This window comes from Lycium barbarum, chromosome 6 (genome assembly GCF_019175385.1).
Source record: "Lycium barbarum isolate Lr01 chromosome 6, ASM1917538v2, whole genome shotgun sequence".
NCBI classification, from domain to species: Eukaryota; Viridiplantae; Streptophyta; class Magnoliopsida; order Solanales; family Solanaceae; genus Lycium; species Lycium barbarum.
In genome coordinates this window covers 80,957,103-81,029,191 of record NC_083342.1, presented here as the reverse complement: position 1 = coordinate 81,029,191, position 72,089 = coordinate 80,957,103, and the positions used below count along the sequence as shown (strand labels likewise).

Below are 72,089 nucleotides of genomic sequence, written 5' to 3'. Positions count from 1 at the left end.
CAATCAATCAAGAATACTAAATCAATTCAATTCATTCCTCCTACACCAACCACCTATATCCACGGCTACCCCCTTAATCATGCAAGGTTTCATGAGTCTCATCTATTTCAACACATAACAACATGTTTAAACATCCATAACACATGCAAGAAAGGATTGAATTTTACCTTCTCCCTTCCACTTCTTCACACGGCTAGGAGTATTTTTTTGGCAAAACGAATGGTTTTCTTGTTCCAACAACTACTCCACATCGAAGAGGACCCTCCAATTAGCATGAAAGCATGAAGAATCAATTTTTCATGATCAATTTTATGGGGTTGGTTCGGCCAGCCCCTCTTGGCCGCCCCTCCTTCTTCTTTTTCTTTCTCCACCTCTCTTGAATTCTCTAGAGGAAAATGATGGATTGCCTTCCTTTTTTCATGACTTATTTTTATATATAGGTGTGCACATGACCATGCACATGGCCGGTCATGTGCCCCTATTTTTCCTCCTATTCTTTTTTTTTTCCAATACTCTAGAATAGTCTTCCTTTTTCTTGAATTTTCTCAAGTGGTCAAAGAAGACTAATTGTCTTCTTTTGTTCACTTTAGTCCATGCATTTATTATTATTATATGTAGTTAGCCCCTTCATTCAATGGAATGTAAACATATGTCTACATAGGGTACACGGCCACTATGGCCTTTCAAGAACCTTCATGAACACCTTGTGAAATTACCGTTTCGCCCCTAACCATCCATATTATTTCCCTGATACTAATGTTGTAAATAATATTTATGACCCACTTGTACATTGAAGTACATTTGGGGAAATGGTCATTCCCTCAACTTCGTCACGACTACCTTGGAATATCCGAACGTATAAAAAATACGGGATATAACATCCTCCCCGCCTTTAGAACATTCGTCCTCGAATGTTCAACTGATCTTATGGGGTGTCATAATACTTCGGGAGGATCCCTTTTGTAGTCGTCCTTTCTTTCATGCTCACTCTTTATCCTTTACCTTATTTCTTTTATACTCGAACTTCTCAGCTTTTACATGAATCTTATTCCCGTGTCTTGGGCTTTCTACTTTGTTGGGCCAACGTATTATCCTTGTCTTTCTCAAATCATCTCTTTTCTGTTACTATTTCGTGACCATATCTTAACAAAAGCCACACCTTTAGATTCTTACTACAACTCTTCTCTAGTCTCTTTTTGTATCTCTTGATACATGTATACTTGTCCTTGGCCTCATGTGTTGGTGCTCATTTTGTTCATCGTTATTCCTCGTAAGCCTAATATGGCCTCCCCCCCTTTAAGGGGTTCCTTATATGCCAATAGTCCTTTATGAAGTCTGCGTTTATACCTTTATCCCTTATTCGTCCTTTCACTTGCTTAGCTCACTTGCCCGTAATTCTTTCTTAACTATATGTTCGTATTGTAGCTGTGTGCCCATATTTCTTAAGCGTTTCGTTACTCTCTTAAACCTCTAAGCATATTACTATAGCTACATACTTGTCCTTTTACAGATCTTTCACCTTAACACCATCACCATCCTGAGCATTCCTTCTCTTATTTCACATTCCTCTACCCTGGTCACCATTCTCTTAGACCTACTTGTTGAAATCAACTCTCAACCTCTCCACATTTCTCCTTGTTTCCTTTTACCTCACTCTATCTCGTCTCACATTCCTACTTGAATTTTCATCCTAGTGGTCTCGTACTTTTACCATTAATTTCTCGCGGGGGTTTCACTTACTAAGGTTTTCTTAACTTTCCCCTTTTCCGACATTTAAGCTTCCTATCTTCCATTTACTCACACTCTCTTTCTTTTCCGAGTATCGTTATACTGGAATTTCCGACCTCAACCTATAGTAAAATAATAACAGTTCACTCGCCGCACTTGTACCATTTATTCTTGTTGTCACTCGTACTTCGGCACCTTTGCGTGATCAATACCTTTCTCCCCGTAGTTTCGGTTGCTGGGGCTCGCATGCCACCGATACAATCATATGCGGGATATCTTACACATTCATATATACATAAATATTCACTATCAACTGGTTCACAAAATACTTCCAAGCGCTGTTCAAGCCTATCCTAATTCCAGGGCTATGATGCATTTTCTGTCTCTTTACCGAGCTAGTCTGCCTTGTTTCACGCGTCTTCTTATGGTCTCCCGTCATCTCATATACCGTAGTTTCACTTAGGCTATTCTAGTTTTCCATTTGTCTTTTATGTCAGAATATGTAAAATTCCTTATAAACTTCCCAGAGGGTCACCCATCATGGAACTGCTCCCACCTGAGCACGCTTAACCCAAAAGCTTCACTGAAATTCGGTGCCTTAATGCCGATATTTTCGCGTCAGCTTCCTCACATGACCTTTATTACATGCTCTGGAGCAAGTCAAAGTCTTACAGTTCCCAAAACATTTTCGTAACACGTCCCTTCTTTTGTAATTACCGTTTTACCCTTTTGGTTCCCGATGTTCACCTTCCGCCTGTGTGTATGACTACCTCCTGTCTTGGGCTTCCAGATTCCCGATGGTAGCAACCTTACCTTTGTTGCCACGGCCAAATCCATAAGCTTTCTGAACCAACGCATTTCACTTATTACCTATTCACAGTATTTCTTTCTCATACTTCTTCCTGTGGGGCGTACCCGTTCTGGCAGAACCTTCTTTACTGTTCCTATTATTCAAAACCTGTATGCGGCCAATGTCATCAAGGCCTCACAGAACGTACGACTATATGGCACATCCCCGCCATCCAATACTTCCAGTTCAGGTAACAGAACAATTACGTCGGGACTTACCTTTATAAGCTTCCGCAGCCTTGCTCGTTTTCTTTCGTCATACATATAGCTCATATAGGGAAATCTTATTCCTTATGACTTGGCTCTATCGCACGATCTAAGACAGAAAGAAGGTCAATATTTCCTAGATGCCCCGCAGCCTCCTGTTTATAAATGTGGCCGGCTTCACACTCATAAACAGGACTCTACCGGACACGACTTTGCAGACAACCCCTTAGACCGACCTGCTCTGATACCACTTTGTCACACACCGACTTTACTGGGGTGTGATGGGCATCCGACCCCATATTTGGAGCCGAGCGAACCCGCTGACCCTTGTTACATACAGAAACTCTTGAATCAATTAAGAAAGAAATACATAGTAAGCTCTCCCATATATTTTTTTTCATAAGTAAAATCTAACATCATATAAGACTCGTGACATGAAACATAATAACATATCGGCTGCTGGAGCCGCTTACAGACTGACAACCCAATACCTACGACTCTGTCTGCAAAGTCTCTAACATCAAACAAACATCATGGCTCAGATACTCTGACTCGGCAGCACTCCAGAACAAGTGGAGCCTGCCAACTCCGCTGGAACATCTTCTATGATAGCTGTGGCTCATCTGGTGTACCTGCGCGGCATGAACGCAGCCCCCGAAGAAGAGGGGTCAGTACGAGTAATGTACTGAGTATGTAAGGCATGAATAGTGACATAATAAAGGAATATACAGTATGAATAATAACGGAATAGACATATGGAGCTTATCTTGGGACAGAAGTAACCTGTACATATGAATGTCTTTCAGGCAGATGCCATGCATGTTTAGTCCCTTTTTCAGAAAAACAGTACTTCTTATGTAAATGTACAGAAAACAGAACATTTTAGAAAACGGTGTCCTTTATTTACATTCGCAGACGCCGAGTACATCGGCTCTCCCACCCCCCTCCCCAACAGTGTCCCAACATATTATATATATATATATATATATATATATATATATATATATATCACATATACAGACGCCGTATCCGGCTCTCCCATATCCCGCGTCCGGGCATCCCGCGTCCGGGACAAAATCCAGCTGAATCAGGTGGTGATATAACAGTGGCCCTTCCCCTTTCCCCATATACATATACATATACATATTCGCATTCATATACATATGTCATACAATTGGCATGCATGAGAGCCCAAAGAAAGTCATGTGTCCATCGGAGTGACGTAAGGTCGGTGGCCTCCGTTTACATTATGGAATAATCGCGGTCACTTTGTCTCACCTTGAAGGGACGAGTATTTTAAGGCGAGACTACCAACGGAAAATAGCCTTAAGAGAGAGCATAGAATGAAATCATGGATATTATAACCGCCAATTCATATGCTTTGAAGTCTTTTGGAAACTAGTGTCATAGCTAAGGAATAGAATTGAGGTTCAAGAACTAGTATAACACTTTCACATTCACATTAAATTCTTAGCTCAAGACTCTTAATCATGGAATCATTCTTATCGTACTTATCATAGGCATATTCTCTTTCTTAACATCATCATTATCATTGTCATCATAGGAGTATCCTCGTTAGCATAGTTACAGTACTTGTCATTCGATGAACGGAATAAGGATCAAAAGTCTTCTTTGGATTCTGCTTCAAAATAGGTCAAACGGAACAATAAGGAAAATCCGGGGACAATGGGCCCACCTCGGGTCAAATGAGGCGGCGTACCAAATTTACGTACATTACACTTCATGACATCACTTGTGAGGGTTTTAGGGTAGTCGAATCTCATTGGTGCAATTTCTAGTTGTTTAGGTAGTTTCCCAACATTTGATAACATTTTGAATTCAATCTTACTGAATGAAAAAGGGCCCAATTCAATTTCGGATTTCTAGGGATAGGATCGTCCCTGAGGCCCGTATCCAATCCTATTACATCTAAGACATGCCAAAGAAGGAAGGGTAAACCTTACATACCTTTTCTGCTTCTTCTGCGATTCCAAATTCACGTTCCAAATCCGCCAAACTCTACAAATTGGTCATGTTTATCAAAACTTAATTAGGACATTTAGAAGTTGATTCTTTAAAGTAACACTTTGTCTGCCAAAATTTCGGCAGCATTTCCCCTGTAAATACACCACCCCCAACAATTCAACTTGGCAATTTCAATCAACAACAATCCGAGAATGGAACTCGGCCAAACCAACAACAATATTAACATTTCTCTTTTAGCGACATTCCAACATTCAATTTACCTTAACTTACCAAAACGCCTATCATTTAATCATAACCACTTCTTACATATTTCCATGCATTCTCATCCATCCCTTTACCTTTCAACAACAACATGACAATCAAAATGCTAACTAAAATTGTTTCATTTTTTTTTCCTACACCTTGCAACAACCATACGACCAACACACATGCACATACGGCTACAACTTCAACATTGCATGATTTCACACTTTTCATCTATTCTACATTATGGAGTTCACCAAAACAATTAGAACACTAAGTAAAGTTAATTCATCATAGGCACACACACCACCCGAAATCTTACAACCACTACAACTTCAACACGAGTCATCAAACATTCATTTTCATCATAGAATCTACACAACAATCAATCAAGAATACTAAATCAATTCAATTCATTCCTCGTACACCAACCACCTATATCCACGGCTACCCCCTTAATCATGCAAGGTTTCATGAGTCTCATCTATTTCAACACATAACAACATGTTTAAACATCCATAACACATGCAAGAAAGGATTGAATTTTACCTTCTCCCTTCCACTTCTTCACACGGCTAGGAGTATTTTTTTGGCAAAACGAATGGTTTTCTTGTTCCAACAACTACTCCACATCGAAGAGGACCCTCCAATTAGCATGAAAGCATGAAGAATCAATTTTTCATGATCAAGTTTATGGGGTTGGTTCGGCCAGCCCCTCTTGGCCGCCCCTCCTTCTTCTTTTTCTTTCTCCACCTCTCTTGAATTCTCTAGAGGAAAATGATGGATTGCCTTCCTTTTTTCATGACTTATTTTTATATATAGGTGTGCACATGACCATGCACATGGCCGGTCATGTGCCCCTATTTTTCCTCCTATTCTTTTTTTTTTCCAATACTCTAGAATAGTCTTCCTTTTTCTTGAATTTTCTCAAGTGGTCAAAGAAGACTAATTGTCTTCTTTTGTTCACTTTAGTCCATGCATTTATTATTATTATTTGTAGTTAGCCCCTTCATTCAATGGAATGTAAACATATGTCTACATAGGGTACACGGCCACTATGGCCTTTCAAGAACCTTCATGAACACCTTGTGAAATTACCGTTTCGCCCCTAACCATCCACATTATTTCCCTGATACTAATGTTGTAAATAATATTTATGACCCACTTGTACATTGAAGTACATTTGGGGAAATGGTCATTCCCTAACTTCGTCACGACTACCTTGGAATATCCGAACGTATAAAAAATACGGGATATAACACTGAGGTTGCAGGGTTACGACAACAGGTTATGGGAGAGGCACACTATTCCCGTTATTCTTGTCACGACCCAGCCCCGTGGGCCGTGACTGGTGCCCTACTTGGACACCCAGACAGACAAACATACCAAATCGTAACACACTTATCCAAATCGAATACATACAGATAGAATATAAATCCAACATATCCAAATGTTTACTTTCAAAATATAAGACATGCATAAGGTACAGAAGAATATGGTCGCCCACCCGTCGATGGCGCCATAACACAGCATAACACCAGAAAGTTTCAAATCTCCGTATCCCCGTCACATATCACATCACAACATAACGCCATACACAGCATAACACCAAATATAGGTGGAACCCGACCCTCTTTTGCGAGTAGCTCGGTGAACCATAAACACAGCATAACTCCGGAGTATATCAAAATGCGCACGACAACAGAACCGGCCCGGGACTCGGCGAAAGGAATAACAAAATGCACGAATAGAGTCGTGAGTAGTCATATGCATAAAATCATTATCATAAATTCAAACATAAGTAAAATAATCATATTTGAAATCGGAATAATAGTCATACCAAATTCTTTCAAAGATTCTCCGAATTACATAAAGGAAAGTCGCGGAACCCACGGACGGGTATCGACCCGAATCGGGCCCGCTCATGGAAAACATGCTCATTATACATCATGCAAACTCTTATGAAAATATTGGAACAATCCGAGCTTTTATGCGAAAGATATGGCATTCAGAAACAAATTACGGAATTATTTAAAGTGAACCCTTTTTGTACAAAGTTTGGAAATCACTTCTTTCAAAAAAAACATAATGGTTCATATTTCATCAAATCATACATAAGAGTGCCAAGGAATATATATATATAGATCATATCATGCTCGGATTTCGGATTTGGAATTTCCTTAAGGCTCTAATCTAGCCTATGTAAAACTAAGGCATGCCAAGGAAAGAAGGTTGCTTTACATACCTCGTACGCACTCCAAGATAGCCAATCTAAAGTAAATCCCAATCTACGCCTCGGGCTCCCCAAGGTCTACAAATATGCCAACGAATATCCAATATTAAACATAGGCACTTAAGCCATTCATTCCAAACTAACATTAAATTCTACAGAAAATTCGACAGCATTTCCCCTGTAAATAGGCCAACCCGAGAATTTAACTCGTCCAAAATCAACAATAACCACCCTAGCAACATCGATAACCAATTCAAAAGGCAATATAGCAATAGTAACTCTCTTTTTCATCATTCACAACTTTCCAAATATCCAAATCAATGGCTTACCTTCAAGCCAACATCAACGCTTATACATTCAAATACTAACCCAAACCCATACTAACAACATTCAAGAACATTCTAAACAGTTTACATAATTTTTCCAACAATCCAATAATTGGCTCCAATGTGGCCGAAAACAACCCCTAGAAACCGAGAGCAGCCCCCATCCACATTTCGCAATTTCAATTAATGATTCGTATCGATAATCCACCATATAACGATATCATTTTCACAAATATACGAATTACATCAAACTCACAATAAGTCTCAAATCAGCCCACACAATTTCAACAAGAACAACAACATATCAAAACAGCCCCCAACTATAACATAACGATGCCCGAAATTCTAACGAACACTTACAATATACCAAGCAGCCCATATGCGCTTCTTATACCTTATTTCATGCAATATTTTCAGAAAATTTCAGGGAAATACAACAGCAGCCACTCGACACCACATCATCTACTCATGTGCAATAAAACCACATTATTATCTCTATAATCCTTACAACAACCCACAACAATTTAACTCCAACTCTAACCATTAAATTCCTTCACTCTCCTCACATAATCCATGATTACAACAACCGAAATATTAATTCAAATCAGTCCATCAATTTCAGTTAAAACAGCCCCTCACCCATAAATTTCAACAAAACAACAAACGAGTTTATAATGCTGTTTTCTCCGTTCTAATTCGTTAAAACTCTAAATAAACACTTTAATAACATAAAAGGAATTTTATAAATACCTTATCAGAAGCTCCACCACGAAAATTTCATCCCCCAAGACCAATAATTTATCTCAAATTGAAGGCAACGCAACGTACAACGTTTTTCTCTTCATGAGCTTCGGGATTCGGAGCTCGGATTTTAATCAAAATGGACCTTAGCCTAGAAGCTCTCTCTCTCTCTCTCTCTATAATGTTTTGGAGGATATGAGCTGAAAATGATCAGCCCTCAAATGAATCTACTATATATTTTAACGTTAATGGGCCTCATGGGCCGAAACATTAGTGTTTGGGTCGGGTCCAAACTTGCTGCCCTGCCAGCCCAAATTGCATCGTCCATATTTCCTTATCCAAATATCATTTTGACGAGAGGTTTGTTGCGTTGGAAACTAGACTCGATGAACTTAATTTTAGGCTTTTGAAGCACCTTAAAACTCCTCATATACTAGGAGATATGCCTCCAACAATATGGGATAAAAATCTGGTCCGAGATTTTTCTGAAGTTGTTCGGATTCATTTCGTTCAGATTCGTTTAACTTCTAATCCTCTTCCGACCCTCGTGTAACCTCTTATACATACATATACATACTCATATACATACATAACAATCCATACACATCTCGAAGGGTCCGGAGAATCACAATAACCTTGAACGTAACTGGAGAACTTACGAAGCTTCGACGAAACTCCAATTGCAAAAATATATTCATATCTTTTATCCATCTTCTATATCATTACTAATAATCTCAAATACTTTAAAAGGGCACTCACATTACCTCATATACGCTCATAACGCGATTTCAAATCCTTTAGGTTACGATGTCACCTCGGGATACTTAAGGCAACCATATATATATAACGATATTCTTACTAACTCGATTAACTTTCCTTGAACTTTCTTAACTCATTCTTTCTTGTCTTAATTAAAATAGCACAGACTCTTACGGGGTGTAACAATTCTGTACGCCCAGGATCAACGAAGATGTATCATGACCTCAGATGCTTGTATTGGTGGGATGGCATGAAGAAGGATATAGCAGAGTTTGTTGCTCAGTGTCCGAATTGTCAACAGGTTAAGATCGAGCACCAGAAGCCTGGTGGACTATTACAGGAGATGGAGATCCCGACTTAGAAATGCGAAGCAATTAATATGGTCTTTATTACAGGGTTACCCCGCACTCCACGGAGGTATGATTCTATATGGGTTATTATAGATAGACTGACAAAATCAGCCCATTTCCTTCCAGTCCGAACTACTTATTCGGCTGAGGATTATGCGAGGTTGTATATTAAGGAGATAGTAAGACTTCACGGAGTTCCCACATCTATTTTTTCAGACGGAGGAACTCAGTTTACAGCTAACTTCTGGAGATCATTCCAGAAGGGGTTGGGGACACAGGTGAGTCTTAGTACAGCATTTCACCCTCAAACTGACGGACAGGCTGAACGTACTATTCAGACGCTGGAAGATATGTTACGGGCCTATGCTATTGACTTCAGAGGTAGCTGGGATGATCATCTGCCACTTATTGAGTTTGCTTATAATAATAGCTACCATTCTAACATCCAGATGGCACCGTATGAGGTTCTATATGGAAGAAAGTACAGATCACCTATAGGCTGGTTTGATGTTGGTGAGACTAGGTTAATTGGCCCAGATATGATTCAGCAAGCAGTTGATAAGGTGAAGCTTATTCAGGAAAGGTTATTAGCAGCTCAGAGTAGGCAAAAGTCGTATGCAGATAATCTACGTCGACACTTAGAGTTCCAGATTGGTGATTGGGTATTCTTGAAAGTATCACCCATGAAGGGTGTTATGAGATTCGGCAGGAAAGGGAAGCAAAGCCCGAGATACATTGGGCCTTATCAGATTGTCCGTAGAGTAGGCCAGGTTGCCTACGAGTTAGACCTACCAGCTGATTTGGAAGCAGTACATCCAGTCGTCCACGTGTCAGTGCTTCGCAGATATATAGGGGATCCTTCCAGAGTGTTTCCCGTAGATGATCCAGGTGACAGAGGAGTTAGCCTACGAGGAGCAGCCTGTAGCCATACTTGATCGACAGATTAGGAGGTTGCGAACTAAGGACGTGTCTTCCGTCAAACTGTTATGGCGAAACAACAACAGGGAAGAGATGACCTAGGAAGCCGAGGAGGAGATGAGGAACAAGTACCCTTGCTTGTTCCCTATGCCTACAGGTAACTTAAACCCCTCACTTGGTTATATTGATGGCCTGATAAAACTAAATGTTATAACGATCATATCTGGGCCGATTAATTCTGTCTCGCCAATATCAAACCAGCCGATCGGTGACCTGCATTTCCTGCCATACAGAGCCTCGTACGGAGCCATCTGGATGCTGGAATGGTAACTGTTGTTGTAAGAAAATTCAATCAATGGCAAGTGATCCTCCCAGCTACCTCTGAAATCAATAACACAGGCCCGCAACATATCTTCGAGTGTCTGGATAGTGCGCTCGACCTGTCCGTCACTCTGAGGATAAAAGGTTATGCTCAGGCTCAGCTGAGTCCCTAATCCTTCCTGAAAAGATCTCCAGAAGTTCGCTGTGAACTTAGCACCTCTGTCAGTGATAATAGATATAGGAACTCCATGAAGCTTCACTATTTCTTTAATATAAAGCTTGGCATAATCCTCAGCGGAATAAGTAGTTCTGACGGGGAGAAAATGGGCTGATTTTGTCAGCCTATCAACAATAACCCAGATGGAATCATACTTCCGTGGAGTGCGAGGCAACCCTGTAATGAAGTCCATATTAATGATCTCCCACTTCCACGTCGGAATTTCCATTTCCTGCAACAGTCCACCCGGTTTCTGATGTTCAATCTTGACCTGCTGACAATTGGGACACTGGGCGACGAACTCTGCGATGTCCCGTTTCATGCCATCCCACCAGTATAAGCATCGGAGATCATGGTACATCTTCGTAGACCCAGGATGGACCGAATAGCGAGCATAATGTGCCTCGCTCATAACCTGCTGCCGAAGGCCTGCAATATCAGGTACACACAACCTGCCCCTGAATAATAAAGTCCCGTCCGGAGTGAACTCGAACGGAGTCTTCTCCTTATCATAGGCTGTGTCTCTGTATCGTGCCAAAACAGGATCATCATATTGATGCCGCTTGATATCTTCCTTAATAGATGATTTAGAAACCCCTCGGACAGAAATCCGTGTACCTCCAGATTCGGCCAGACGAACCCCAAGATTAGCCAACTGATGAATGTCACGCACTATCTCTCTCTTGTCTGGCTGTAAATCTGCCAAGCTGCCCATAGATTTCCGGCTAAGCGCATCTGCCACAACATTATCCTTTCTCGGATGATACAGAATATCCACATCATAGTCTTTCAGGAGCTCCAGCCACCTCCGCTGCCCCAAATTAAGCTCTTTCTGCATGAAAATATACTGGAGACTCTTATGATCTGTATAGATATCAACATGAACGCCATATAAATAATGTCTCCATATCTTCAGGGCATGGATCACCGCTGCAAGCTCCAGATCGTGAGTAGGATAATTCTTTTCATGCTTTTTCAATTGCCGAGAAGCATAAGCTATAACTCTGCCGTGCTGCATCAATACACAGCCCAATCCCACGCCAGAAGCGTCACAATAAATAACATATCCATCGGGTCCCTCTGGAAGAGTCAGAACTGGGGCTGTAGTCAGCTTCTCTTTCAGCAACTGGAAGCTTCGTTCACAAGCATCAGTCCACTGGAACTTGGCTCCCTTCTGAGTTAACCTTGTCAAAGGCGCTGAAATCAAAGCAAATATTTCCACAAATCTTCTGTAATAGCCTGCTAACCCCAGGAAACTACGTACCTCTGTGGGCGTCGTGGGTCTGGGCCAATTTTTCACGACCTCAATCTTCTGTGTATCCACCCGGACACCATCAGCTGCAATAATATGCCCCAGGAATGCCACTGAAGCCAGCCAGAATTCACATTTAGAAAATTTTGCATATAATTTCCGATGCCGAAGTACCCCAAGTACCGCTCTCAGATGATCTGCGTGCTCTGCCTCGGACCGAGAATAAACCAGGATATCATCGATAAATATAATTACGAACATGTCTAAGAACGGCCTGAATACCCGGTTCATTAAATCCATGAATACCGCAGGAGCATTAGTCAGCCCAAAAGACATAACTCTGAATTCATAATGCCCATATCTGGTCCGGAATGCTGCCTTAGGAATATCAGCCTCTCGTACCCGTACCTGATGATAGCCTGACCGAAGATCTATCTTCGAAAAATATTTGGCGCCCTGCAACTGATCAAACAAGTCATCAATTTTGGGGAGGGGGTATTTATTCTTTATAGTTACCTTATTCAGCTGCCGATAATCAATACACATACGCAGCGACCTGTCTTTCTTACGCACAAATAATACCGGGGCCCCCCAAGGCGAAGTACTGGGCCTAATGAAGCTTTTTTCTAACAGATCCTTCAACTGCTCTTTCAGTTCTTTCAATTCTGCCGGTGCCATTCTGTACGGGGGAATAGATATAGGCTGAGTATCTCGAAGCAAATCAATAGTAAAATCTATCTCCCGCTCTGGAGGAAGGCCTAGAAGCTCTTCTGGGAACACATCTGGAAATTCATTAACCACGGGAACTGACTGAAGAGTCGGTGTTTCTGCTGTCAAGTCTTGTACCCGAACCAGATGATAAAAATAACCCTTTCTGATCATTTTCTTCGCCTTAAGGTATGAAATAAACTTACCTTTCGGCGATGCTGTATTACCGGCCCATTCTATAACTGGCTCCCCGGGAAACTGGAAACGAACTACCTTATTTTGGCAGTCAACATTAGCATAACAGGAAGCTAGCCAGTCCATACCCATAATAACATCGAACTCGATCATATCTAACTCCACCAGATCTGCCTTAGTGTCTCGGCCGCATACAATTACAGAACAGTCTTTATATACCTGTTTTGCTACAATAAAGTCCCCAATCGGTGTGGCTACCTCAAATGGCTCTATAGGTTCAGACGTTATACCAATTTTACTAGCAACAAGGGGCGAAATATATGACAAAGTCGAACCTGGATCAATCAATGCATACACAGACCGAGAGAAGACCAATAATGTACCTGTAACGACATTAGGCGATGCCTCCTGGTCCTGGCGGCTGGACAAAGCATAAATGCGGTTCGAAGGACCGCTAGTACCAGAAGCTCCACCACGGCCTCTGCCGCGACCCGCTGGTGCTGAAGTACCTGGCCTAGTAGGGCGCATAGCCACTGATGAAGATGATGACCCGGCGGCTGATCCGATAGGCTGCGCTGCACCGCCCGAACTACCTTTATACGGGCAATCTCTCACCGAATGGCCCTGACGGCCACAAGAAAAACATGCACCGGTGGCTCTGTAGCACTCTCCCGGATGGTATCTGCCACAATAAGAACACTGAGGCCTGGGTGGCCTCGTATGACCAGAACCCCTATCTGTCCGCGAACCTGAAGCCCTGGAGCTCTGACCTGCTCCTGAATACCCTGGGCTATCAAATCTGCGACCTGTAGGCTGTGAAGGTGCGCTCTGTGCCGGCTGGGATAGATGTCTGCTAGGCTGCTGCGGCTGCTGAGGCTGTCTGCCCCGAAAATCTCCAGAATACCCAGATGATCTGGCCCTCTTGGGTTGTCTCCGATCCTGACTCCTATCAGGCTGACGCTCCCTATGCCGGTCCTCCATGCCCTGGGCGTGCGCCTGAATCCGGGCAATATCCATGCCGGGCTGAGCAGCCAATACCAAACAGTTGTCGACAAAATAACGGTCCAGCCCCATAATGTACCTGTGCATCCTGTCAGCCATAGTAGCTACCACAGCAGGTGCGTATCGGGCCAATGATTCGAACTCCATACTGTACTCTCGAACACTGCGACCCCTCTGTCTCAGCAATAAGAATCTGTCAGCCCTGGCCCGCCGTAACTCCGGAGGCAGAAAATGACTAAGAAAAGCCTGAGAAAAATCATCCCAAACTGCTGGGGGAGCGCCGTCACCCCTAGATAACTCCCATGACTCGTACCAATTAGCCGCCACATCATACAACCGGTACGAGGCCAACGCAACTGACTCTGTCTCGGAAGCATTAATCAGCTGTAAAGTGCGCCGCATCTTCCTGATAAACTCCTCAGGATCTTCCTCGGGCTTAGTCCCGAAGAACTCTGGAGGACCACAAGTCAAGAACTCACGGGCTCTCCAACTGTCACGCCTGTAAGCCCGGTCACCTCCCAGTCCGTGCCCCTGAACCTGTCCTGCCACAAGTCTGGTCAATAGCTGGACTGCCTCTCTCGTGGACTGATCTTCAGTGCCTGGCCGTGGAGCTGGGGGCTCAGGTACTGGAATCTCGGGAGCTGGCGGTGGAGCCGCCCCTCAACCTGCAGCTGCTGCTGCTCCAATCTCCTCTACAAGTGGCGGTGTGGAAGAGCCCTCTGCCGGGGGCAAAATATCAGGAGCAATATGTGCATGGGCCCTGGTAACCCTCTGGGCCCGACTAGTCTCTCCCACAGCTGCTGCTTTGGCCTTTTGGGCTGCTGTCGCCTTTTTTGGAGGCATAACTGCAAATGTAACAATTCGTTAGGGAGGAATCATCCTGATAACACAGCTCTAGCGCACGATCTAAGACAGAAAGAAGGGTAGTATCCTAAATGCCCTGTAGCCTCCTGTTTATAGGTGTGGCGCACAACACACCGATAAACAAGACTCTACTAGACACGGTCTGTAGACATTCCGAGGACGAACCGCTCTGATACCACTTTTGTCACGACCCAACCCCGTAGGCCGTGACTAGTGCCCGATCTGGGCACCCAAACACATTTATCAAATGCTATATCCATATTTATCCAACGCATTCAAGTATATAGCAGAAGCCGACAAGGCTGTATTTCGAAGTTAGATAATTTCCAGAAAAATTTCGGCAGAGTTTCCTTTGTTTTACGGACTATCCCATATACCCTGCACGCAGAAAATACCAACAAAGGCCACACAGAGCCAACAAAGCAACATTTAAATATATGCGGACCGGCCGCCGCGGCGAATGGGATCGCCCAAACACAACATAAGCACACAACTGTACAGAAAGACCCCAACCCGCAAACATGTCCACAGACCTCTAAACAGACCAACAGAATCATATGATGGGACAGGGCCCCGCCGTACCCATGAACGAGAATATACATATATAGAAGTGACAGACTATACCAAAAGATGGCTCTGAATAAAAGAGCGCTCCAAAAATAGCAGAATGAGATCCTAAGCGGACGGATCAGCAAACCTGTCGTCGGTACCTGCGCGGCATGAAAACGCAGCCCCCGAAGAAAGGGGGTCAGTACGAAATAGGTACTGAATATGTAAAGCCTGAATTACAGAAACAAACTCATAACTGGTGCAGAACATATAGAAAGTAAACGGAAAATCCAAAGTATCAGATACATAATTTCAAAACATGCAGAGTGTGTACAGAAACATATGTCATATCAAATCCGGCCCCTGCCAAGGGACTCGGCAGACAGAACGTGGCCACCCTCCCGACGCTGGTGCCACAACACAGAAGAATCAGAATAGGGGCATAACCCCGTAGCATAGTATGTCATATCAAATGGCCATAGCAAATCATATCAGAACAAGCGGACATGGCACATCATACTCCACAAACCCATGTACGCAAATACCTGCCCCCTCACATCGAGGCACGGCGAACAATGCAGAGGATCACGCTTGACAACATATCCTGGCCCGGGCTCAGTGTGGGAAACATTGGGGCATCCACGAATGGAGTAGTGAGAGACTAATGCAATTTAAAAATATCATAAATGTTTTCAAAGACTCGGTGGAGCGTATCAAAGCCAAACAAATCCAATGGAGTTGGACGGGATCATAATAGATGCATTTCGGATATCGTAATAATTTACAGAAGTATAACCTTCCTGAAGTCGTTCTGAGTGTCAAAATAATTTACAAGACTTAATAGAATATTTGAAACAACATTCGTTAGGTAATTAAAAAGGGTAGTCAAAACGTTTCTTTCAAAAATCGCTTAAAACGAAAGTTTTAGTACATTAAGGGCAAACCGGGAATAGTGGGCCCGCCTCGGGACAAACAAGGCGGCGGGCTCAAATTGTGCCCTCTAAGCTTATGGGGTCACCTAAAAAGGTTCTACAAACATTCTATGACTTTCCAAGTAATTTAGAGCAAAGTTGCATTATTTCATGCAAAGCGTTCTAAATGATTCAATTCTACTGAAGGAAAAACTGAAATTTTCTCTTGCGGATTCCGAGGGCCAAGAAGTCTTTCGAGGCCCGGATCCGACCCTAACACACTAAGGGCATGCCAAGGGAAGAATTGGGGTTGCTTTACATACCTTTCAAGCTCCTCACGCCGTTCCAAACTCACTTCCCGTTTCGTCAAAAATCTGCAATTGGTCAAGTTTACCAATTGTGAGTTATGAATACCAAAGTTTCAACTTAATGCATAATTGTCTACCGAAATTTCGGCAGCACTTCCCCTATACATATAGCACCCCCGAGAATTCAACTCGGTTAGAAACCATCAACAACAACCCAAACGACAACATCAACATCAACAAAGAACATTAAAAACACAAATATCCTTCAACTAGTCATCTTTCTCACAAGTTGCCACAACCTTCATTCTAACCCAAACTTTCAAACTAATATCAATAATTTTACATTCATCAACAATCAAGATCATCACCATATAGTTCTAGAAACATTTCATATCGTTTTCCTTAAGTTATACACTCGATATACATAATATACAACTTTCCATCAAAGTCATAACTTGTGCAAAACATCAAATCTTTGGCATACCACTTCATAACATGTTTCCAACTTCCAAATTCATCAATGATCATCATAATTAACAACCAAACAACTTCATTTCCTTAATGTCGGAAAACCATACTAAAACGACATAAGTTTCTACATTCCAATTCAATACAAACTTATATCATTCTAACTTCATTTACATTACAAACATCACAATAACACACTAACATACTAAACAACTTAATTCATTTCCATCCCAAGTTCAATACACCACACGGCCATAAGCCTTATTTGTCAGCTTCAACTAAATCATTCAACTTCCAATTCCAATATGCATTTCATCACAACCACAACTAGAATATAACATGAATTCAACACATTGTGGCTATACCACCTATACATACATACGGCTACAAGCCATATTCCAAACCCACTTTGCAAACTTCCATTTTTCCATACAATCAACACATTTCTACATACTACAACACAAACAAAACTTAACAACCCAATAAAAAGGTAGAAATTCTTACCTTTTCCTCAAGTCTTCTTCACTTGGAGATGTGATCACTTTGAAGAATCTAAAGCTTCTCCCTCCAAACCAACTATACCAAGATACAAAATAACCTTAACTTAGTAGGAATTTAACAAGAAATTAATTTTTAAGACAAGATTTTTGCTAGCCAATTTTCCATGGCAAACCCGAACCCTCCTTGCTCTCTTTTTTTTTTTCCTTTTGTTTGTTCTTGATCTTTAATGTCTTGAATCTTCTAATTATATAATAAGAAGACTTGGTCACATGACCAAGCACATGACCAACTAAAATGGGCTTGGGTCAAGGCCTTAGGTGGTCGGCCATGGTCCTTATTTTGGGCCTCAATTTCAATTCAATTTTTCAGCCCAACAGCTTGTGAATCATATTTTGTAATTCCCGAAACTAATTTCCAAAATTCCAAAATTGCCCTTAGCCTTGTCCCACACTTCCATGACTCTATTCTTTCATGCATAACTTCTATGTTCAACAAACTATCAAATTTGACCTTACATCTCAAAAATCCAATATATATCAAGTTTTTTTCCAAACGTGTGAGAACACGGGATATAACAGTTATGCTCTGTTATGGGGTTATGCTGTGTTGTTATGGGGTTATGCTGTGTTACGGAGTTATGCTGTGTTACGGAGTTATACTATATTCTGGAGTATGTTGTGTTATGGCGCCAAAGAGGGGGTGGCGACAATGTTCACCGAGTCCCATAATGGGCCGGATATGTTATATGATATTGACATGCATGACTTATGTTTCAAAGGCACGTATTTTGGTATTCTGGTTATTGCACTCGTTTTCTGTACTCCTTATTTCAGATATGATCTTATTTACTGTATTTCATGCTTTACATGCTCAGTACATATTCCGTACTGACCCCCTTCTTCGGGGGGCTGCGTTTCATGCCCGCAGGTGCAGATACTCGTTTTGGTGACCCGCCAGCTTAGGACTCCCTTTCTGCTATCCTGGAAAGCTCCGTTGTTCCGGAGCCTAGATTTGGTACAGACTCCCTTTTGATATATGTATGTATTTGTTGTCTAAGGGTACGACGGGGCCCTGTCCCGTCATATTTCACTGTTGAAACTCTTAAAGGTCTGTAGACATGTATGTGGGTTATGTTCAGATGTGATCAGTTGTGTTTATATGATCATTATGGATGTTCTATCGCTGTAGCAGCCTTGCCGGCTTGCATATATTGTCGTTTTGTTATAGTAGCCTTGTCGGCTTGCGTAATATACCGATATGTAGCGGCAGCCTTGTCGGCCTGCATAGTATGATGATATATACAGTGGCAGCCTCGTCGGCGTGCGTATGTTATTACGATGTGATCGATTGAAAACCTATGGTATCAGTTTGATTATGTTATACATGTACATATGGGTGTCCAGCTCGGGCACTAGTCATGGCCCACGGGGCGGGGTCATGACAACGCCTCGACAGGCATGATCCATGGGGGACCCGCAAAGTCCATTTACCACTCTCGCGACCTCGGAACAGACCTCGGGCATTGGACACTCTCTCGATCCCTGTATAGAACTCGGGTATCGGCCTCTCATCCTCTCATCATCATCAGTACCGAGTGTCAGCTTATATCAGTGTATCATGAAATATGAGAATGAGTGTTACGCATAATATCAATGATAACATATCAAAATCAATCGTGCCACACATGGACACATATCTCAATATCAATAATAATTTAAGTCATTTCCGCTATCCATGATAATACCAAATAAGTGAGGGATAACAGTTTTACAATCATGATAAGGCAAATAAGTATCAAGTCTAGTATCAAACACGTGGCAACAAGCCAATAGATCACAACAAGGCAACAAGCCCACAATCAAACAACATTACCAACCTAGGTAATCCATCCCAACTTCATACCCGAAGGTGTAACACGCTTTCTCCGACAATTACTAACTCTACATATGCTTCGCTAATCGAAGTCGAACCATAAGGTAAACCGTAACCTACCTGGCAGCCGAGCGGGAGCCATGAACAATCAAACCTTCGCCTTGCCTTTCCACAGAGCTTCCAAGTACTCAAAGTCTATCCATTATCGAATTCAACGTTAGAAATAAGAAGCAACGATACCCATATTGCTATACTATCTTTCGAATCAAAATCAACTACGAAAAAAGGGGAAAACTAGCCCACAAGGGAGAAACGAGTATTTCAAAGGTGAAATCGGTAACCCAACGTTCTACAAGTTCCATTCTACTCTTCAATTGCTAAATTAACTCAAGATTAGGCCAATTTCATCATTCAAGTCAAAACCCCCAATTTGGGTATAAACCCTAACTTTCAATTCATCAACATAAATGGAAGACTCAAACCTATTAGTCACTAATTCATCAAATTCCATGCTTAGATTAGTCAAATCCACTAACAAATCTCATTTAGAAAGACTAAAACTTAAATAATAAAGTAAAAATCAAGACCCTTCTTCCTTCTTACGTTCTATAGATTTTCTATCATGGATTCATGCTTAAGAAAGGTAAAAGAATGAAATCTAGGTTAGAGAGAAGTTACCCTCAAGAGAAATCAGCCAAGAACCTCCTCAAATCGCCTCAAAGATGCTTAGGAACAATAAATGAAGGGATAGGAAATGAAAGGTTTTAACTAGGCATTAAATAGGATTCTGGTCCCGTCGTTCGCTGCAGCGGTTAGCCGTCCGCTACAGCGGACTCGCCACAGCGGCCCTCCTCTCGCTATCACGAGTCCGCCACATCGGATCCCTGTCCGCTGTGGCGACTCACAACGAACCTAACACACTCGCCATAGCGGCCAGGTCTTGCTACAGCGGGATTGCTGCCGCGCAAATGATGCCGCTACGGCGGACACCAAATACTAGAATAATCCTGGTTTTTCACTAACTCAATCCCAAAATCCGACAATCACCCGAGACCTTCCAAATACAAACCAGACATGCAACCATACATAAAAACATGCAACATACTCACTCGTGGTCTCGAAATTCCAACGGGGGTCTATTTGACCGAGTCAACACCCAATGGACAAAGACCATCTTTCCAACCAATAACCTAAAATGCTCCCGAGTGCCTCTAGAATCGAACTGAACATCCCACCAAGTCATAGTCGACCATCTGGACGTCTCGAAATCAACAAATTTTCTAAAAAAGTCCGTTTACCGAAAAGTCAAATATCAGTCAAACGTTTTTCACTTTAAGGCTCTACTTCACAAAAGTCATCACAAATCTCACCCGACTACCTCGGGAACCGTGCCACCTATCTCCGTGGGTCAAAATCGTACTAATAAGACTCCAGAAAGGGTCAACGGGGGTAAATGGGTCAAAAGTGCTATAATGACCCAATAGACCCATTGGGTCATTATAATATTTAAATAAAATTACTGGAGGGAAAATGTTAGATGTCAACAAGAACAACCCTTAATCACTTTATACAACTATTACAACTTGAACTTACATCTTCCGATCACCGTCTCATGTATTCTCCAAAAAATGCATACCATAAAAGCTCATACGAGCTCGTAGAAGGTCGTAGACAATGAATCGAGCTTGGGTCGCCTTCTTAAAAGCTCCCCGGCACTTTACTTCACCACGAAGTAATATTCAACTTGCTTGAAATGTTAGAAAACCGAGGTGATGATTATAGATCAATGAACAAAATCATCATATTATATAGTTCGATGAACTTATCTATGAGCACTTTGAAGTTGGGATGAACTTTGGAGAGGTTTAGGACTAATTGTTCGTGAAGGGCTAATGAAAATGGACCCAAATGATCTGATCTCATTATATATATAAGCCACTTCCTCAACACCCTTGCTAAGAAAGCCCATGGAAAGAAACATGCTCAATATGGAGCTCGCTCGGTGAGGTCCTTTGCTGCCAACCTGGCAACTTGCACAGTCTAGCTAAACCGCGAATATCTTTTTACCCTGACGTCATATCGGTGAACGATTTAATACACCAGAAACTAGACTCGTAGACCTTCAATTTAGTGGGTGGATCACCTCGTAACTCCAAACATATTGGGAGAAAAATTCAGCAGAATTTGACCCATTTACTAATGAACTTATGAACATAACTTGCGAAGGCCTTTGCCGATTTTCATTTTAAAACTTACTTGACTTCAAACCTTATCTCAAGACTATTATAGACTCCAAATACCTTACGACATGACCTACTTCACATGATGAGAACTTCTAATCTTACCCCAAAGGTACAGGTCATAACAGAACCATAGTACTACCCTTCCTCTTGAGTAGCTAAGTCAAAAACAAACAACAGAAATCATGGCCTATTAGCCGAATCACAATCATCATCCCGTTAGTACCGGTATATTAAGTCATTAATCTATTTAGAAACCATTTTCAAATTATTAATTAATTTCAATTCAACGAAACCTATTTATAAGGCAAAACACATTAAAGATCAAAGCTGTCGAAATCAAGTTTAAAGCAACCCTTATAGGGGCAAAGAATGTTCAAAGTTCAAGGCATTATAACTCAACTTTATTAATCCAATGTTAGGGAAAATCACGAATGCGTATAGGCATATACTACATATGAAGGTTCAATGCAAGCTTGTCCCTCACGCACACGAAACCTTGTCAAAGACACCATTTTTAAAGGTTGAAGAGTATGTTCAAAAGAGACATACCTCAAATCCCTCCAATAACGCTCCCTAACGGAATTTTCAAGGTTCATCAATTTATCTAAAATCGATTAGGGTGATAAATCTATTAGAACTTTAATCTAATTCCACCCGTCTTCCCACTTTTTGGGAAAAATTAGGGTTTTTAAGCCAACAATCATGTTTTTGATCTCATGAATCACCCATGATTTCTAACGTTTTTCAAATGATATCCAAACCCCAAACTAACACCATAACGATACTTGAATTAAGGACCTTACTCACAAAGATTTCCCAAAGGTTCTTCTCTTCAATTGTTCTTGAATTGAATTCTTACAATATATGAAATGGGTGATGATTCTAGTGTTAATATTTGTTAGAATTTGTTAGTAATCCATGTAGGAGGGTTAGAATTTCTTAGAAATATATGGAGTAATCTTACCTTGGTATGGAAGGATGAGGAGGGGAGAGAAAGTCGATTTAGGGTTTTGTAGAAGTGAAAATAGAATGAAATTGTGGAAATTTGCGTTTCAAAGCTAAGTTCTACGTTTTCATGGACCCTGGGTGTCAGCCCACCATTACCCAGATTGGAATCGGCAGTTTTGGAATGATATGGCTGGGCGTCGCCCCACTATTGCCCAGAACTTTCTGCCGAAAATGCAGCACATACACTCGATGGTAAAATGTTCACAACTCCTCTTATGAGACTCTGATTGATCTGATCTTTATATCGTCAGAAATGTATTTCAAAGAGCTACAACTTTCATGTTTTGCATTTTCCCAGATTCTTTACGGATCTATGAGTTTACTCGCTCGAAGTCAAGCCTACCGTAGACTTAATCGATACTTCCAATTTCAACGCACTTCACTATTTGTCTTGATCTAAAGACCACATTTTCACCTAAACTTACTTCGATTAGGCTTCCTATAGCTAAAACGTCACATTATCACCCTCTTAAGGGATTTAATATTACATAGGAAAAGTATATATAATTAATAAAAGTAAAAATAAACAGCCATATTCAGACGTTAGGAAAACAAGAGCTATATTTCCAAAAAAATGGTCAATTGACACATTTCGGCCTTGTCTTGATGGCGACAAATTTTTACCTAAGTAATCGGAGACACGTAGTTCTTATCTTCATCAACTACTGAGCTATAAGTTGAATATGCAAGGTTAGTATCTATTCTAGATGTTTTAGGGTTGGGGGCTTATTGTTTCATAAAGCAGAAATCATGATTTTGAATCACAACATCCCTTCTTGCCCTTTACATTCACAACCCCCTACTTATCTTCTTCGTCATTAATATACAACAAGACATCAACTAATAAAAGATACCTAAAGGATTCCACTTCTACTGGCTTCAGACAAATCAAGGCATTTGTTTCCGATTTCCCTCTCAAGAGCACATTGACTCCTTATTGTGGGCATTTTGGTATTTGCTTCTCACTCTTTTAAAGGTTATAGTATTTGGAACCGATTAGTCTACCACGCTTTATACATGTTGTAGATTATGTCCTTCAGGGACATTCATTAGGAGCATTTGCAGCTAAAATATGAGATTAATTGTTCAACAAATGCTTCCAGCATTTGTCTAATTATCTTTTGAATGAGGGTCATACTAATGATAATTCACAACATATTTCTTAGCTACTTATTTTCTCCCCCTCTTGTTAGAGAAACTAACATATATCCTCAAAGTTTCTTTGGAAAATCCATCTATGTGTATCATGGTAGATTAATTAATCATATAATGCACACCAAAAGTGAGGGGAGAATTTATCATAATTTATTGGTCTGAACAGTACAAGTGTCATTGTATATAATATATCACATCTCAGACCATCACATGAGCTTTGTTCTCATAAGAAATGGTTTAGCTATTTATCGGAGGCATTCAATGTCAAACCAGCTTGAATATAAACTAGCATTACAAGATGAATTGTCATGATTACATAATCTAGAAATTTTGCTCTCAACTCAATTTTTTTGAGCAAGCAACTTCGTAAATGTCAAACTGTCGGTTGACAATAAGCATACATGTGATCGTCTAATAGATGCATCTATTTAAAACATCACATCGCAGGTAAGTGGGGCCCCATTCATCTTTGATATGTTCCAAAATTTTAGGGGCTTCAGTCTCAACTTTAGCTGGTGTAACCAACTTATCATGAGAATAAGCAACACAAAAGATTTCTTAAAGAATCTTCTAGTTCTTCAATATATTCCGAATACTCAATTAGCACATCATATTTAAATCAAGATAGTCAAATTAGTCATACCAACTGATAAAATTATTTGTATGAGTAAACTTCAAGTTTACCATGACATATGTTATTTATTTTAGTAAGCTTTTGGTTTACTATTGCATGAGATTTTATATCAATAAACTTCTGATTTATTGTGGTATATGATCTCATCATGCTCGAGTAACGTTTTCCACGCATATTTCTTACCTATAGTAGCTTGAAGATTTTCAATCTTCCAATCATTTGTAGTCTCAATATGATAACCATTTTATTGCTATTAAACTTCAGGTATACTATAATTTGTGTTCCGATCTTAACAATTATTATCTAGGATGATTGGTGCTATCATATATAACCTCTTCGAGAGACTTTTATTTATTTTTAATAGTGAGATATTGTTTGAACTATGCTAGTACCATGATTCTTGTAAACAAACAATTAGGTCTTTTGGAGCCCTTGATCATTAGTTTTGTATCATCAAATATTGCTTATACACAACTAGTACCATGAAAGAAAATTTGGATAGACACTACTTATGTCATAAAAAAACAATAATCAACTGGACATTTAAAGATAATTTTAAATTCTAAATTACGAAAAGTAAACGTTAAGTTCTAAACTTAAATATTTCAAATACCTCCTAAGGACATTAGCCATTAATATCTATATATTTTGTATCAAATCGGCAACCACATAGTAATCACATCCTTCAAGAAAAGATACATTAGTTGTTATTTCCTTCGAGAAAATCAATAACAACTAACTATAATGTATCAATGTGGTTATAGTAGAAACATTTTACTCTACTTCCTTTTGCCTTAAAATGATACTTAACAAAATTGTCTGAGATGTTCTACGTATGACAGATACGTGTTGCAATGACTTTTATACCACATATATCTTTCTTGTTAGTTTATCTCTCCAAAGGTAGGTTTTGGTATATCTTCATTCGCTTGGGGGAATGAAACCTGATTATTTGAATGTGCTTGATATACAATGTTCACCAATAGCTCACTATTTTTCTCAAGCACAAGAAGACATTGTTTCAGAATATTTCTCAGATATTTTACCAATTCTTTCTGCTTCAGGAGTAAAGTTTAAAGGTTTACTACTTCGAGAGTAAATTTCAAGGTCTTACTACATCAGGAGTAAATTTCAAAGTTCTACTACTTCGGGAGTAGTTTTCTAGAGTCCTACTATTAATTTCTGGAGTAGATTTCATAATATTTACTACTTCCAGAGTAAATTTCAAAGTTCTACTACTAGGGAGTAAATTTCAGATTTCTACTACTTCCGGAGTAGAGCTCAGAGTCTTACTACTTCGGGATTAGAGCTCAGAGTCTTACTATTTCGAGAGTAGAGTACAGAATTTACTACTTCAAGAGAAAATTGCTAAGTTTACTACTTCGGGAGTAAAGCATGGAATATTCAAAATATATCTTCTCAATTATTCTACCTCTTCTCGAGATAAGGCGTGATAACAACTAAACACACATTTATAAGCTTTACTACATACTGTAACATTCACTTCAGGGAATGAATCTACATTTGTAATATTTGTCAAAAGTTTTTATTCTTTAAGAATGAAACATGTCTGAACGGGCCTTAAGGTTATCAAATAATGATAGCTTAGAACCTCTTTTAAGATATTGCTACTTCAAGAGAAAATCGAGGAATACATATACTGTAGAGAATTTTTCTCTAACACATATTTAGTTATAAAACACAACAAGCTTATAAAAATATTACCACTTCTAATGGTTATAGGCATAATGAATTTAGCCACAACAAGGCACATGAAATATTTTCACTTCTGGTGATCGTATCGATTGCAACAAATTTTGATATGCGGAAAATAAACAGAAACCACAAATAAAATATGAAGAAACATGAATATTTTATAGATAAACAGTGCGAGTACAATTCTGTTTGTTCCCTTGATTAATCTCTGTGACTCCAGGGCTGAAGTAGCATGTTTCTGGAACTAGGATGACGTGAACCTCCTAGTGATTTATTTGATCTCCATGAAAGGATTTTGTAGATCTTCTTGACGTATTTGATTGTCAAGAAGAGTACGGCCACATCTTGATCTCTTTATGATTATTCCATGAGTTTATGGGATTTTCGAGATGTCTTTTCAAGAGAACATGTGCCCCTTTTTATAGGCATGAGCTAGGGTTTAGAATAGAGTAGCCTCCAAAAAACCCAACTAACCTTATAGTTTGAAGATGGATTAGACTCATTTTGTTGAGTCTTACGAAATTCCAATGTCTACACATATATTTCTTGCAAACTTTCATTTAGCCACTAAGGGATATAAAATTAACATCATAATCCCTATTAAAAATATTGTTCTTCGAGGACAAATTTGAGGCATAAATGATTCAAAATTAATTTGGTTCCCTCAGACCTGACTTTCTCTTCAGGAGTAATATATTTAAATGCTAATGTAGCTCTAACTGTATAAAAAGGTAGAATTCCAGTGTGACGCCAAAGGAATTTCAATCCTTCAGCTTATTGTATAAAAAGATAGATATTCCACAATTTAATGTTAACTACTTACCTTGAAAGTTGATGCATGAAACATGAATTACTGCTACTTCAAGCTTACTGCTTTGCCAATATGTAGACAATGATAGTTAAAAATGACACATGCTAATCCTCTAATTAAACTCCAACGATGTTAATGCTTGCTTTCTTCCAGGCATTACACATGTTGGTATCACTTTTTTTTCCCCGGTTCAAATCCGGGTGTCGCTTGATCAACAAAAAACTAAAAATCTCTTCTTTTCTTCGGTTAATATAACCCGCCGACCAGCAGTACTATGGTTTCACAGAATATCAAAGACATTAACACTAAAATAAAACAGAATAAACTCAATTGGTTAGAATCTCGTGCGTGTTATGCAATAGGGCAAATAGCACTTTTGGTACTTGAGTTATTGTGTTATTCCATTTTTAGTCCTTGTGTTATTTGACTAAACATATCTAACATTCAATTAAACAACTTGTGCAGTTTTAATCCCTAAACTAACGGAAGCTAATAACATTTGGAAAACTTAACAGATTCTTTATTTTAATAATGAAAATATACAAGAAAAAAAGGGAAAAAGAGGATGAGAAGAATTCTTGATCATCTCCACCTTCTTCATCCTAACTGCTCCAACATCCATCCTCTCCGTCAGTGGCAAGGTAAAATGAAAAGAATCCATTCGATCAAAATTGATACATTATTTATCTAGTTAGTTTTTCTTATATCAGAATTGATTTTTGGCTCTTCCACTTCTCAAAACTATTTCTCCTCTTTGCTTGTCCCAAATGATTCGTACACTTATAGTTGCAGCATAAGGTAAAAACTAATTCACAAGTGCTAATAGAAGTAGATGCTCCATTCTACATGGGAAAGTTCTGTATGCTATAACAGACCGCCGATAATTAACAGTGGCCCTGATTCAATTTCCCCTCCTTTTATTTTTCTTTTTATTACATGTTTTCATTATTAAATAAAGAATCTATTAAGTTTTCCAAATGCCATCAGCTTTCGTTATTTTAGGGATTAAAACTGCACAAGTTGTTTAATTGAAGGTTAGATATGCTTAGTTAAATAACACGAGGACTAAAAATGGAATAACACAATAACTCAAGGACCAAAAGTTCTATTTGCCCTATGAAATAATAATAAAAGTACAAAACAACAAGAAATATAGTCAAATAAACTTGGGGGGGGGGGGGGGAGAGTTTTTATTGCTCTTGAAATTGATGCTTAAATGAACTGAATGGACTTTCTATTCATAGAAGAAAAGAAGCTCTTGCAAGAATTTTTAGGAAGCTGTTGGCTAGCTGCCTACGTAAGCTACTTGTAAGCATGGGCGAATTTGAAGCCTAAATTTGGGGCAAGTGAACTCATAGTCTCTCCGTGAGCTACCTGTTTTATCTATATATATTTCGAAAAAGGCTAAAAAATGCCCTTAACCTATTGAAAATGGTTCAAAAATGCCCTCCTTCCACCTATTGGGTTAAAAATGCCCTCCTTCCACCTATTGGGTTAAAAATGCCCTTAACATTTTCTTTAGGTTCAAAAATGCCCTTTAGTTAACAGAAATATGACATGGCATTTCATTAAACATGTAGCCATTTTTTATTGGTCCACAAATTTCTAACCCAATTAAAAGATCTGACCCGAATCAACACCCAAACCTATTTTTCTAATAAACCTATCCCATTTTTTACACCTCTTACTCCTCTCACATGGTGATTTAAGCTTTCATTACCTCAGTCATGGTCATAGTCGTAGATTCACACAACATAGTTTTACTCAATATATAAGTTATAATTATCGTATGATATATTTCACCCAAAGAAGACTTGCAAATCTTAGACAAACAAGAAAGTTTTTAACTGAATACAGTAGATACATAGACATAGTCCATCGCCGAGACTTACATAATAATATAACAATACTAAGTTTAAGAAATAATCTTAATTGGGAATTATTTTTCATCAACGACGAGATCGTTAGAGCTGAAGATCGTATTAGACGTCTAGAACAAAACGTAAACTTTATACCTTTCGGTTAATAAATGCAAGATAATTATTTAAAAGTCAAGCAAGAGTTAAATAACCTATACCCAGAATATATTAAATTAAGTAGTACCAAAGAAACCCAGTTAAGACTACAAGAATTAATAGATATAATATCAGGATTAGAATATAAGTTATTAGGATATATAAAATATAGAAAGACCTCAAAGAACCAAAAGCGATTTAGACCATATTAATTGTATGAGAACACTACCCTTTGTTAAACAAATACATATTAATCTTTATATAGAGATATAAAGAAAAGACAAGAATATAGACAAGTAGAAAAAACCTTAAGTGCGTATTTAGAGATAATAAATTCAGAAACATTATCATCACTAATAAACAATAGACTCTTACAAAGTCAGATTAACAAAGAGACAATCTCTGCTATAACGTGGGAATTACACGGTCTAAGAGAAGATATAGCAAGACTTACAACTATTATAGAGCACCATAAGGAGGCTTGTAAAATAACAATCCCGTTAGGATAATAAATAAGCCTAGAAAAATAGATACCTTAAAAAATCTAGAATACTTAGACTTAAGAATATACCCGGAAAAGAAATAGAGCATTAAAATACCATAGTATTATAAAGTGCAATTTCAGTAACGGAGAACATATACTACATAGTGAAGACAAACAGTTGAATACATTAGTAGATTTACTCATAAATTTTAGTGAAAAAATACAAGAAAATAATAAAGCTATCACTAGAATATTAGAGGTAGTAGAAGCATCTCAAACTAAGCAAAAGAAAACATTCGAAAAATTAGAACAAAATCTAGATTACTTAAAAACACAAGAATTAGAATTAGAAAAGAAAGTTCAGACTCTAGTTAATAAATTAATCTAGAAAAATTACCTACAAAGACAGAAATAGAAAAGTTAGTTAAAGTTATTACAGAAAAACCAAAAGAAATAGAACTAAAAACAACCCACATAGTCTCTAAAATAACGCAACAAGTAGAAGTTTTAACTAGTGACATTAGAGAATTAAAAAAGACAGTAGCAGAACTAAAAGAAATCACTCTTTCATGAGTAGACCAACATTAGCTCAAGAAGAAGCCTCAAAATTAATAGAAAAGTCTATACCTTTACCAGCAGACTATAAAGATTATATACCTAACGCTAAATCGGACCAAATAATACTACAACAAAATATTACTATAATTTCATTAATATTAGAAATAATAAAGAAAATAGAAATAATAGTACCAAGGTTAGAATTATTAGGTGAACGCGTCCGGTGGTTAAGTGAACAACAAAAAGAGAAAAATAAAGAGACCCCTAAAAATAAAGAAGTTGAAGAATTAATAGAACAATTGAAGAAGGTTGAGATAACACCTCAGAAAGAAAAAGTTAAAGTAATCAGAAAACCACAAAGATGGACCTTCTTTCAACTAGACCAAGAAACGAAAGAGGATCAGAAAGGCAAGAAAGACCAAGAGTAAGTTTTTCAGATAATAGAATAGGTAATAATTTCTTATCAAGAATTTTAAGTAGAAGAACACCAGACGAAAACAATCAACAGCTAAGTGAGGTAATAGACGTAGATAGAGATATACAAATTTTCCAATAAAACCAATTAAAATTATTAAATCCAAAAACCTTATATAACATAGGACAATTCTCAAGCACAACACAATTATATAGACATTATAGAGAATAACAATTATCAGCCATAGGAACTAAAGTTACTACAATAAGTTTAATAGACCCAGCGGCTGTAATACAAATAAAAAATACTGGAACAAGTTTAATGCATATGGGATTAATAGTAGTAGGATTAAAAGGATTAACTAGAAAAAACTTAGGAACTAAAGTTCTAATAGTGATTTACGACGATAGATGGTCAGACATGAAAAAATCAATAATATGACTAACGGAGGTAGACATGACAAATAATGGAGGAATCTTTTATATTAGCCCAGACTTTATAATGAATTTAGCAGAATTTGGAAAGCACATAAAAATAGGAATACAGACCAAGGGTTATGAAGAGATGTGTAGCGGTAATAATTTATTAATATGCGTAGGATTTCTAGGAAAAATGACTAATAATAGTAATACAAAATTTAAAATTAAGGTAGAAGACGTAGTAGAGGTAATGGGAAATAGAGGAATAAAACTAATAAAACCCATAAAGATAAATCCTGAAAAATATGCAGGGATGGAATGGAATCTAGAAGATTTTAATAGAAAAAAGATTCTACAGCCAGAATCTCACCTAATGTACACTAATTCTAAGGGAGAAACATCTATATGTTTTACTAATTATAATTATACGCCACAAAAAGACATAGAAGAAGAAAGTACTCTAGATGAAAATGAAACTACTGAGTCAACCTTTATGAACATAGAATTAATACAAAAAGATTTTGAAGTAGACATAGCTATAGAAGAAGCAAAAAGACTCCAAAAAGAAAACACAAATATGCTTTTTAGATGTTAAGGGTGTAAGTTAGGACAACTAACAATACAAGAAACCATAAGTCATTTTAAATTATGTGAAACCCGAACTGATAATTGAGGATATAGAGTAGAATATATATTCAAAAGAAATCAGACGAATTCGATAAAATATTAGAAGATATGCCATATAGTGACGACGAAATAGAAATAGACTCGATAGTAAGTCAAAAAGAATTAATGGAATCCAGTGCATCTAGTTCTAGTCTGTTTCAAAGAACAACTGTTGGAGAACAATACACTGTAGATACTAGTACAGGAAATGTACCTAGAAGAAGAGTTTTTAGAACAGCAGGAGAACCTATGGACAATGTTAAACCATCAGGAAAAAGAATGCCTATAGAAGAACCCATTATTCTTCAAGAAGGAGGTAATAAAGGTAAAATATTAAATATAGCAGCACATGATCCACAAAGATGGAATTCAGTAATAGATCTTTGGAAAGGAATAGTAGTGGCAGACTATATAAAAACGTATAGTGATACAGACGCAGAAACAATGTATAAATATTTAGAAACTTTTTTAGAAGAATCAGCCAAAGCTTTATGGGAAGCTTATAAGGAAAATTTTCCAATGGAATTTCAACACTTAGTATCTATGGGGGCAAATCCATATAACTTTACTAATAAAATACATACTTTAATTACAGGGGAAGACCCAAATAGTGGATTATTGGTACTACAAAGAAATGCGGTAATAAAGTTAGAACAACTAAGTATAAGTAGTTGGTTTCATATTAAGAAATTTTTAAACGATTATTTTTACTACTGTACTATTAGTGGAAATGCGTTTGATCAAGAATTAGGTAAAAAATTATTTAATAAACTACCAGGAGCCTTAGGAAGAGAAATAGAAGATAGATGGAATAAGAGAGACGGAGTAGTGCAAAATCCTAATCTAAAATGGTCTATAGGACATAGAATACAACATATAATGGATATACTACAAGAAAAATGTACCCATATACAGATACAAAAATAGCTAAAACAAAATGAAATGAACTTTTGTAAAAGCGTGGTTTACACTACACAAAGCTATGATAAAGACAATATACTCATCAATTGATTTGGCATGTGCTATTCATTTGATAAACATCTACAGCAGCAGATTGAAATGTCTATAGATGCTGATCCTCTCAGAATCAAACACTGTAGCTCAAGTCTTATGGGGCCTTTGTCAACAGAAAAAATAATATTAGAGCAATAAGATTAAATAAAGTTTATGCTTAAGTGAACTACTATTCGCTCTGTCCCAATTTATGTGGCAAGGAAAAAGCATAAAAAGTATAGAACACAGTATAATAGAAATTATCCTCAATATAATAGAAAGAAATATTATCTTAGAAAATCAGCAGCTAGAAAACCTTATTTAGACAGAAATAGGCATGTAAGAAAATATCGAACAGAAAGGAATTATAAAAATAAACTAGAATGCTTTACTTGTGGAAGCGTAGAACACTTAGCAAATACATGTCCAAAAAGAATAAATACTATGACAAGAAATTCTCAGCTAATTGAAGATTTTCAAGAAACATTAATAAATGTAGACGAATATATGTCAGGTACAGAAAATATATATTCTATAGTAAGTGTAGACACTGAAGAAAAAATTAAAACAGACTCGTCAGACTCAGAAGCAGAAGAATTAATCAATGAAATAGGATTAGAAAATTTAGACTTAGAAGCAATAGATAATTTAGCAAATATAGCGGAAAACTGCAACCATGAGTTCGAACGAAATAAAGGATTGGATAGTAATGCATGTTTCTTTTGTAAATGGTATCCTAGTAGAGACAAAAGAGCTAAATGTAAAAAAATTTATATAGAAGGATGTACAATGTGTATAGAAAAAGAATTTAAGACAAAAATAAATAGAGAGGAAACTCATAAGAAAATTGAAGACCCTACTATTAATCTAAGAATAATAACATTAGAAACAAGAATAAATGAATTAGAAACTAGATTATGTAACCTAGAAAAAAGAAAACAAAAAGAAGTAGATAGTGAAGACGAAGAAATAAGATTATCAAATATAAAACCAATAATGAAACCATTAGTAACAATACCAGAAGGTTCTCAAGCAGAATTAATGAGTATAGAAGACCATGAAGCATTAGTATGTAATGAAGATAAAAAATTAGGAACAATAAAAATACTTGCAAGAATTAAAATAGATGATTATGAGATAGAAACGTTAGCATTAATAGATTCAGGATGCACAAAGTGCATAATAAACAAAAGAATAGTTCCACCCAATTTAATAAAAATTCTAGAAAAACCAGTTGCAGCCATGCAAATGAATGGAACACATAACATATATAGACATTATGTTCATAAGGCCTACATTAGCTTTATAAATACATGTTCAGAATTTTACAAACCAAGCTATAAAATGGATAAGATATGGGTAAGAGACCTTAATATAAATGCAGATTTTGTCATAGGATTAGACTTTATGTTACATAATAATGGCAGCTGTATGATTACAAGAGATGGAGTAATTTTCTTAAAAAATATTACTCATACACCGGTACAAGTTCTTAAGACTGAAACTAGAATCCGTCATAAGAAGATCTCTACACCAGATCAACGCAACCTGCAAAAGAAAGAAGATAGTTGTTGTGAAGAGTGTCAAGAAAATAATACATGTTGTAAATATAAACCAGAAGTAAAAAATTTAACTCTAGAAGAAGAAGAAATTCTAGGAGCGGAGGATTCGTTAGAAAAAGATTACACTTTAATAGACATAGAGACAGAGTTATATAATTTTAAAACAGGAATAGAAAGAATAGTAATAATAAAAAATCAAAAAGACCTAGATAATATAATAAAAATACTAGATGAAATAGAAATTATAGGAGAAAAACCATTAAAACATTGGAAAAATAATAAGATTGTATGTAAATTAGATATAATAAATCCAGACTATATAATTAAAACAGCTTCGATTGAAGCTACAAATCAAGATGTAGAAGATTTTAAAGTACAAATAAAAGAACTATTGGACTTAGGAGTAATACGGAGATCTACTTCTAAACATAGATCTGCAGCATTTATGGTAAGAAATCATAGCGAAATAGTAAGAGGAAAAGCGAGAATGGTAATAAACTATAAAAGACTTAATGATAATACTAGAACAGATGGATATAAGTTACCAGACAAAACGGAATTAATAAATAGAATCCAAGGAAAGAAAATATTTAGCAAATTTGATTGTAAATCAGGATATTGGCAGGTACGAATGCATGAAGAAAGTATAGAGTGGACTGCATTCACCTGTCCTGAAGGACATTTCGAATGGTTAGTAATGCCATTTGGATTAAAGACAGCTCCGCCAATTTTTCAAAGAAAAATGGATAGTATATTTGGAGAATACAAAAGGTTTGTATTAGTATATGTAGATGATATACTAGTGTTTAGTAGAGATATTAAAGAACATTTAGGACACCTACAAACAGTATTTAGACTATTTGTAGAAAATGGAATAATAATTAGTAAGAAAAAAAATGGAATTATGTAAAAGTTATATAAATTTTTTAGGAGTAGTACTAGGAGAAGGTAAGATAAAGTTACAACCTCATATAGCTAAAAAAACTTTAGAAATGCCAGATAAGTTAGACGATGTTAAGGAATTACAAATTTTTTTAGGAATAGTCAATTATGCTAATTTCATAAAGGATTTAGGAAAAATAGCAGGACCATTGTATTCAAAGACTGGATCTAATGGTCAAAAACACTTTAATACTGAGGACATTAAATTAGTATAGAAAATAAAATAAAAAATAAAGAACATTCCCGATTTAAATATGGCTCTAGAAACAGACTATTTAATTATAGAAACAGACGACAGTTTTGAAGGATGGGGAGCAGTACTAAAAGCAAAACCTAATAAATATAGTAATAAAAATGAAGAAAAGATATGTGCTTATCAAAGTGGTAAGTATAAAGAAAAAGGAAATATGAGTAGTATAGATGCGGAAATTTTAGCTGTAATATATGGATTAAATAGTTTTAGACTATATATTCTAAATAAACCAGAAATACTAGTTAGAACAGACTGCGAAGCTATAGTTAAATTCTATCAAAAGATAAATGATAAAAGTAGCAGTAGAAGACGATGGCTAAATTTTTTAGATACCATTTCAATTTATAATCTAAAATTTGAACATATAAAAGGAAAAGATAATAATTTAGCAGACCAATTAAGTAGACTAAAAATTACTGCTAACTAATTTTTTATTTGGACAGCATGAGACCTTCCAGTTCTCAGACAGCAGACAAGGGGAAAGGCATAGCCTCAACCCAAGACACATACAGACAGACAGTATTAGGTAATCTTCATTTTAGACCTACATCTTTATTAGAAAGAAATACTATGGAAATAATACAATTCGGAGCTAATAACTTAGTAGCTTTCCAGCCATCAAACTGTACTCTTAAAGTATTACCAAAACACGTAATAGACAGACAACAAAGATGCTTAGTGGATAATTTATGGATTTCGCATAATGGAAAAGACGCTAAACATTTTGTAGCTACTATAAATTCTCTCTGTCAGTATTTTACAGACCAAAACTTAGACAAAAAATTTAAATTTTATGTTGTAGTTCACGGTAAAACTAATGGCGTTTTTCAAACTTGGATAGAAGTTGTACACTCTATTAAAGACATAAGAAAACCTCTTTTTAAAGGATTTAATGATTTCACTGAAGTATTAGACTATGCTAGAGGAGTATTGAGTCCAAACTACTATATTTCTCCAGCTCTCAGACAAAACCCAGACAAAATCCCTCAGTACAATGTACAAAAAGACACAGACAAGATAATTTTTTGTGATCACTGCTCTACTATGACTGACATGGTCAAACGATTAAACCAGCAGAAAGAGACATTAGTTCAAGAAAAAATGAAACTCTTGGATCAAGTGAAGACATTAGAACAAAGACTACAAGCTGTTAAGTTTGAATTGATGCAATCTTAGAATTCTCCATCTCAGACAAAAATGGATGAGACGGGTGTGCATTCCCCAATGAATGCAGTTAGACCCACTGTATCGGGTAAGGATACAGCTAGTCCGGTTCAAACGGTAGCCGGTAAAGACTTATCAAATCCGTTGATGGCTGTCACTTTGCCAAAAATTGAAGATGAGGGATGTTCAAGACGGAGACTACCAAAGACACTTACGCAAGGAGCAGCTTCTACAAAGAAAATCACACTTGCAAAAAAGAAAAAGAATGAAAAAATAGAAAGTATAGTAAAAGAGACACTAGAAAAAAAATTCCAGACAAAGGAACAAGATAAACATGTAGTTAAAAATCCTCATCCGGAATTATCTCCAAGTCAAGGGATGTCACCAGTCCATAGTTCAGATTTCGAAGGAGATGATATTAATTTCCAAGACAGTGCATTTCAAGACTCTCAAGATCCAAATGATGTAGACTCATACATGAGTTTTGATTCTATTGCACTACATAATTTAGACATATATAAAAAAATTATATATGTGTAATCAGACAGACGTAGTGGAGGAAATAATTATGATGAGACAAAAGGCTGAAAGATTCGTTGAAAAAAGCAACGGCTAGCAGACATTTGCAGAAAAAGAAGGCTTTATTAAAAACAACTTTAATAAAGCAGCCACAGTAAATGGACAGATCAGCCACAGTAAACGGACAGATCAGCTAAAAGACGAGTAAATAAAGTTTCTTTTGAAAAAGTTCACGTGACAGTGGGGCCCAAAGAGCACCCGACTGAACTCAAGAGATTCTTTAGCATTTTGAAATCCGAAGTTGAAATCCGCCAGACACCTATAAATAGCAGTATTTGTGAAGAAGCAAAGACATCACCAAGAAGAGCATCAGCCAACTCTCTCTAGAAAATTCCCATATTCCCCTTCTCTTTCATCAAATGCTCCAATCCCTTGCCTAGTCAAAAACCTGTGTAATATAAACCCTATTGTAAATCAGTATTAAGCTTTTAATAACTACCCCCTAGTGTGAAGTAGTTTTTAGGGTTCCCCGAAAGGGAAAGCTCTCTCCTTCTTCAAACCATGTAAGTTTATTTACTATGTTTTCTGTATTAATCTCCCTATTATGTAAATTATTTTGTGATTATTATGTTTAAGTAATTACTTCCTTATCATCATGAATTTGTTATTCTTAGTATATGGTTATTCTCTTAACTTCTTAATAACCTCGATGGATTAACCTATAAATTCCTAGGTTTTAAAGAGGCCGTTTTAATGTCTAAATAATAAAGGACGATGTTGGCCGTGGTTACCGGGGTGTGGTTAAAGAAGACTATTATTAAGAACAAAGGTTAAGAGAAAGAGATGAACAATATAACAAGATTCGTGATTGCACAAAGTTCATATTAAAAAAAAAAGTTACTGTTCAAAAAGTACTGTTCACTTTTTACTGTTCAAAAAAGTTACTGTTCATAAATAATAATAATAATAATAATAATAATAATAATAATAATAATAACAATAATAATAATCTGGGAGATAGACAGAAAATTAATTATAACTACATGATAAAAGGAAATATAGGAGTGAGGAAGTACCGAGTAGGATTGTTAAAATTATATATATATACATATATATATTCATCACTAAATACCATTTATTTCCTTTGTTTAACACTAAATGTGGGTGAATCAAGTAGTTCACATCAATTTACTCTACTGATCACTCGATTTAGTGCATACTGACTTAGTAAATCATCTTTCCTGACTCAAAATACATTAAATTGATTAAGTATTATACATTGATCACTAAATATCGTTGATTTCCTTTGTTTATCACTAAATATGGGTGAATCAAGTAGTTCACATCAATTCACTCTAATGATCACTCGATTTAGTGCATACTGACTTAGTAAATCATCTTTCCTAACTCAAAATACCATCAAATTGATTAAGTATTATATATTGATCACAACATATCGTTGATTTCAAAATCTTTTTTCAAAAAACATTTTTTAGTGGGGTTTGGGGGTGGGGGTGGGGCCATGGGCGGGGGGAGGGGTGGATGGGGTGGGGGTGGTGCAAAAAATATAAAAAAAACTTTTTAAAACTTTTTTTAAAAATAAAATTAATTTTTTTGGAGGGTGAGGGTGGTGGTGGGGGGGGGGGGGGGAGTACAAAAAAACAAAAAAAAAACTTTTCAAAATCTTTTTTAAAAAAATATTTTTTTTGGTAAGGGTGGGGGCAGAGAGAGGGGTAGGGGGCGTGGTGCAGAAAACCAAAAACAAAAACTTCTCAAAACCTTTTTTTTAGAAAAATTAAGTTTTTTGGGAGGGTGGGGGTGGTAGGGCCGAGGGGTAGGTGCTACAAAAAAACAAAAAGAAAAAAACTTTTCAAAATCTTTAAAAAAACATTTTTTTTGGTTTGTGGGGGTAGGGGGTAGGGGTAGGGATAGGGTGGGGGCGTGGTGCGAAAAATCAAAAACAAAAACTTTTTTTAAAATAAAATTAATTTTTTTTGGGGAGTGGGGGGTGGTGGGGCGAGGGGTGGGTGGTACAAAAAAACCAATTTTTTTTTTTAAAAAAACATTTTTTTTGGCGATGGGGGAGGGGGGCGCTGGGGCAGGGAAGGCGTGGGTGCGAGGGGAGGGGGGCATTAGGGACAGGGGGTATTTTATAATTTATATTAGTTGGGTCAAAGTGTTAAAAACAAAACTTGAGGGCAAAGTATAAAAAATAAAGCTTAGGGTCAAAGTGTTAAAAATATACCTTTGAGGGCAAAGTATAAAAAATAAAATTTAGGGTCAAAGCGTTAAAAATATAACTTTGAGGCAAATCAAAACTCCCTAATCACTAATCCAAAGTTTATCACCCCTACTCAATTAAAAAAACTAGAGTTACCTCAACTTAATTTTAAAACTTTTTTGCCACTCTTAATTAAAAGCCCCGAGATATTAAAATTAAAAATAAACAGCTCTATTCGAACATTGGGAAAAGAAGAGGTACATTTCCAAAAAAATGGGCATTTGACACATCTCGGCCGTGTCGTGAAGGCGGCGACTATTTTTTTTTATCTATGAGGGCAAAGTATAAAAAATAAAGTTTAGGATTAAAATGTTAAAAATATAACTTTGAGGTAAATCAAAACTCCCTAATCACTAATCCAAAATTTATCACCTTACTCAATTAAAAAAACTAGAGTTACCTCAACTTAATTTTTAAATTGTTTTGCCACTCTTAATTAAAAGCCCCGAGATAATAAAATTAAAAAAAAAAGCTCTATTCGGGACATTGGGAAAAGAAGAGGTACATTTCCAAAAAAATGGGCATTTGACACATCTCGGCCGTGTCGTGACGGCGGCGACTATTTTTTTTTATCCAAGTAATCGGAGACACATAGTTCTTATCTTCATTCTTCATCAACAACTACTGAGCTATAAAAATGCAAGGTAGTCTCTATTCCAGGTGTTTTAGGGCTGGGGGATTATTGTTCCAGAAAGCAGAAACCATGATTTTGAATTACAACATCCCTTCTCGCCCTTTACAACATTCACAACCCCCTACTTATCTCCTTCATCAATATCGCATCACTACAAGACATCTTTCAACTAATAAAAGATACCCACGGCATTCCACTGCTACTGGTTTCAGACAAATCAGGGCATTCGTTTCCGATTTCCCTGCCAAAAACCCTAAAGACCCTAAGGATGGGATGCCGAATGGGCATGCCATGTTTTCACCAAAGCCTGTGGTGAAGAAAGAAGAACCTGAAGCTGCTGCAAAAAGTGATCAAATATCTGATGCCAGAATCATAAGCACTTTGGCCAAATACCTGTGGATGAAAGATAATTTTGAGTTCCGCTTTCGGGTCATTGCTGCCTTGACTTTACTAGTTGGTGCAAAGGCGAGTCACCTGTATTTACTCTATTATGGTAGTGCGGATAATTCATTGATCCTTTAACTATGTCACCAATGTTTAGGTAGGTTTTGGGATTCGGACATTTGGGACCACGTTAGGAGTTAGTTGTGTTATTAATTTGTCCTTATGTGGAGATTGTTGCCAAAACTTCCTTCTTCTTCTTCTTCTTTTTTTTTTTTTGTATAAAGGGGATGGATATTGATCTTGCTGCTGATTAATTATTGCATTTCATGCGACAGGTTGTGAATGTTCAAGTGCCGTTCTTGTTTAAGCTTGCGGTTGATTGGTTGACAACAGCAACTGGCAATGCTAATGCTCTTGCTGAGTTTACTAATGCCAATTCTACTGCTTTGGCTCTTTTTGTAAGTCCTGCTGCGGTTTTGATTGGTTATGGTATTGCACGATCAGGGGCATCCGCTTTCAACGGTACTTCACACCTATGAAGTAATTGCTTGTGCTTGTCTTGACATTCTGAGTAACTAGTTTTTGTTCTTTCTTTTATTAAAAGATATCACTTTCATGCATAAACGGAAGATAGACATTTATTTCCTTTTCCTCATCAGCAAGTGCTTTAATTCTCTGCTCTCTTTTTATTTTTCTAGATGCCTTCATCTTTCTTTTGTGTTGCAGAATTGCGAACTGCAATTTTCTCAAAGGTGGCGCTCCGCACTATTCGGTCAGTTTCACGGAAGGTACAGAGCAGAATTTGTTTGCCTGCTTATTTTGTTATGTCTCTTTGGATTAGTCATCACTGATAGGAATCACAACATTTCTAGATTTTCTTGGGTAATTCTCGTAAACTAATCGTAGATGGTGCGCTTATTGGATGATGGAATCCACTCTCTTATCTTTGGATAGATGTGTGAGATACTAAGGTGCTTACACTTCGTTGTCTGTGTCTGCAATGGCCTCTTGTCAATGAAAAACTATCACGATAGTATCTCATGCATTTGTCCAAAGTTCGGCTCTTTTGTTCTCAATAAAAGGAGAATATTGGTCTTTGTCACAGTCTGTAAGAGACCATTCATCTTGGATGTTTGTGTTAAGCATGCAATATAATTTGAGATGGGAAATTTACACCTGATATTTATCGTGTGTCTACAGACCCCACTTGTGGGAATATACTGGGTATGTTGTTGTACAACTTGAAAATGTGGGCATTTCAAAGTGAGAAAATGAACTTAAGAAGTGTGAAGTGGAAGAGAAAATAAGAGAACTTATTTCCTCAAGTTGTTGGGGTTGAAATAACTATGTTTACATGTCCTAAAAAGGGAAGGAAATCAATACCTAATTATAATAGGTGTAAATTAAGCTACCTACTGTATTTACATATATTGTAGAATATTCACAAGGATTTTAACACTCCCTCTCAAGATGGTGCATACAAATTATATGTACCAAGGTTGGTACATATATAACTTATTCTAGGACGGGCTAGGGACTTCGGCAATATGTCTGCCGGCTGATCATTTGACCGCACAAACTTTTTGACGATGTCTCCTAAAATGACAATCAATCTCTATTTGTTTGGTCCTCTCGTGAAACCACTGGATTCGATGCAACGTGAAGTGCAGCCTCATTATCGCACACAAGTTCCATTTCCTTAATCTCCCCAAATTTCAACTTTTAATAGTTGTGTGATCCATATGAGTTCACATGTCGCCGCTGCCATAGCCCGATATTCTGCTTCTGCACTCAATCTAGCAATCACATTTTGTTTCTTACTTCTCTAAGACATCAAATTTTCCCAAACTAGACCATAATATCCAAAAGTAGATCGTTTGTTTAACCCTTCCCGTCTGGATTTGTATATCCAACAATCTTCTCATATCCTCGGTCTTTGTGAACTAGTCCTTTCCTTGGAACAAATTTTATATATCAAAGAATACGAATAACTCAATTCCAATGACTGTCACAAGAAGAATCCAAGTACTGACTTACAACACTAACCAGGAAAGCAATGTTAGGTCGAGTCACAGTGAGATAATTCAATTTTTCTACCAGCCTCCCACACCAAGAGGCTTCCCCGACCATGTAGGAGCTTAACATTTGGATCCATTAGAGTATCAATATGCCTACATCTGTCATCCAGTCTCCTCAAGAATATCAAGCACATACCACGTCCTCTATAAAATGGCAGTTCCTGATTTAGATTGAGCAACCTCAATCGGGGAAGATCCTTAGTCTGAAAGTTATTAAAAAAGTGATGTTTCAACTTCGTAATTTTCTTGTCATCATTGCATGTGATGTCATCAACGTAAACCACCAAGTACATGCACAAACCTAGAGCAGAGTGATGATAAAACACAGAATGATCAGCTTCACTTCAAATCATGCAAATTCTTAAATAATCATGACAATGCTCTAGTAGACTGCTTCAAGTCATAAAGTGCTCATCGTAGTCTCCGTACCATGTTACTAGACTCGCTGAGCAACAAAATCTAGTGGTTTCTCCATATATGCACCTCATCTTCAAGATCCCCATGAAGAAAAGCAATTTTAGTATCCAATTGGTAAAGAGACCAATGTCAAACAACCATAGACAAAAAGACGAACTGAAGCAATCTTAGCCACAGGAGAAAAGGTAATCACCATAGTCAAGAAAAAAATCTTTGTATAAACCTTGCGACTAGTCGTGCCTTTAGACGATCAATCTGTTCATTGGAGCCAACCTTCACCATATATACCCAACCACGACCATTTGTAGACTTACCTAAAGGTAGAGGAACGAGCTCCCAAGTACCACCAGAGTATAAGATAGACATCTCCCCAATCATAGGTTGTTGCCAACCTGGATGAGAAAGAGCTTCACACTTTCACCTCTAGTCTTAGGAATAGAAAAAATGATAGTGATGACAAAAAAGACAGAATGGGCCGCTGACAAATGATAACTCAAACAAGTATAGATAGGATGAGGGTTATGATAGAACGAAGACCATTCTGAGAGGCAGTGGGAGAACTCTGTGCAGACAAGTCCACAACAAGTAAGGACTCTGGTGGCGGCTAAATTGCGCGGACTCTTCATTTTTGCTGCCGCACCCGTCTCGACATGGTGCGGGTGTGGGATACGTCTCGGATTCGGTCAATCAACTTCGGATACTTTGACCAGAATGCATGGACAAATTTGGGGGAACAATTGAGGTTTCGATTTCTCAAAATGAAAGATAAAACAGATTTAAGACATGGGAAATGACATATTTGCAATATTATAGTCCTTTTGTCTCATATTCGGTGCTTCATGTTTCAGACCAAATAGCTCTAAGCAAGAATTCAAGGGGTTGTGTTCTGAGTTCTGACTTCTGGTAGACAGTAGCAACCATCTTTAATGAGAATTGGTGGAAGGGCTTGAACGTCTTTCCTTTTCTCTTTTGAGGGGAAGAACCGGAGAGCTTGAAAGAAGAAGTTCGGGGTCTTTATAGCTGTATTTTTATAATTTGAGTTATCTTAGTTGAATCCCCACACCGGTATCCATATCTGGATCCGCACCTCCGAATCTTAAAATTTAGATTTTGCCAAATTCGACACTCGGATTCGTACCTGCATCGGATACCCGCACCCTAGTCCGAGCAACTTAGGGTGGCGGGCGTGAATAGCCAGTCCCGACTGAGGAGCACGGACGACGATGATGATGGAAATGTAGAAGGTGGAGTGGAAGGATAGACTATAGCGGGATCGCAAAAGATAATGGAACTGGTAAGACATCAAGAAATTTATAAATGTTCAGCAGAAGAGGATGTAAAGTAGGGTTGACCTTTAAAGAAAGTAACATCAACAAGCATAAGATCTCGCCGGAGGTCAGGTGAGTAGCATCGATATCCCTTTTGTATCCTCGAATATCCGAGAATGACACACTCCTAGAGTGAGGATATGGATGAAACAGGAGCTGCCAAAGACACGTGGTGGAAGAGAAAAGAAGATTGACTGAGGAAACAAAAGAGGGCAGAATGAAGTCAAGAACAATTCCAAGATCAAAGTAGTTGATGGAAACAAAAACCAGATTCTGGAAAGATAAATGGCATGACGCTGGTACTTTGGAGAGTCTATTTCCAGATATTTACAGCATGGTCCTAGATCAGCAAAGGACTGTTGCAGAGTTGTGGACACCTCAAGGCTGGAATTTCACTTTTAGAAGACACATCAATGATTGGGAAATACAAAGAGGGGCTGATTTTTTCAATGCACTGGAACCAATTCAATGGACTTCAGATAGGGGAGGATGTTTTTTGCCTTTAAAGTTAGTGCAGCATATAGGATGATGAATCAATTGAATCAACAGATAACTAATTGGCCTTGGAAGCACATTTGGAGAACTAAAATTCCACACAAAGTTTCATGTTTTGTGTGGCTCTTAGTCAAAGAAGCAGTTTTGACACAGGAGATGAAAAGGGGGATGCCTTTGTGTTCTAGATGCTTCCTATGTGGAGAAACAACAGAAACAATAAATCATCTATTCCTTCACTGCAAGTTTACACAACAGCTCTGGAGAATATTCTTAGATCTTAAAGGTATATCTTGGACCATGCCTGGAAAGGTCTCGGAGGCTTTAAAGAGTTGGGGGCTTGCAAGCCAAGAACAGAATCAGATGGAGAATTGTCCCTGCCAGCATATGGTGGACAATCTGGAAGGACAGAAACTCTAGGTGTTTTGATAGCATAGAGAATGGTGTGCAGAAGGTCAAGCTGAATTGTATCTTACTGCTTTGTTTTTGGTGTAATCAGGTCTACTCAGATGATACCGTTACTATCATTGATGTTTTGGATTCAATATAGCCTTAAAACATTAGAGTCTTGGAGTACTTTTGTAAATATGGTTTCAGTACACCCTATGTGCTGTTTTGCTCAAATGATATAGAATACAGTTACCAGTTTTTTTTAAAAAAGAGGGCGGAACCTGATTTCGAATGGCAGAGGAAGGCATACGCCGTTAATCAAATAACAAGATGTGAGTACTGTATCCCCCAAACACAGGCCTGTGCTTGTATGAGTAGGCTGCAGGCAGTCTCAATAATATGCTTATTTTTCTAAGGACAAGATGTCTGATGAAGAATTCCATGGAAAGACATAAATTGTTGAAATTTAGATGTTAAATATTCACGTGCATTATTACTACGAGAAGTGCGAATAGAAACATCAAACTAGTTTGGTATTTCCTCCAAAAGGTTTGAAATATAGAAAATAATTCAGAATGATTTTTCATTAAAAATAAACCAAGAACACCTTGAGTAGTCATCTGGACACTACTGCTTTGGAAAAATATTCTGCATGTGTCCGTTAGTCCTTGTAAGAACTCCAGATCGAGTTTAACTACTATATTAAAAAATTGGTGTCCTTTGATGAGTGACCATCTTCTTACTGAACTTAATCTTCTGTTTTAATGTGTTGATGTACATAACAGGCCCTAATGTATGCAGGTCTTTTCGCACTTGCATGAACTCGACCTGCAATATCACCTCAGGTATTTCTTGAAACACCCTCTTAAGAAAGCTACTCTTCTTAACCTGATGATTATGCATATTCTATTCTAATGCATAGCGTCTAATTATGTTGCCTTTATTATTGCATTGCCTCAGAAATAGCATTTGCCGCACCTTTCTTCTCTATCCCCTTCTCCTTTAAATCCCCCATTCTCTCATGTTATTTGTCTTTAAATAGGAGGAACAGCCAAATTGTTGGCTCTCGAAAGTGATTAAAAGCTATCATACAGCATCTCTCTTGTTTCTGGGAGAAAGATCCCCTCATTTCTGACTTCTGCTGGCTGCAAACCCAAGTCTGTACTGTTTATGTCTATCTTCAACTCTATCTTTTAAAAGTTGAAATAATCATGTAGTTCTTTTTTATGTGTGGTATTTTATGCGGCTGGAGAAACTCAGTTACCCAGAATATTATACCAAAGCAAATGCTTCTGCACTTTATAAAATATTTCATCTTTCTATTGTAGAATCTATGGTACCAACGATTGAATAGAAGGCCTAAAGCTGTACCTGTTTCCATATCACATTCTAGCTTCAAAGGGACCAAAAAGTTCAAAAAAAGGAGAAGCAAAGATATCATGAGAGCAAATGTAGTTTGCTGTTCAATCAGCATTGGAAACAATTTTGTGAAGGCTATGCTTTAAAAGAACTCATTCTTAGAATGACTTACATTAAGAACCTACATCCTTGTAAATGCATACTTTTTTCAAGATTGAAGTCTGAGTGGATAAACTATGCAATTTGCCTTATCAGTCTAATAGTGTGTTTCCTTCAAAGAACTAGTTAAATAAAACTTAGGTCTGTTTAATTCTATGTTAAGTTTCATCTGTTTGTGGCTTTGTCCTATATTGATTTTTAGTCTTTCCTGACGGAAAGGATGCAGGTGAATGGGTACCACATGTCACCAAAATAAGATGCTTATGACAGCGATTGTCTATAACTTTTTTGTTTGTTTGTTTGTTTGTTTTTTTTTTTTAAATATCCCTGTGTTAAAATTTTATGTCATCAGTTGTGATATTGAGAAGGTGATTTGTTGAGTGTGATAGAGTTGCTTTTATATTCTTCTTGCATTCTGCAGTCGAGAAACAGGTGGTCTTAATCGGATTATTGACCGTGGTAGCCGAGCTATCAATTTTATTCTTTCATCAATGGTATTCAATGTTTTCCCGACGATATTAGAGGTATATAAATTTTTTTATTTCCATCATTCAAAGGTAGCAATTTTATTTGATGAAAAATTCCTACTCATGTTGCTTTTAAGTATTACTCCAACTGTATTAACATGAACCTTTTCAGATATCCATGGTATCAGGGATACTTGCATACAAGTTTGGAGCACCCTTTGCATGGATCACTTCACTGTCAGTGGCTGCATATATCGCTTTCACCTTGAGTATTACCCAGGTTATCTACGTGCTTAAACCCATCTATCCTTTGGCTTGGCTTTGTCTCTTATTTTGGGTTTCATGCCCCTCTACCTCTTTTAGTTATTCATTGGTCATACTGGCAGTGGCAGCTAGGTGCTAGCTGATGTATCAGTGATACGAATCGAATTGGGGAAGAACCAATTCAATCCAAAAATGCGGAATTTAAAGATACGAAGAAAAGGGGATGAGGAATAGAGGATAAAAGTAAGACCCAATTAGGGCGAATTTATGGACAAACCTAAGTATATTAAACTTAGACCCTTCCAATTGAATCCGATCCTAAAAGAACCACTACTATTTGACACTCAAGGCAAGAGATTCAATTTGAATCCACATATGGCAATCTCTTCATGAATATCAATGGACATAAAAGGTTCACAAACCAACAATGGATTCCACCATCATATTGACTAAAATAGCCCTAGAATCTACCTAACAATCTATCACTCAAAATATGAGTATCTCTCAAATATTCATCATCAAAATCTAAGTAATGAAATGAAAGACAAGCTATATATACAAGCTAAGTAAAGAAGACTAATAGGCAATTACAATGCTACCCTTAATGAAGTAAGGGCCTTGTTTGGCTAGTCTTCTTATTGTGGTCTTCAATTCAAGAATTGGCCTTCAATGGCCAAACACGCCCTCCTTGCATAGATGACCCTCTAATCAACCTTGCATGCATGGCCTTCATGCAAGCATAACCTTCCTTGCACAAATAGCCAACTCCCGATCTTGTCCAAGTTTGCAAGTGTAGCCAATTTGCAGAAATGTCCCTATTTGCACGTTTGGCCACTTTGCGCATTTGGTCCCCTTTCTAGTAGCTTCTTCTTCAATCAACTCCCAAGCCACCTCCCACACATCATAGGCCTCATTGTGGGGCTTGTATGGGCCTCCAAAGGCCTTCAACTCCATCCTTATCATCCATGCCGCTTGTAGAGCTTGAAGTTCCATATCTAGGCCTTGGGTGTAAGTCTTGAAATGAGGTGTGCCAAGTAGGATCATATCAATCAGTAACTTTTAATGAGTCCGGCTTCAAGTATCTTTTGTCTAAACTTCCTGTTATTTTGTATCTTACAGTGGCGAACTAAGTTTAGGAAGGAGATGAATAAAGCTGATAATGATGCAAGCACAAGAGCAATAGATTCTCTTATCAATTATGAGGTAAGCTTGTGTTTTGATGTACCATGATTAGCTTATTTATTCATCTATTTTCTGATGTGCAATACACTTGATTGTGTTGGCAATTTTCATTTTATTCAGACTGTTAAGTACTTTAACAATGAGGTCTATGAAGCTGAGAAGTACGATCACCTTTTAAAGAGTAAGTTGTATTGACTTATGCTTTTTTTCTCGTCATTAAGCTCTTCTGCACTATTATGTTATGGTGTTAAGTTTTGTATATGTTGGGTGAATCAGATTGCATCAGCTGTGGTAACATTTAACACGGTTTTTGGCAATTAGCTTAACTGTAAAATTTCAGGTGGACTTTATAATGATTTATAATTTCATGAAGAAGAAATGTCTTCTCTGTATTTTTTAATGATTTTACATCTCATGAGAATTAGTACTTATACAATGAGTCCTAAGACTATATAAGGAAAGATCCTTGAAAAAAAAAAAAACTAAATAAGGAAAGATGATACTTACACAATCAATTACAATATAGTAGAACCAATCTACTCCTATAGTTAAGCTAGGAAATCGCTAATCAATCAAGCAACACTCCCTCTCAAATTGGTCCAAGGATGTCGTATTTTATATTGCATGTTCAAGTCGTTTAGCGCATTCCCTCCTAGTGGTGTAGGTGGTGGTGGGGTGACGGGAAGAGAGAGAGAGAGAGAGAGAGAGAGAGAGAGAGAAAGGAAAGGGGAAGAGAAGATGGTGGTGGAGGTGATGATGACAATGGTGGTGGGGAGAGACGAGGAAGGAGGAACAAAGGGTGATTGGTGGTAGAGGTAGGGCCAAGAAGAGAGGAAGGAGGAACAAAAAAATTTAAAAACTCAAAATTAGGGGGAAGGGTCAAATTTTCCCTTGAACCATGCGAAAGGTCAAATTTGCCCCCGAACTATGCGAAAGGTTCAAATTTACCTGTAATTGTGTAATGCGTGGCATCACCGGGTGTTATGCTTCCACCATTTAAAATTAAGGGGAAAATTGCTTAATTTCGCATAGTTCAGAGGCAAATTTGTCGTCAACTAGTTACGGGCATATTTCACCCAACTATTAACGAAGGGCAAATCTGTTCTATTTTGCATAGTCCAGGGGCAAATTTGACCCTTTTCCCTTTAGCTAATTTTATATCCCACGAGAAATAGTACTTATACAATGAGTCCTAGGACTAAATAAGGAAAGGCAATAATTACACAATCAATTACAATATTCTAGAATCAATCTACTCCTATGATTGAGCTAGGAAATCGCTAATCAATCATTCAATCAACATTTCATGATAAAGAAAAACAGAAATCATTGAACTTTATGAAGTTTCACAGAATGGTGATACCATGTCTACATGGCTTCCCTTCAACAAAACATGGGTTGCCTCGCACCTTATCAGAAAAATAGAAACATGGGTTCGCTTCACTGTAAGTGTACCTTTGATCTGGAATCTAGCGATGAGGCAGCAGAAGAATATGCTCGTTCTCCCAGTGGTTTAAAAACTATTATATGGTCATTAGCTTATGATATACAAAACTTTGAGGTTACATTGTTCCTCTCCATTTTCATATCTAGGAATAAGCAATCATGATAATGTTGTTGTCTCCAGGATACGAAGATGCTGCCTTAAAGACACAACGTAGTCTTGCAATGTTGAACTTTGGGCAAAATGCAATATTCAGCATAGCTCTCTCAGCTGCTATGGTTTTATGTTCGAATGGGATTATGAATGGCGTCATGACTATTGGTGACTTGGTAGAACTTTCTCTAATTGCCTTAGCGGAGTGATTATCTTTTTCCGCAGTGCTAGCACTTTAATAAGAAATATTACTATTTTGATAGGTCATGGTAAATGGGCTGCTGTTCCAGCTATCACTTCCGCTGAATTTCCTTGGTAGTGTATATCGTGAGACTGTACAAAGTCTAGTGGACATGAAATCAATGTTTCAGTTACTAGAGGTATCATCCAGCTTCCGTGATATCATTGCTGTTTTGTTTCATTTGCTAGATACATTTTTGATATGTAAAAGATTATAAAGGAAACTGTTAGCAAAGTGACAGCAAACTTTGGAGCAGAAAACATAACCTGCAGCCGGTTGTAAGATTTGTGGTATCTGATGGTGCCTCTGGAAGCCTGCTTCGTAAGTTCATAATGAGATATTGTACCTCATATTGTCTCTCTAGGGGTCTGGCTGATTTATTTCTGCAGCTTAAAAGAATTGGACATACAAGCATTATAATATATCTTACCAATCAGGATAGGATCTGAATGATGATAAAGTTGGCCTTTTATGGAGTAATCACTTCTTTCATTCTCGTCTGCTGTGGTAGCAAGCACTATCTCTCTTTAGTTCGTCCACTCTTGCTCTGATAGACTGATACATCCGCTCTCTCTTGTGTATCTCTTTGCTGACTTAGAATATTCTGCTCAAACTTAAGTAGCTGGGGTGTTGAAAGCGCTTGATGTCTTGAGGCCTAGTCTAATATCCTCACATCTTCTGCTCTCTTTGAGAATTAAATGGAAGTTGTTATAAAATAAATTTATCTCCCCCAAACTGAATTAAGTTGCACAACTACTGATCGAAATGATAAAAGGATGTCGTATTCTGAGGGGATTATTATTATCTTGTGAATTATTTGATGTGTCCACTTGCGATATATTTGGAATATTTTCAGCTTTTTTAGGAAGCAATGGGGATTGGTAAACTAATGCCTTTCTTTTGCGTTGTCCATTATCCTGTTCAGTGTTCTCTTTGATAAATCAATAGAAATTTCATTAATCTGCACCAATATGATACCAAAGGCTCCACCTTATCAAAAAAAAAAAAAAAAGAAAGAAAAAGAGTGATGCCAAAGGCTCCATGGGTACAAGTATTAAACATTTAGTTTCCAAACATATAGCCACATATATCTTTATCCATTGCAGCGTCTGTATCACTCTGATAGCAGACCTTGATGATACAGAAATGGTGATTTGGCTACAAACACATTTTCTCAACCTGCCATGGCATGTCCTTGCTAAATTGAACTATCATTATTCATGTCATAAGCAACAAAAAGAAGGGAATGACCACCAGAAATGCCAGTTTTTCTGATATAGAATTAGTTCATTTATATGATAGTGATACGTTACATGCATGTTTTGAATCATTTGGTCGGAAAGGATTAAGAGGTGTTTTCAGAATCATAGAGTAATGCAGCTTTTGTAAAGAGTAGCTGTCTTCAAAATTTGTGTTTTTGGCGTAAGGGAAACATAGTAGAAGACTTGAGATCAGTTTTGTGGATTTCATAGGTGTTTTGGCTCTGTAACTCTAGCCTGTGTTTCTTTGAGTTCCTCCTTGGCGATCCTCTAATGAAGTCTATTTTAGCTTATCAAAAAAGCAAAACCTTACGTGCATGTTCTATATGTCGTGCATATATATAAATGTTTTGAGCAGATCTTTGAATAACATACAGGAAAGAGCTCAAATCAGAGATGCAGCCGATGCAAAATCTCTCAAGTTAAGCGGGGGTAGCATTCAATTTGAGAATGTTCACTTCAGGTGCATAGCAAGTTCTTTCTTCTTTTGATATTTTCTGAATGAATTATGGTTTTTTAGAATAGTTATAGCTTTCCTTAAAGCACATGTTTTCACTCAATCATACAGTTTGTACGCATTCTATGTATATATAGATAGGTAGACATGCAATAGCAAACATTCTGGTGTGGTGATAGACAAGCATTATCAAACATTCTGGTTGGTGACCTCTGGTATACTCTAAAGAAAATAGAGTGTTTAATCCCAATCAGGGTTAGACTTGTGACTTGATTGAACTATGAGTGGTTTCATCAATTTAGCCCTGCAATGATACTATCGCATGGTGCTTTGAGCATTCTTGCTTGTCGATTACTGCAATTTGTATTCGAGGCTACTTGTGATTGGATTTATTCTTAATCGTCATATTTACGATATAATTCATCTGATTTTTTTTTTTTGGATAGGTATAATTCATCTGATGTTTGCTTGTAGCTTCTTTTATGAAACAAGTGCTTTTAGAAGCAGTATCATCGTCAACATTTTCTAACATCCCCACTAATTTTATGTCTCTATTCTACATGCCTATAGCTATTTGGTTAGACAAGAGAAGATGAAGGATTTCTTGTAGGAAGAAAGGAGGGGGGTAAAACTTTTATTTGGTGGATTGGAAGAGAATTTCATTTCTCTTGACGGATCTTAGGGATATAGAGATTTTCTACTTCTATTTGATAAGTTAGTGATGTTATCAATATAATGGGATAAGCCATCGCAAGTGGTAGAGAATCTACACAAAAATCAAGTTCTCGATTAAGACAACCCATTTCATCAATGACCCGCATCTCTTGGGTGCTCCAAAAGTGTAAAAGAAACAAAGGTTTACCATAATTTGGGCAAAGACATTCTTTGCTCCCTCAAAGTTCTCATGTTTCGATCTTGGAAGAGTCCATATGAGTGTGAGTGGCGCTACATTCCATGGCCACCATCTTCTTTTCCTACGTCTAAATGCCCGACCTAACATGGCATCCTTAACTGTAACTGACATCACCCACTGCTTCGACCTTAGCTGCTTCACTGCTTTATGCACTAATAGGTGATTTGCATCCTCTCCCGTCAGGCATCAGCTTGCACATGTAACACCAATATAGAATTTCTATCTTTTAACGTAACGTTGATGTAAAATGGTTGTGGATATTCACCCATGAGGAAAGTGCTACTTCCTCCGTGCAATTTATGTGGCACACTTTCCTTTTTAGTTTGTCCCAAAAAGAATGTCATCTTTCTATAGTTAAGAAACAATTTAACTTTAATTTCTCTTTTACCCTTAATGAAATGATTTATAGCCACACAAATCGCTAAGGTTTGTTTTAGACCACAAATTTCAAGAGTCTTTCTTTCTTTCTTAAACTTTGTGCCAAGTCAAACGGTGCCACATAAATTGGGACTGAGGGAGTATATCGTAAGGTAATAATTGCTAAATGTAGCACGGTTAGTAATGGCTGGTTCTCAAGTGAAACAATGCAGTGCATAGGGTAAGTGTACGGAAGAGGATTATTGAAGGTAGAAATATGTCGGTGGAATACATTGGGTTTGTGGTTGTAATAGCACAAGAGTTCGCTTTCAGAAGGAGTTATGGTGTGGCAATACTAGCCTGGAGTAAACTCGCCATGCCAGTGGATTGTTTGAAAAGGGAGGATCAGGGAGTTGGATGAGATATCATCGAGTGCTATAGGGAGGGAAAGCTGTAATGGAGGGAAGGGGGATGAAGAATGTTTTGCTGTAGAATCGTGCTACAGGGAGTTAATGGAGGAAGTGGAGAAGAAAGGCGTTGGAAAAGGTGTGGGCAGTAAAGCCCGGAAAAAAGTAGTTTTTTCACATGGTGTATTGTAAGGGATGCTAGGTTGACGGTGCATGAACCTAACAAGGAGGAGGAGGATGAGGAGAATCATGGTTAATTGGTGTTATTTGTGCGAAGGAAGTGGCTAAAATGCGAACGCTTTTGCATTGCAAAGTTACTCAATTCTTGTGAATCTTGCATATTCATTGTTCAATTTGGCATGGGTGTTACCAAGCACTGTTGAAAAGACATTCACAAGTTGGAGACTATGCAGATTGAGGGAAGAGTGGAGTGCTGTCTGGAGGACCATCCTGTTTCTGTAATGTTTTGGACAGTGTGAATGATAGAATAGAAGCTTGCTCCATGATATGGACAAGATTTCTTAATTCATGTTCATTTGATGTAAACAGAAGACCCCCCCCCCCCCCCCCCCCCCTCTCTCGATTATTATTAAGGCAACTTGAGAATTAAATGTGGTTGAACCACTCAATTTTGTGTTGTACATATTTTTGACACCATCTGGCTGGTATGAAATTCCTTTGATTGATCGAGAAAGAAATTGCAGGATAAACATAGATGGTAAGTGTATCAGACAATTGACTAATTTTTCTACTCATAGTCATTGATCATACTGCTTCTGCTCATACAAGCACTCTATGATGTCCTAAAGCAAAGCACATGTTATGGGCTCGTTTACAAGTCTTTCTAGCTAGCAATGCTACTTAATGCTTTCCAAGTACTTTGGAAGTAGGAGCTTTCCAAATCACTTTAGGTTCTGCAGCTTTTGTTGTTAGGTTGATGCACAGCTGCTGCTCTTCGTTTAATTTGCAGTTCATTATGATGTATAATTCTTTAAAGTAAATATGCTTGCTTGCTTTCCCTACTGTCCAGACCCCACATGGTGGGATTCTACTGGGCTTCTTGTTGTTGTTGTTGTTGCTTTCCCTACTGTGCCACCTAATGGACTAGTGAATATGCTTGTTGATGCTTGTTCTTTCCATTTTTTTCATAGTTATTTGACAGAAAGGAAGATTCTAGACGGGATTTCTTTCATCGTCCCAGCTGGAAAAAGTGTAGCTATTGTAGGAACGAGTGGCAGTGGTATGGTTTGTCATTTTCCTTATTCTGTTTCAACCTTTCATTCTTAATTTATCCATTTACTTTGAATTTAATTGCTCTGTGATCTAGCGACTGTTCCATTTAGGCTTTATTATACTGCATATTAAGCAAAAGCAAGTCATCTTAGTTAGCTAATCTAACAGGCATGAGATAAAAATGCTTATCTGAGTAGTACAGTAAAGATCTTAGGATGGCAGCACTTAAAGGAACCAATATGTGGCATAGGTTAGTCTTGTTACTGAAGCCCCTAGGGTGCATAAATGAGGGATAAATTTTGAAGTTGGATAGCTAGAGATGCTTCTGTAAGTTTTTTATTATATGCCCCTCTCTTGATCGAATTGTATGTGTGTATACTTTGTTGAAGTTTGACCAATATGATACTATGGTGTAGAACTTATGCTGCAAACAACTGAAAAGGTTGTTTTTGTTTTTTCTTTTCTCTTTGTTAGCTTTCTGGAAGCGTCATTCTTTCTATCTAAATATGGGCCTGCCCCAGATCCTGACCAATATATGAGATGCCTCTTAGCTGACTGTAGGATACAGCCCTTTTAAAAGGCACTATAAATATTCAACTGTGCTATCTCATTGCCTGTTGGAATTTGGAAGTTTTGTGTTTAACCTAGGGATTCCATACAGTTTGTTATTGTTTATGCTACTTTTTGCAAGTCCTCATCCACATATTACTTTCTGTTGTAGGCAAATCAACCATTCTTAGATTGCTCTTCAGATTCTTTGACACCCATTCCGGAAATGTAAGATTTAAAGCTTTCCTCATTATCTTTTTTTTTTTTTTTGGGTAAATACTGTGGAATCGTAGCTATATATGCTCAGTTACTACTTAGTAGAGGCCAAATCAATGAATTGAGATCAGGTTTCATATTGTTTGGGCCTGCTTTTTCATCACAACGTTTGAGAGCCTTACAGTGTCTCTCATCATATTAAACTTGGATGCCTGCCCTAGCAATTTAAGGGCCTGTTGGTTTGCACTTCTTTCACCTTATAGAATTAGAAAGTCATATCAGTTTCCTAGCTAATCTTTTCCGGAATTATTTATTTTTCAATTATCTATGATCGCTTTTGAAAACTGACAAAAAATCCTTAAATGGTAAGCATGATAAGGAAACTGGTGTTTTAGCATATATCTCAAGAGAGAAGACCGACTGACAATTACTACAAATAGTATGTTGACAAACCATTGGCAGAATTCTGTTTGCAGTGTTTGTCAAACTGCTGATTAGGGACTGTTATTGCAATGGAATTCTCATGGCATATAATTTATAATATGTGAGAAGGAATCTGACCAATGCCCTGATCAATCTTTGTCCATGTGCTTGATGAGCCCTATTTTTTGAGGCTGCACTTTCATGTACTGTTCATAAACTGGTTTGCAGATTCATGCGCGGTGAAAGTTCATCATTTTATGTTCACAATATCAGGGGATGGGTTTCATCATACTCCACATATAATCATGCTGATCCTGTTTCACTGGTGTTTATGCGATTGAAAAAATTAGACACATAAAAAGGAAGTGAACAAATGTTAGTTTTGGTTAAACATGGATACAAACTTGAAAACCTGTGTGTGATGGTAAATGTTCTCATGTAGATGATTGTACATGGGAACAGTGAATTTACATTTCAGGCAGAAGTTCTCTTCTTTTTCTCAGATATTTAGAGTTTTTATGGCATTTTGCTGTTGGCAGATAAGAATAGATGGTCAAGATATTCGGGAGGTTACTCTTGAGAGTCTTCGGAAATCTATTGGTGTTGTTCCCCAGGATACTGTAAGTTGTCATAAGTTATCAAGCTTAATATTCAGCATGGTCCCTGAAAAATGTGTGGGTTGAAAACAAGCATTTCTTTGTTTTTCCAGGTTCTTTTCAATGATACTATATTTCACAATATTCACTATGGACGGCTCTCTGCCTCGGAGGAGGAGGTCTGTTAAGAATTTGGTACTTGCTTCTCTTTCTACTTTGGCAATTCTTACATCATCTGACTCTCCCCTATTATCAAAATGAAATGGTTCATTAAGGTGTACAATGCTGCTCGACAAGCTGCAATCCATGACACTATTATGAAATTCCCGCAAACGTATGCTACAGTGGTGGGAGAACGTGGACTGAAGGTGAGTTTTTTCAGTCCCCCATTTTTCTCTATTTATGTGCAGGAGCATGTCTTTGTGACTTTTAGGCCTATTCTTTGCCCCGCCTCGATCATGTTGAAGTTTATCCATGTAGGTAGGACATGGAAGGGTAATCATGTCATAGTTGACGCAAAATCATATACATCACTTGTTAAGATAACCCATGTGGATAGTAGGTTGAAAAGTGATGTTCTTATAGTTGTATGTAAAGATTTATTAGTACAATTCATCGACATTTTCCATTTGGATTTGAAGTTATAGTTTCTGGTTATCTAGAGTCGCAAGCATACATTTCAGATTAAAACCAGACACTCTCTACTTCTGTCATGATCATTTTCGTAACCCAATTATGTATGAACGAACCGTTACTAGTGTGGGTATAATGGTAGGAGATACAATTGAGTTTCAGCAGTAGTGGGTTTTACAAAAGAGATTTGCATTAAGCTTGTACTTATTTTGTCCGAGTTAAACAATATACATGATAGGGTCATGGTGTTTGGTACTTGCATATAATGTTGTGTTAATTGACGAAATCAACAAGGGTGTCAACCAAAAGCTTAAATTATGGGAGTCACTCAAGAATAAGGGTTTCAGGATAAGTAGATATTGAATATATTGAGTACAAGTTTAACCAGAGAGATATAAGATGAATTAGAGGGGATTGTGGTGACGAAATGCAAAAATCTCAGATATCTAGGTTCGATATTTCAGGAGAATGATATGATGGAATAAGATGAACCATACAAAATTTAAAACAGGATAGTAAAGTAGAGAAGTGCTACAGGTTATACGATAGGACGATAGATAAGGGTGTTAAATGGGTGGGTTGGGCTAAATTTGGGCATGTCAAAATGAGCCGAGTTAATATATTGACGTGTTATCAACCCACCCAATTGTTACTTCTGCCGAGATGGGTTGGGTTTAAGATGGGCAAACTATCGGCCATAGCCCAACCTACTCAACTCTTACATACTTTTAATTTTTTTGTTTGTTTTCTTAGATTTTGTTTAATTACCAAATAAAACTAACAAAATTTCTTGGGAAATTTTAAAAAATATACAGCTCTTGAAAATATATACGCCACGTAGCCCAATACACAATATTATACAACATTATACACGGGGGGAAAGGATTATACATAATGTACCAACCTTGTCTAGAAGTGTATAATAGTGTATAAATGGTGTTTATACACAAATATTGGCTAAATCGCGTGTTTATACACAAAATATGGGCCACGTGCCGTAAATATTTTCAAAAATATAGTGCGTAAATTTCCCAAACTTTTTTTCATTTTGTTATGGCTATGTATTACATATCAAACAATTTTTAAAAAAAAGGTTTTTGACAAGGTTTCTCATGGGTCAATCTGGGCTACATATTTAAGCCTAAATCAGCCCCACTTTTAGATTGTCTAATTTGGGCAGGTCAAAATGGGTTGAATTACTAAATGAGAGTTTGGGCGGGTTGGGTGCGTCATGTTTTCATTGCTTATATTGCCACCTCCTAGGATACCTACCAAAGTGAAAGGCAAGTTTGATAGAACGGTTGAAAGACCAACAATGTTGTATGGGAGTTAATGTTGGGCCTCTAAGGTCCAACATGTGTTGTAGGCATGCGGATGTTTAGATGAATGAGGGTCGTACAAAATCAACCAAGATTATAAATGATGACATTCGTCAAAAGGTGCAAATAGCACACGTGGGATAAGATGGTTTGTCATGTTCTACATCGATCTGCAAATGTACCGGTCCATATGTGTGAAAGCATGGTAATTGAGGGTGTCAAAAGAGGACGAGGTAAGCATAAAACTACGTGGAAGCAGTGTTATCAAAGGCGACTAACCCCTGAAGCGAGGCACCAAACATGTTGAGCGCTTTGTCCCGCTTAATGTTCGCATTGGAGTCGTATCAAGGCTAAAGACATACTTTTTCTTTCCATCTAGCGTCTCCTGAAGAGGCGACACTAAACAATTGATATTTCACTTTATCGTTATTTTTTTCTTAATATTTTTGTTCATATATATGTTATTTATGCTTATTGTTACTAGTCTTGGACTAAACATATATGTTTGTATTTTTCTTCATTTGCGCTTTTTTTCATTAAAGCCCACACTTTATTTTTGCTTTGCGCTTAAAGCCCCAACAGGCCTTGCAGCTTTTTTGTGCTTTCCGCTTTTAATAACATTGCATGGAAGAATTGCTTCAAAGACCTATAATCTCTTGGAATGCAAACAAACATAGCGAAAACTAATGCACAGTAGAAGAAAAAGACTCCTAAAGGGGATAAAGACTTAGAGCCTGTTTGGATTGGCTTATTTTAGGTGCTTTTAAGCCAAAATAGCTTTTAAGCACTTTTGTAGTGTTTGGGTAAAATAAAAAAGTGCTTTTAAGCACTTTTTTTAAGCCAAAATGACAAAAATAAGCCAAAAGTCATAAGCTACAATTCCTAACTTATGGCTTTTGGGTTATAAGTCAAAAGCCTTCCCATCCAAACGGGCTCTTAGTCATGTGGGCAGGCTTACTTTAATTTAGGTCCAATACTTGCTAGGAGTTTTTTGATCTTGTTAAAAATTTGTATGCAGTAGAAGATGTTGAGAACTTCTAGTGTCAGAGAACTAAATTATTGAATATTGAATTGAGACAGCTCTAAATGGAGCACCATGAACAGTGAATATCGGTATAGCCAGTCCAACAAACTTGGGATTGAGGTATTATTGTTGTTATAGCGAGGCAGAAAAATACCTGATAAATCATTTTAGGATTACATAGCACTCTGTCCAAATATTCATTCTTTTTATCACAGGACTTGCTTTTCAATTCTTTTCTGTTTTATAAAGTCATATATGCCTCTGACTACATTCTGTGACACCAGTCTTTCTTTTTCCATGTCCTGCAGTTAAGTGGTGGCGAGAAGCAAAGGGTTGCACTAGCGCGTGCATTCCTTAAAGCACCTGCGATATTGTAAGTTCGCCTGTCACCCTATTATAATGAACTTGTGTTGGCTCAGGGATCTACCTTTACTTCATTTTCTGTATGTGCTCATAAATTAGTCCTTAGAGTCCAACTAAAAGAACTACAGTTTGTAGATCTTTACAGAATTATAATATTTGTTTAGTGCAGTCAATTTCAATTATGAGGATTAGGTATCTGAGACAAATAAGAACTTTTTGAAAAGTGTCATTCTTTGCTATTCACTGTCAGAAAAAGTTTCCGCAACATTTGGGGTCAAAGGTCATTTCCAGGAAGATCAAGATGCGTTAAGGTCGATTTTATTACTTTGGATTAGTTGTTTCAAGCAATTTGGCAGATGCTACAAAGATTCATGTTCCCTTAAATCATCTCTTTTCTTGGTGTCTATACAGCTTCATCTCTTTTCGATTGCTTGACCTAACCCAGAGCGTCTCTCTTACCTTCACAACACACATTTAACAGCCTTGTCTCCTGTGTTTAATTTCACCTTCTCTTAGTACCGGCTTATAGACCTGTATTTTGCTCAGACGGCTCATTAAAGGCATGTTGCGAGAACCTTTTGCTCTGACAGCTTACCAAGATATCCTCTTTTTAGAATGTAAAAATGCTTAGGCCATGTTCCTAGCCCGTCTTTTATGTAAACAAAATCAGATGTCTCTTTTTTGTTGGTTCTGCCTATCTTCCCAGAAGTGCATTTTTTCTCCATTCATTGAAGTACTCTTTTCTTCACCCACATATAAATACTGTGTTACAGAGAGCGTATATTTGCATCATTTGTCATGATAATTGCTGCTTCTATTTTAGTTGCTCAGTAAATCACCGTCGTCAGAATCTTGAGTTGATAGCATTCTAATGTTGTGTTTAGGCCTTACGTTAACCTGGGAATAATCTTGGGCTGATTATCATGTTAACTGGAGGTTAATGTTTTCAAACCAGGCAGAAAGGCTTTAATTGAGAGGGGATTGTTGTCGATTTCCATTCTTTATCCTTTGTTCTTCCTGTAATAAATTGTTTATTACCCTTTTTCCTTCTCTGTTAGGCTTTGTGATGAAGCCACGAGTGCACTTGACAGCACGACAGAATCAGAAATATTAAGTGCTTTGAAGTCTCTAGCAAATAATCGGACCGCAGTTTTTATTGCCCATAGGCTCACTACAGCTATGCAATGTGATGAGGTATGTGTTCTAGTAAATTTCATATTGAATACTCATTCTCCAATATTTATTCTTGTAACTTCATTTTGGAAAATTATACCGAGTTTTCCTGAAGTTTGGTATAATTTAGGTGCTCTCCTGAGATTTTGACAAGTCCAGAGGTGAAATTATTGTACTCATCAAATATAATATTAATTAGAGTTCAGGTTATCAAAAAAAAATGATTAGAGTTCAAGATGTGGTAGTGAGATGTAGAAATTCAGTATTCCATGCATCTTTTATGTTAGATAGATATCCCCCTTGTCCAATTAACCTACTTCCTATTCTTGGGTTGTCCCAAAATTATATCCACGCTCGTAAAAGTGAGTTTTTCTCTGCACTGATACTTCATAATACTCTATTATTAAAGTAACTCTAGGGCCCTGTCTTATTGCGAACTCTATCTTATTTCTTAAAAAAGTTAAACCATTTTACCAACTTTTACTTGCATACAATAAAAATCATTGAACGATCGTGCCTAAATCAAATTGACACCAACTTTCGGACATAAGGAAATTGTATGTTAAGAAATAGATCAGACGAACCATTGGCATAAAGTGAACAATTCAGGATGGTAGGACTACATTACTTTGTTTTTTAGTGGCTGGTGTATAACATGTTTCGCAGAGTTTCATCAGAATTGTGCAGTTACCAAATATTCTCTTATTCTAACTTATTTCATCAGACGTGTGGTTACAAATTTTTCTTTTCTTCTTGGACCTTGCAAAACCACAATGATGTTTACCGTCTATCGGCTAAGAATATAGTCCTTTTTGTTTAATGTGAAAAGTTATTATAATTAATAGACAACAATAGGTTATAAGCTGTTTAATGATATCACAAATGCAAAGTGTTGAATCTGATCTTGGGTCGGCAGTTCCAATTATTGTGGTTCAAATGTGTTGTATCCTGCTATTTGTAAAGTTGAACTTACTCTTTAGTTTTTTCACTAGTTGATTACACTTGATAATATTTATATTGGATATTTGGTTCTGATTATCAGATCATAGTCTTGGAGGATGGGAAAGTGGTGGAACAAGGGCCACATGAATTTCTTCTATCAAGGTCAGGGAGGTATGCACAACTTTGGTCACAGCAGAACACGGTGGATGGACTTGATGCGGCAATCAAGTTAAACGCATGAATATGCCCTTTCTGTTGTTTCAGCAAAAAAAACAAATTACGACTTCACCAGCTACTTTGCCCAATCGTCTCACTTCTTTCTTCAGTTCCAATAAAGGATATAAATTTCTGATTTGCACTTTCAGCCTCTCCATATTTGATGTAGAGGGACAGAATTTACTTCCTTAGATTCTATTGGACAGAGAAGCAGTTCCCAGACTGCTAATATGAAGGAAGAAAGAAATTCACGGTTCTCCCCATTTCCTGCTTTATGCGCTTCTTGTGAGGATGGAACAGGTCAAACTAATCTTGTCAATGATTATATTTTGGACTACAGTCATCTTGTTTTGTTAGTGGCGGTGATGTTAGCGATGAATCGGAAGCACCTATGTAGTATATGTACTGTTAAAGTGCAGTGTTCACTTTGTTATTTTTGGAGAGCCAAAGATTATGAAGTTTACGATCCCCTAGCTTGCTGATAAGATCCATTCTTTGGACTTTGTAGTGGATGCTATACTTTGTGTATATTTCCACAAACACATTAAATTGTGTTAACATCTTAAATGTCACTTACCTTCTTATGGGGTAACACACTGTTAGTGAAGGCTTCTTATATTGTCTTTATTTAATGTTTCAAATTTTAAATATTGTACTTCTAAAACATCTTGCCGTATGCAGCTGAAAATGTTGTGATCTAGAGAAATAGCACATTTTTTTTTTTTTGGTTTGCCCCCCACACCCAACCTTAATTCCCCCTGCAAATAAAATGTATATTTTAATAACCCCCGGAAACACTGCTAATTTAAAACCACACCCTCCCAAGACCTCGTCCCACCTAAAAATTTCGAAATTGAGAAGAGAGCAGAAAGATTTGTGTGAGAGAAACATTCCAAAAAATACAGTGTATATCGCTACCTAAAAAAACAGTTTTTTCCACTTCAATTTTTGATGTCATGAGATCGAAAAACTGGATTTTTCGACCGAAAAACGACCTCAAGCCGGGGTCGTTAAACCCTTGGTTGAATTTTTTTCCGACATGGTTGGAAAAAAAAGGACCTCATGAGGTCAATAATTGTTTAACAACCCAAATTCAAAAATTATATTACAGACCTCATGACGTCAGTAATATTATTTTTGGTTCTAATATAGTTTGAAATTTTCTATCACATGTGGCCAAAGTTTAGATCAATATTATAAGATAAATTTAAATATTTCGACCTCCTTATGAGGTCGCAATATTTAAATTATATTTCTAGATGTTATTAAATACATCTAGAATTTCGACCCCATGAGGTGGAAATGCTATTTACTGGCCGAGCACTCTTATGCTTGCATCTATTTCTCACTGATTATCCTGGGGCCATACACAATCTATAACTGAGCTATACTGTCTCCTGAACAATCAACACAAGAAACACCATCTCGAGAACTCACGGCCAACGTATACATATCAACATAATTATTGAGAGTAACAGCGCAAGCTGATTAGGCCGCTACATATACTGTACAACAAAACAAGCGCCGATGAGGCTGCATAACATCACGGCTACATATCACTGTCTACAGACCTCTATGGAAAACAGACTGTAGAAAAGACAAGACAAGGCCCTGCCATACCCAAATATGTACACAGTAAAATAGCATACCAAAAGGGCTGAAGCTCCGGTCCAAATGAAGCTCACTGGCGGAGACTGAGGAGAGGTCCTACTAGTCTAGCTCACTCGGCTGGCTACCTGAACCTGCGGGAATGAACGTAGCGTCCATAAGAAAGGACGTCAGTACGAATAATGTACTGAGTATGTAAGGCATGAATAATAACATATTAAGGGATATAGAGCATGAATAATAACATGATGGAAATATAGAGCATATCATGAGATAAAAGAGTAACCTGTACATCTGAGTGCCTCTTGAGGCAGAATCATGCATGCTCACTTTTACCTTTAAAACATAGCATACATACATACATAACTGTCTGAATCAAATAACATCATTAGCCCGCGTCCAGGGTAATCATCTCACGCCGCCCACTAGTGGTGCTGCCCGTGCCATATAGACACGGTGTTATTATCATTATCCATAAGCCGGCCACTACGCCCACCGTAGTGGTGCTACCCGACCGTATAGGCGCGGTGTAATCATCTATAAGCTGCCCACTACGCTCACCGTAGTGGTGCTGCCCAGCCATATAGGCGCGGTGTAATCTTCATCACATAAGCATGCATAAGAGCCCAATCAAAAGTTATGCCTCTATCGGAGTGACATAAGGTCGGTAACCTCCGATTGTATTATGCAATGTTATGATCGTCATATCTCACCTTGAAGGAACTAGCATTATGAGGTGAGACTATCAATCAAGGGAAAGCATAGAATAAGGTCATACATCTCATAAAGCGTCACTTCATCCCCTTTGGAATCTTTAGAAATGGAGTCATCATCAATGAGTAAAATTGAGAATCAAGAAATAGCTCAACATTCTCATATTCATATTGACATTGAAACCATAAGCTTGAAACCTTTACACATGAAATCATCATAGAAAACATCTCTTCTTTGGTATCACAAGAAACTTATTAAGAATCATGAACGTCTAATTTTTGGAGGTAAGAGGATGGAACCATATATGGAATCATAACTTAGGAATCATGCCTTTGAAAAAAAGGGACGAGCCTTAACATATCTGTTCGGTCTTTTAATACCTACGCTTATCCTTTGGAGCGCGTAAATCTATATTCGAAAGAATTCATACTATCCTTAGGCTCATCGTCGTGTCCTTGTACTTGAGCTTTCAAATTAGACTACTTTATATCCTGCCAAAAATCGGGCAACATCTCCCCTGTTTATATGCCCAGCACGAAATTATAATCCAGCAACCAACAACAACAACAATGACAACCACGACAATAACATCATTATCAACACCAAAATATTTCATAAAACACCCCACACGGTGTTTTCCAATTTTCATAACTAACCAACCCGCTATACAATTGTTTAACGACTTTACCTCCGTAAATAAATCGAAATTAACATTAATGATAAGAGATTCATACCTTACTCCCAATATTATTGCTATATCTTCACTTTCATTCTTGGACTTAAGCCAAAGCTCGCCGCTATACGATTTTATAATCGTAACTATACGCTGTCTGGATTGGAATTCGGGAATTATACCTGATTTGGGCTCAAAATTTGGTCTTGGGAATTGGGGGGGAATTCTCTAGAATTTTGGAGAAGATTTTAGGATGTTGGATGAGGAAATAAGGGGTTAAGCCCCTTTTTATAAGGTTCTGGGGTCTGCTTGGACCGACATAAAAATTGCCCAGCGCGTTCGCGTGGGTCTTGGGCACGTTCGCGCAGGCCTATTTTTCTGCCTGCATGTTCATGCAGTAAAAAGGTCATAACTCTTGATCCCGATATCGTATGAGGGCCCACGACCTATGGTTGGAAAGCTAATTTAATTATCTACAACTTTCATTTTTGGTGTGTTTCCAAATTCCAAACTTATAATGACGTTTTGGCCTCTTTAAGTCAGATCATCCGAAAATATATCCTTAAATCATCCGAAAATATCTCCGTTTCAAACCACCCAATCGGGGATCTACACTTTCGCCCATATAAAGCTTCGTACGGTGCCATTTGAATATTAGAATGATAACTGTTATTGTAAGCAAACTCAATGAGTCGCAAATGGTCATCCCAGTTTCCTCCAAAATCTATCATGCATGCCCGTAGCATATCCTCAAGAGTCTGAATGGTGCGTTCGGCTTGCCCATCGGTCTGCGGATGAAATGCCGTGCTAAGGCTAACTCGGGTCCCTAAACCCTCTTAGAAATATTCCTAAAATTTAGCGGTAAACTGAGTCCCTCTATCGGAGATAATAGATACTGGAACACCATGAAGTCGCACTATCTCTTTAACATAAAGCCTTGCGTAATCTTCCGTCACATACGTCATTCTGACTTGTAAGAAATGAGCCGACTTTGTGAGCCTATCTACGATCACCCATATAGAATCATACTTACGTCGAGAACGGGGTAAGCCTGTAATGAAATCCATGTTAATCACTTCCCACTTCCAAGTTGGGATTTCTATAGCTTGCAATAATCCGCCCGGCTTTTGGTGCTCGATTTTCACTTGTTGGCAATTAGGACATTGAGCCACGAATTCTGCTACATCTTTCTTCATCCTAGTCCACCAATATATAGACTTGAGATCATGATACATTTTCGTCTCTCCGGGGTGAACAGAATAACGGGAACAATGAGCTTCTCTAAAAATCTGGTGGCGTAGACCTGCCACATTGGGAACACATAGCCTGCCTCGACATCGAAGAACTCCGTCTCCTGAAATATCAAATGGTGACCCCTCTTTCTGCGGGAGCGTATCTCTGTAATGCATTAGCATGGAATCCTTATATTGTCGCTCTTTCACTTCTACCACTAGCGACGAGACTGCTGAATTCCGAATTGTAGTTCCCCTGCTACCCGAGTCCATCACTCGGACTCCTAGGCTAGCTAACTGCTGGAGCTCACGAGTCATCTCTCTATTTTCTTGTTGCACTTCACATAAAATTCCCATAGATCTGCGGCTAAGAGCATCAGCTACAACATTCGCCTTTTCGGGGTGATACAAGATATTAACATCATAATCTTTTAGCAACTCTAGCCATCGTCGTTGCCGCAAATTCAACTCTTTCTGCCTGAAAATATACTGAAGGCTCTTATGATCGGTATAAATATCCACATGGACACCATATAAATAATGTCTCCATATCTTTAAAGCATGAACCACTGCGGCTAATTCTAGATCGTGGGTCGGATAATTCTGCTCATGTTTCCGCAATTGTCTTGAAGCATATGCAACCCCTTTACCGTGCTGTATCAATACACAGCCTAGCCCAACACCTGAAGCATCACAATAAACAACATATCCTTCCAATCCCTCTGGAAGTGTCAAGACTGGTGCAGAAGTCAACCTATCTTTCAACTCTTGGAAACTACATTCGCAAGCATCTGTCCACTGAAACTTTGCCGATTTCTGGGTCAATCTTGTAAGTGGTGAAGAAATAGAAGAAAAACCCTCAACGAATCTCCTGTAATAACCTGCTAAGCCCAGAAAGCTACGTACCTCCGTAGGAGTTGTGGGCCGTGTCCAAGTCTTCACAACTTCAATCTTTTGGCTATCCACTCGAATACCATCGGCTGCAACAATATGCCCTAGGAATGCCACTGAGTTCAACCAGAACTCGCATTTGGAAAACTTTGCAAACAACTCTCGAGTTCGAAGAACTCCAAGGACAATACGCAAATGATCCGCATGTTCTACCTCGGATCTAGAATACACCAAGATATCGTCGATGAATACAATCACGAAAAAATCTAAAAAAGGCCTGAACATATTGTTCATCAAATCCATAAACGCTGCCGGCGCATTAGTTAGCCCAAATGACATTACGCGGAACTCAAAATGGCCATATCTTGTTCTGAAGGCTGTCTTAGGGATATCTTTCTGCCTAACCCTCACTTGGTGATACCCGGACCACAAATCGATCTTTGAAAACCATTTGGCACCTTGCAATTGATCAAATAAATCATCGATCCTCGGAAGAGGATATATGTTCTTAATCGTTACCTTATTCAATTGGCGATAATCGATGCACATTCTCAAGGAGCCATCTTTCTTTCGGACAAACAATACGGGTGCTCCCCACGGGGAGGAACTAGGCCTAATGAAGCCTTTGTCAAGCAAGTCTTTTAATTGCTCCTTCAACTCTTTCAATTCTGCGGGTGCCATTCTATAGGGAGGAATAGATATGGGCTTAGTGTCTGGCAACACATCAATAGAAAAATCAATCTCCTGCTCGGGAGGAAGGCCTGGAAGCTCTTCCGGGAACACATCCGGAAATTCACTCACCACTAGAACTGACTGAAGAGTCGGCGACTCAGCTTCTACATCTTGAACTCGCACTAGATGATAAATTCAACCTTTTGTGATCATTTTCCTTGCCTTTAGGTAGGAAATAAACCTACCCTTCGGTGACGCCGTATTCCCTTTCCATTCTAAGACTGGTTCTCCCGGAAATTGGAAATGAACCATTTTCATTCTACAATCAACATTGGCATAGCAAGAGGCCAACCAATCCATGCCCATAATGACATCAAAATCCACCATCTTTAGTTCATGCAAGTCAACTATAGTACGGCGGTCACGTATCACAACTACACAATCTCTATTTACTCTGCTAGCTATTACCGATTCACCCACGGGTGTAGACACCTCAAAAGGGTTGATCGACTCCGGCTCGACTATAAATCGACCCGCAATATATGGAGTAACATACGATAATGTGGAGCCCGGATCAATAAAAGTATATACATCATGAGAGAATACCGATAATATACCTGTGACCACGTCAGGAGAAGACTCAAGATCTTGGCGTCCAGCCAAAGCATAAATACGGTGCTGAGGACCGCTAGAACTGGGAGCTCTCCCTCTGCCTCTACCATGGACAACTGGCGCATGTGAACCTGGCCCCGTAGGGCGTATAGATGCTGAAGATCCAGCTACCGACCCTGATGGCTGGGTCTCGCCTCTACCATGAACTGAGGGGCAATCACACATAATATGGCCTGGCCGACCACATGAATAGCAAACGTCTGAACCTGATTGGCATTGACCCCAATGCAACTTCCCACACTGGGAACATTGTGGTACGGGTGGCCTCGCCTGACCCGAATCACCCCTAAACTGAGACCCCGAAAAACTCTGACTCGGCTCCGCACGAGTAGATCTATCAAATCTCTGGCCTGAAAATCGTGGAGGTGCACTGGTCATAGAATAGCCTGAATGTCTAGGGAACTGCTGCCTGTGCCCACCTCTAAACTCGCTCGTCGAACCCGACGATCTGGCCCTCTTGCTATGGCCCCTATCTTGCTCCCGTGCACTTCTCTGCTGCTGCAGGCTTTCTTCTAAGTTCTGAGCATGGGCCTGAATGCGTGCAATATCCATACAGTCCTGAAGGGACGCAGTTAAGCATCTATCCATCAAGTGTGGCCGTAGGCCCTTCACAAATCGGTGTACCCGGTCACCCATATCCGCTACCATGGCCGAAGCATACCTGGCCAAGGAATTGAAGCGGAGAGTGTACTCTAGAGCACTCATGCTACCCTGCCTCAAATTTAAGAATTTATCGGCCCTAGCTCGCCGAACTTCTGGAGGCATATAATGACGGATAAAGGCATCAACAAACTCTTGCCATACCGGGGGAGGTGCATTGGCTCCCCGTGAAGCCATCCAAACTGTATACCATTGGATCGAGACATCTCTCAATCTATATGACGCTAACTCCACCGACTCGGTGTCCGAAGCATGTATCAATCGAAGCGTCCTTAACATACCATCAATAAAATCCTGAGGGTCCTCCTCCGGCTTTGATCCAAAGAATTCTGGAGGGTTCAAAGTAATGAAATCACGAGCCCTTACACTAACAACCCTATCACCTTGCCCTGAACCTTGCCTCTGAGTCTGGGCCGCAACCAATTGAGTAAGAAAATTAATGGCCTCTTTTACATCTTAGCCCGAAGCATCTGGTGGAGGAGCTGGAGGTGCTGGAGCTGGGGCGGAGGCTCCCTCACGCTCCACAGTAATAGGCACTGTCTGGGAGGACCGAGATTGAGCCGCACTCTGGGACTCACTTTCCTCTACTACCGGTGGCGGTGCTCTTTCATCCAGCTTTTCAGCCACCGTCTTGCCCTTTTGGGGTGCTGTAGCCTTTCTCTTTTTAGGCATCTCTGAAATACACAACACACGATTAAGGAACAAGAATTTCTTATATCATAGCTCTATCGCACGATTCTTATGAAGAAAGAAGGTCAATCATTCCTAAAATGTCCACAACTTCTTGTTTATAAGTGTGGCGCGCGACACACCCATAACCAAGACTCTACTAGACACGACTCGTAGACACACCCTAGGACAGAACTGCTCTGATACCACTTTTGTCACGACCCGACTAGGACCGCGACGAGCACCCGGCGCTACCTTACCTTTTTTTGAATTTTGGGGCAGTATCAAGAGCCATACCCTTCTTATCACCCGCCATCTACTCAATACAACATATCTAAGTATTGCAATATAAATTAATACGAAAGCAAGATAAAATTTTTCAAACATATATAAGTCTTACAATCAAATAAATAAGAGTACACATATCTCTAACTATTGCAATATAAATTAATACAAAAGCAAGCTTAAGTATTCAAATATTTATAAGTCTTACCATCAAATAAATAAAAGTACACATATTTATGAGTTCTAAAATTAAACAAAAAATAATTTCTATTCATCATGATCCTTGTCTTCCTCGTCTGACCATTCTTCCTCATCGCTTGTTTTGTTGTCGTCATTTTGTTCTACCTCTGCATTAATTTCTTCTACATTAATTTCTTCTAATATGTGTTCTGGATTCGTCGTTCTCCCGTCAAGTAAAATCTATAATCATATGGAATTTATAACATAACGCAAAATGGTACATCGGCTTGCAGAGCCGCTTACAAGACTGACGACCCACATATGTGACTCTGTCTGCAAAGTCTCTAACATCAATCAGGAATCATAACATATATACTCTGACTCGGCAACACTCTGGAAGGAAACGGAGCTCGCCAATCCCGCTGGAACATCTTCTAGAAATGTCTTCTACTCATCTGTGTGTACCTGCGTGGCATGAAACGCAACCCCCGAAGAAAGGGGGTCAGTACGAAATATGTACTGAGTATATAAAGCATAGATTACAGCAAACAGAACCATAATCGGAACAAGAAGTACAGAAAGTAAGTACATTATCCAAAATATCAAAATGCTTACTTTTAAAACACAAATCATGCATGTCAAGGGGATATGTCACATCTGGCCCATTATGGGACTCGGTGGACAAAACATGGTCGCCACCCCGTCACTGGCGCCATAACACATCATACTCCAGAATAGGGAATAACTCCGTAACACATCATACTCTAGAACACATCATACTCCAGAATATATATACATATACCGTACCCGGCCCTCTAATGAGGGACTCGGTGAACAATGCAGTGGAGTGCGCACGATAACATATCCTGGCCCGGGCTCAGTGAAGGACATATTGAGGCATCCACGAGCAGAGTAGTGAGAAACTATATGCACACAAATCAATTTTTAAGACCCGATAGATAAGTAAACAAAACGACACTTGAAGGGTCGTAAACACGTTTCGGGTCAATCCGAGTTTGCATAAGAAAGTTAAGATCATCATTAACTACAGAACCCTCTACGAACGTTTTATAGCAATCCGAGACCGTCTACGAAAGTTAGGGACATTAATACTTATAGAACTCTTTTAAAAACAAGAACTCTTTATGTTTTGCTCGTTATTCAATCATACAATAAGCTCGTCTATACTAAGTATACTCATATCAAGAAGTGAATAAGAATCGTAAACAGGCTCGGAATTAAAGAGTAGAGTTACCCCACGGTGCGTGTCATACCTTACTTAGCTCTAGGACATGCCAAAGAAAGAAAGGGTAGGCCTTACAAACCTGGAAGATGATTCTCGACTTTCAACTTACTTCCCGTCTTGCGACTCGCTTAAGAATTATTCGTAGCCTCATACTCTACATATGGAATCA

At 38.1% G+C, this 72,089-nt stretch overlaps 1 protein-coding gene across 1 annotated transcript; it reads left to right on the top strand.

Moving 5' to 3' along the window:
• Positions 1–39,814: 39,814 nt before the first annotated feature.
• LOC132644348 (ABC transporter B family member 25, mitochondrial) lies at positions 39,815–63,045 on the top strand. Its single transcript, XM_060360941.1, has 19 exons — positions 39,815–40,445; positions 40,700–40,886; positions 41,091–41,152; positions 45,871–45,914; positions 47,009–47,111; positions 47,227–47,334; positions 48,438–48,521; positions 48,621–48,681; positions 50,128–50,273; positions 50,361–50,477; positions 51,975–52,060; positions 54,883–54,971; positions 55,686–55,741; positions 56,692–56,772; positions 56,862–56,927; positions 57,024–57,116; positions 60,033–60,097; positions 61,146–61,281; positions 62,303–63,045. Exons 1-19 carry the CDS (start codon positions 39,984–39,986, stop codon positions 62,441–62,443), a joined length of 2,187 nt encoding a protein of 728 aa, XP_060216924.1. The 5' UTR covers positions 39,815–39,983; the 3' UTR covers positions 62,444–63,045.
• Positions 63,046–72,089: the final 9,044 nt, after the last annotated feature.

What these genes read in the sequence shown, in the direction of transcription:
- LOC132644348 (XM_060360941.1), top strand. Translation starts at nt 39,984, where the DNA reads ATGCAAGGTAGTCTCTATTCCAGGTGTTTTAGGGCTGGGGGATTATTG. An exon ending in TCATGACTATTGGTGACTTG is followed by an intron (nt 50,274 to 50,360) that starts GTAGAACTTTCT and finishes CTATTTTGATAG; the next exon opens with GTCATGGTAAATGGGCTGCT. An exon ending in CAATGTTTCAGTTACTAGAG is followed by an intron (nt 50,478 to 51,974) that starts GTATCATCCAGC and finishes AATAACATACAG; the next exon opens with GAAAGAGCTCAAATCAGAGA.